Consider the following 72,089-nt stretch of genomic DNA (forward strand, 5'->3'; position numbering starts at 1 on the left):
TGTATACTAAAAATAACTCTTTGTATCTGAAATTCAAGTTTAACTGGGTGTCCCATATGAATTGGGCAACCCTACACAAGCTGTGTAGTGACTGGATGTGGTGGGCTGTTCTTGGGAGACACAGGAACCCTCTGATTGGTGACTTTGGCTCAAGGATTCTCCATCAGACTTGCTGAATTCCTTAGAGCTATACTGCAGTCCAAGACTATCCCCCTGTTTTTCTCTTCACAAAGTTTAGACTTGCATCTTGGTCTGATGAGGGGGTCTCCCAGTATCCTCTGTCTCCCTCCACATTTTCCCTCACAGGCATCTTCCCTAATCAATGCCTTGCACTTCTAATCTCATTTCAGAACTTACTTCTCATAGGACCCGAAATAACACAGGAAACTTGCATGAATGAAAGAAGTTTGAGCAACCAAATCACGGGCAGAGCTGTGATGCAGCTGAGTGCCAGGAACCTAAAAGCCTCCATTTCCCTTTCTAGTGCTCTCTTCTGCTTCTCTCTGTCCATCCATTCATTCTTTCACTCCACAGACTGGCTTCCTTCATGGAAACTCCCAAGTTCCACATCCTATAACTTTCACCATCAGAGGGATGTTTACTCTCTTCCTTGCTTTTAGTTTGAAAAACTGAGGGAAGGGCTCTGATTGGCCTGGCTTGGGTTAGGTGCCCACCTCTGGATCTATCAACGATGGCCAGGGGTGGGGTCTGTAAGAACAGAGATTCCTGTGCAAATCACATGGTTGCAATTGGGGGAAGAACTATCCCGCCAAAGAGAGGATTGGATAGACAATATCATAGGTGAGTATCCACTTTACCCCCTGATCTACTGCGTAATGTCATCCAAACTTACCAGGATACATAAAACTCCAGAGTTAAACTAATGGTTGATTGGATCGATTAAATGTTGGGAACTGAATTTCCACAATGTACCACGGAGAATGTGTGGTAGAGGCCTGAGGTATATTATTTCTTTATAATCTTTGTAACAGACCCAGGAGGTAGAGTTATTATTCCTTTCTTACAGATAATATTCTGAAGCTCAGAATATTAAGTAACTTACTCAAGGTCATTCACTTAGTAAACAGCCAGGAGCTAGGATTTAAAACCAGATCTTGATTTCCCCAGGTCTTTCCACTACTCTTAGCTGGTTGTTCAGTATTAATTGGAGCCAGTAAAGGGGTAATTATATTTTCACCTTTACAAAACATTGCTTTGGTGTGGTATGAGCATAACTTCAACTTTTATTTTCTTGTGTGAAAAATTACCTTTTTTATTCCATTTTAAAAATTTAAGAATATTTGAATGAACTTACTATGTGCTCTGCCACTGTCTGTAAGAAAGACAAATAGGAATAAAACTGGTCTCTGGGCTCAAAGGTGCTTAACAGTCTAAGATGAGGGTAGACAGTGGGCATGGTGTATAGACATGTTTATAAATAAAACAATGAGAGGGACTTCCCTGGTGGGGCAGTGGTTGAGTCCACCTGCCAATGCAGGCAACACAGGTTTGAGCCCTGGTCTGGGAAGATCCCACATGCTGTGGAGCAACTAAGCCCGTGCACCACAACTACTGAGCCCACGAGCCACAACTACTGAAGCCTGCGTGCCTAAAGCCCATGCTCCGCAACAAGAGAAGCCACCACAATGAGAAGTCCGCACACCACAATGAAGAGTAGTCCCCGCTCGTGCCTCAACTAGAGGAAGCCCACACACAGCAATGAAGACCCAATGCAGCCAAAAATAAATAAACAAATTTATTAAAAAAAAATGAGAGGATGTTAGGGTCAGGAGCGTGCTAAGTGTGGGATGGACATCAAACTCTCCATTGTCCTGTTGAACCACTTGGTTTTCCAGAACTTTAAACAACTCAGAAAAATGATATTTATATTTGGAGAATATTTTCTGATTTTTACACATGGCCCAGGATACTATCCATTATGTTCCATTCTCTGCACACTACTTAAACATTTGCAAAGGAATGGATAATAATAACACACCATATAGGATTTACTCTATTACTTTGCTTGATGCTTTACATATTTATCACATTATCACATTTAATCCCTATAGGGGTCCGGCTGGGTAGAGGAAGCCAAAACAGGAAACAGAAGTCTTGCCAAGTAAAGGAAACAGATATTGGTGTTTGGGCTTCTGAGGTGGCTGGAATGTATGGGGCAGTGTCCTGGAGAGGAGGACACTGCAGAAAAGGAGCTTTAGAAATATGCATAGAGAATCTCTTGTGTCTTTGCCTGAATACCAGTTTGCTTTTGTGCAGGATAAGACCCCAGAAGGCCTGGCAGAGAAAAATACCTGAGGGGCAGAGAGCTGAACAGAGACTCCAGAGGTCACACAGTGCTTGTGTGACCTCTGGACATGTTGGACTTTCAACCATTCTGAGAGAAGTGATGTCATGAAAACTCAGGGAATTTAGTTGAGACATCAAGAGGCCGTGTTTTAAGAATAAGGCTTGCGTCCTGTAGTTAGGGCAACTCCAGACGCATTCTAACAACATGTAAAACCAAGTCTCAGCAGGATCAAGACGATCTGCTAGTAACTTAACTGCCTGCTGACACAAAACTCCACACTCTTTAAAGGAAAATACAGTAAGTCCCTTACATATGAATGAGTTCCGAGAGCGCGTTTGTAAGTCCAATTTGTTCGTAAGTTCAACAAAGTTAGCCTAGGTACCCAACTAACACAGTCGGCTATATAGTACTGTACTGTAATAGGTTATAATACTTTTCACACATATAATACATGACAAACAAACAAACAAAAAGTAAAGAAAACATTTTTAATCTTACAGTATATGGGAATGTAAATTGATACAGCCACTATGGAAAACAATATGGAGGTTCCTTAAAAAACTAAAAATAGAATTACCATATGACCCAGCAATCACACTACTAGGCATATACCCAGAGAAAACCATAATTCAAAAAAACAAGTGCACCCCAATGTTCATAGCCGCACTGTTTACGATAGCCAGGTCATGGAAGCAACCTAAATGCCCATCGACAGAGGAATGAATAAAGAAGATGTGGTACATATATACAATGGAATATTACTCAGACATGGGTAATATTCTTGGTAATAATGTCTAACTCATGGGTTAGACAGGTCTAACCCATGGCACACAAAGTCATACTTACTTTCTGAAGTAAGTCAGAAAGAGAAAAGCAAATACCCTATAAAAACACACACATATGTAATCTAGAAAAATGGTATAGATGAACTTATTTGCAAAGCAGAAATAGAGACATAGACTTAGAGAACAAATGTATGGATACCAAGGGGGAAAGAGGTGGGGAGGGAGGAATTGGGAGACTGGGATTGACACATATACATTATTGATACTATGTACTAAAATAGATAACTGATGGGAACATACTGTATAGCACAGGGAACTCTACCTAATGCACTGTGGTAACCTAAATGGGAGGGAAGTCCAAAAGGGAGGGTATATCTGTATGTGTATGGCTGATTCATTTTTTTGTGCAGTAGAGGCTAACACAACATTGTAAAGCAACCATACTCCAATAAAAATTAATTTAAAAATCTCACAGTACAGCACCTTGAAAAGTACAGTAGTACAGTACAACAGCTGGCCTACAGGGTCTGGCATCCAGTGAACAGGCAAGAAGAGTTACTGACTGGAGGAGGGAGAGGAGGTGGGAGATAGTAGAGCTGAAGGACTGTCAGCAATAGGAGACGGAGGGCAAGCTGCAATTTCACTCACACCTGAGGTTGATGGCACAGGTTCTGGTTCCTTGCTGGATTCAATTCTATCTACTCCCCTGGAAAATCGATCCAGTGATGTCTGGGTAGTAGCTCTTTTTTTCTCTTTATAGATGACACGGTAGCACTGGATTGCATTCTGAACAGCTGCTGCAACCTTCATGTACCGTCCTACACTTGAGACCTGTGCTTCAAAAACTAACAGTGCCTCCTCAAATAAAGCAAATCCCTTTGCCATTTCCTGCATTGTGATACTCTTTGGTTCTTCAGTTACTTCTTCTTCCTCTTGTCTCTCTTCGTCCTTTCTCTGGGCCTCCAATTCCATCAGGTCTTCATTAGTAAGCTCCATGTTCTCATCTTTGAAAGTTTGCAACCTGAAGGTTCGTATGTAGGGGACTTACTGTAATATAATCTGGACTGTCTACAATTTAGCAGCTAGGTGAGTGTCCACCGTAGCCCGTGATCTACTGTGCAATGTCAGCCGAACTTTTCTAGTCCTCAGTCAAATGACAATTTTTAAGGTCTCTCCAGTTCCAACTTCTAAAATTAAAAATATGATCACAGCTTTCTTTCCTTAGGACCAGCTAGTTAACCATGCCACTGCTTAGGCTTCAGGCTTCAGAATCTGTACACAGAAAAAGGAACTTGATTCCTGTAAACACTTCCTTCCGTTATTCACCTATTAAAGTGCAACTTTATTATTGACGACTGTCCAAGAAACGGGACAGGTGAAATTGACACAGGTGGGATAATTTGGGAAAGACGTTTAGCTCTGGTGTTTTTTTTCCCTTCTTTGTAAAAAATCCATCATCTCTGCAGAGCCAAAGCACGGGTGAAGACTTGTCAGCAGGACTGGGATGCTCTGACCATCCGAGCCCGCCCTCTGCTGGTTAGATGAAGCCATATCATGCTGGGTGGAAACAACTAGGGTGGGGAGCAGGGAATCATTTGAATTTTGCCCTTTTCATATTTTTAAATCCCTTGATACTCCTCCTCTGGGGCTCCTATAGTCTTTCTTAGGACCTCACCATATGTATATGTATATGTATATGTATATGTATATGTATAGTATATGTATATGCATATGTATATGCATACATATGTATAGAGAAAGAGAAACGGGGGAGGGAGGGGAAAGGAGGGAGAGGACGGGAGAGATAGGAAGAGGGGGAAATAGAGAGAGAGGGAGAAAATAAGGAGGGAGGGAAAGAAAAATTAAGGAGAGGCAGAGACGTGGAGGGGAGGGAGAGAGAGAAGGAGGGGGAAGAGAGTAAGAGGAAGAGAATTAAAGAGAGAGCAAAGGAAGTGAGTTTTATAGAGAATGGGTATATGCTTCTCTTTTTTGACAAGCTCTAGTGGATGGAAACGAGGGACTCCAGGACTAGGCGGGTCATTCACTTTTTGGTTGCTGAGTGTTTTTGTTTGTTTGTTTGTTTGTTTGTTTTTGGTACGCGGGCCTCTCACTGTTGTGGCCTCTCCCGTTGCGGAGCACAGGCTCCGGACGCTCAGGCTTAGCGGCCATGGCTCACGGGCCCAGCCGCTCCGCGGAATGTGGGAACTTCCCGGACCGGGGCACGAACCCGTGTCCCCTGCATCGGCAGGCGGACTCTCAACCACTGCACCACCAGGGAAGCCCTGGTTGCTGATTTTTCCCTTCAGTGTTGGAGGCGAAAGCCCAGGGCCAGAGCCAGAGAACTTGGATTCTGTCCCTGCCCTGCTGCTTACTGGCCAAGTGACCTTAAACAAGTCAATTGACCTCTCTGAGCACCGTTCACTCATTAATTCAGCATTCAATATTGAAGACTTACTATGTTCCAAACCCTGAGTTAGGCTCTGGGGGAATATAAAGATGAAAGAGATGTGGCCCTTGTCTTCAAAGGGCCCACAGTCCGGTGGGGGAACCAGGGCTTATTTCACAGTGGCCAGTCAGGCAGGTGCTGAGCAAACATTCAGGAGACTCTTGGGCCCCAGTCCTGGAGACAAATGCAGTTCATGGTAGTGAGCACTGTGATAGTAGGAGCCTGTTGAGGCAGCTAAACCTCCACTTCCCAGAGGGCTTGCAGAAATTAGTCCAGTTGTGTGACCTTGGGCAAGTCACTTAACTTCTCTGAGCCTCTCTCTTTCTCCCACTTCACAGAATAGTCAAGCCCTGTCTTTTGATGCCCTCAGGGACAACTCCGGCTCTTCCATTAGCACTCATCATGGTAGATTTCTGTGGCTGTCTGCCTCTCTCACTGGGCTCTGAGCAACGTGAAGGCAGGGCCATGTTGGTCTTATTCACAGCTGTATCCCCTGCTCCTAATGCAGTGTGTAGCACTTAGTAGGCGCTCAGTTAATGTTTGATGAAGGATTGAATATATGGCTGAGATGGGAAGCAGGAAATGGCTTCACTGGACGCCATGTGTTACGGCTGCTGCTCTCAGATCAGCAGGAGTCTAAGATCCCATCACGGCACTCGAATTTCCTTCACGGTAATAATACCTGCCATTTATTGAATGTCTCTCACGTTCCAGGCAATGTTCTGTCAAATCTGATACATTTGTTCATCTACTTTTCTCCTCGTAATAATCATCTGCAGTAGCTGACATTATGTCTGTTTTACATTCCAGATGAATTTCAGAGCAATTTAAAAAACTTGTCCAAAGTCATACAGTTGAGAAATGACAGCAAGATTCCAACCCAGGTGTCCTGACTCCAAAGCGTTTTGCTTCCCTCTGTACAAGCTGTGTCCAGGGTTCTCAGAGCTGGCTGGATCCAAGGAGTACAAATGTGGCAGCTGCAAGGAACTCCGCGGCATGGCACACAAAGACCTGTAGCCAGAGGGCGCTCAAGGGCGCTCCCTTGGCTGCCCTGGAGTCAGTGGGGACTGAGAAGCAGTCTTGGCAGTGTCTGGGCCCATGATGATACTAATGAGCTGGTGAGTGCCAGCGCCTGGTGTGGCTGGATGCTCACTTTTCCCGTTGGCATCAGTCAAGCCTCCTTATGTGGATGACTGTCATCCCTCACTTTTCCAACCACATCTACAACCCCCCTCTACGTCCTTAACCACTGAGGGCGGATCAGTGCACTGCACCATCCAGATGCTATCAGTGCATCCCATGTGGAATGGAAGCCAGAAGGATGAGAAGCACAGCTTTCTTTCTTCTCATTCAAGGAACCCACCCAGATCCCACGCCAGCTAGGGAATTGGCAGGGCCTCTTCTACTCTGCTCAGCCCACAGGGTGGCCGAGATTTGTGCCCCCCATTCATGATTCCATGAGAGTCTCTCTATATCATTTTATAATGATATATAGTGATGTATATATATGTAATTATACCATTATACAGTGATCTATAACTATCATTAGTAAAACTCTTGGCAACAGTGTGCTCTTAATAAAATGCAGCTCTCATTACCTCAGAGTCACAGATTAAATCTGATTCTTACTTAGTGGTTCTGTAATGACTACCCGCCACCCCTAAACATACACCAAGGTCCCAGTTTAGGTATTGCTACACTTCATGCCAACACCTATCTCATTGTCTGGCACCAACTGGGCACTGTAAACACTTAGTGAACGTATTAATGAAGAGACAGAGGAGTGAGTTAGTGCTGGCCATGCAGTCAGATTACGAGCGCTTTCTCATGGTTGACATCCTTGGCCATCCGGCTGGGTGTCAGCAGATGGGTGATCCTGGTCCTCTCAGACGACGAGCAGGCAGGAGAGTGAGACCTCGTGCTATTGACAATGCACTCACTGTCTTTCACGGTAAAAGGACTTACCCAAGCTCTTGTTTACTCTGTTGGGTTGGATGTCCTCCAAGCAGTGATCACACAGGCATCTCAGCCAGTGTTTGGGGTTTGTTTTCTCCCCATGAGACACAATCGCTGTGGATTCAGTTTGCCAGCTTCGGTGTTAGACAGTCTTCAAAGTCGCAAGGGAAATCCCAGCTCCATTTTTCTTCCAAGGACTTTCTGGGTCCCCGCCATGGTTCTTGAAGGCCGTTTCTCAAATATTCATTTGGCCGCTTCTTGCTTTTCACTGCACATAAAATCACTAGAAGTATGAGTTCACATAGCTGGGTTAGAACACTATTCTGCTACCCACTGGCTGTGTGAACCTGGGTGAGTTCCTGAAGTTCTCTGCGCCTCTGTTCCCTCATCTGTGAAATAGAGGTTGTAAAGATTAAGTGATATACACGTGCAGTGTTTAGCACAGTACCTGGCTGTATTAGTCAGGGTTCTCCAGAGAAGTAGAGCCAATAGGATATGTACATTATATAGAAAGAGACTTGTTATGAGGGATTGGCTCATGTGATACGGAGGCTGAAAAGTCCCTCGGTCTGCTCTCTGCAAGCTGGAGGTCCAGGGAAGCCGCTGGTGTCATTCCAGTCCTAGCCCAAGTCCTAAAAACGGATGTCCAGCTCAAGCAGAGATCACATTCATCCTTCCTCTGACTTTTTGGTCTATTGGGTTGGGTTGGTAACATCTTATGGAAAAACCCAAATGAACTTTTTGGCCAACCCAACATTTAGGATTTGATTTAGGATCAAAGGATTGGATGACGCCCACCTGCACTGGTGAGGGAGATCTTCTTTACTCAGGCTACCCATTCAAATGCTAATCTCTTCTAGAAACAGACACATCTAGAAATAATGTTATGCCAGCTATCTGGGCATCCCTTAGCCCAATCAAGTTCGCATATAAAATTAACCACCACGTTGGCCATAAGTGATACTGAAGGTTAGAGTCCTTATGTCCCACTTTCTTAAGTGGGGTGAGTTAGCAAGGATTTTTCCATTTAAATACTGAGGGCTCTGAGATTTTTATCTCCTTACAGCGGGTACTGCTTAAGATGGCCTGTCCTGCCCTCCACTCCCAGAAAAGTCCCTGGCATTGACAATCCTGCCTTGTTAGGGCCAAATGACCTCCTTTTACTGTCCTGAATGTCTGAATTTTTAGCCACAACTCCTCAAATTCTGAAACATCCCCACTCACTCTCCTCATCATCAAGTTATATCATGAGAAGCATTAGGACTTGCTGAGTCTTTGCTCTCTTGCAATTGTGGATATGGAAGCCTCTGGGGGAGAATTCTTGGACACAAAGAGAAGTATTCACCATGTCCCCAGCCTCCAGCAAGAGGCTGTCCCCTTTCTTACAAGAACCATTATTATCGTTATTATTGTTATTATCACTTATAGTAACAAACAGGTCCAATTCCCCCCTAAATACTTCAGAACACTTTTTCTAGGAACAAGGATATTCTCTATCAACATAAGTAAACTAACTTTGCTACAATGCTATAAATTATAGTCATTCAAATTTCATCAATTGCCCTGATAATGTCCATTATGACTATTCCCCTCCCCCCACCATTGTGAGACACCAATCCAAGATTATGCATGGCCTTTAGCTGTCACTTCTTTAGCCTCCTTTAATCTGGAGGTTACACAGAGCTGATGATCAATCCCTTTGCTCTTTCCACTACAGCCCTACTTCCTTGCTCTCAGTCATGGAGAAAGAACTCAGAGAAATAAATCATCCTGTGCAGCACCCTTTTGGGTATTGCAGTGGGGCTGCTATTTAGGTGCTGGATTAATGCCAGTGCCTATGAGGTGTCTGAATGACCAGGGCATTGGGTGCTAGAGCTAAGAAAAGTAAATTATGGATTTGCCATACCTATTTGAGAACAAACCCATATCTTAGCAGCTCATTTCTTTTGACTTGGCAAAAGGTATAGACTGCCACCGCCAGCAGCAGCCATGCCAAAGCCAAGTTTTAAAAATCTCTCTCTCTCTCAGCTTCTTCCCCTCCCTCGTCCCTCCCTTCCTTTTTAAAAAAGCGATCTGAGCTCAAAAATCATCTTATAAATATTTTAACTGAATAACAAAACCAAGTGATTCTCTGAAATGAGCTCATAGTTGGGCTGGTTCCACCCATCAGGGCCTGTTTTCAACAATTGCAGAACCCAGGCTTCCTCATTTTTGGTAGCTGGTATCAAACATATTAAAATGTACACACAAACATGTAAGTTTTAAAAAATTTATTTGATTATTTACTTCCATCCTCCAGTTCCTCACCTTGTTTAAAGAATTGAGGTAACGTTAGTTTATAACATTATATAAGTTTCATATGTATATTTTAACTTCTGTATACACTACTGCATGTTCACCACCAAAAGTTTATTTTCCATCTGTCACCATACAGTTGACCCAATTGACCCCCTTTAACCATTTCACTATCCTCCCACCTCTCATCCTTTCTGATAATCACTATCCTGTTCTCTGTATCTTTGTGTTTGTTTTTGTTTGGTTATTTATTTATTTATTGTACATATGAATGAAAGCATGCAATGTTTGTCTTCTCCATCCAAATTATTTCACTTAGCATAACACCCTCAAGGTCCATGTTGTTATAGAAGGCAAGATTTCATGTGTTTTATGGCTGAGTAGTACTCCATCGTATATATATTCCACATCTTCTTTATCCACTCGTCTGTCAATAGGCACTGAGATTGTTTCCATATCTTGGCTATTGTAAATGATGTAGTGATGAAAGTAGGGGTGCATATATCTGTTTTAATTAGTGTTTTTGTCTTCTTCAGATAAATACCCAGAAGTGGAGTAGCTGGATCATATGGTATTTCTACTTAATTTTTTGAGGATCTCCATACTGTTTTCTATAGTGGATGCCAATTTACAATCTCACCAACAATGCACAAGGATTCTCTTTTCTCCACATCCTCTCCAACATTTGTTATCTCTTGCCCTTTTGTTAATAGCTATTTTAGTGGGGATGAAGTGATAGCTCACTGTGGTTTTCACTTTCATTTCCTTAATAATTAGTGCTATTGAACATCTTTTCATGTGCCTGTTGGTCATCTACATGTCTTCTTTGGAAAAATATCTATCCAGATCCTCTGCCCATTTTTAAATCATGTTGTTCATTTTTTGCTGTTGTTTAGTTGTATGAGTTCTTTATATATTTTAGATATTAATCTGTCATTGAATATATGATTTGCAAATATCTTCTCTCATTCAGTAGGTTGTCTTTCCATTTTGTTGATGTTTTCCTTTGCTGTGTAGAGGCTTTTCAGCTTGATGTAGTCCCACTTGTTTATTTTTGCTTTTGTTTCTCTTGCCGGAGGACACGTATCTAGAAAGATATTGCTAAGATCAATACCAAAGAACATACCACATATGTTTTCTTCTAGTAGTTTTATGGTTTCAGGTCTTACATTCAAGCCTTTAATCCATTTTGAGTTGATTTTGGTGTATGGTGTAAGATAGTGGGCTAGTTTCATTCTTTTGCATGTAGCAGTCCAGTTTTCCCAACACCATTTATTGAAGAGACTATCCTTGTACATTCTTTATTCCTTTGTGGTAAATTAGTTGTCCATATATGTGTGGGTTTATTTCTGGGCTCTTTGATTATGTTCTATTGATCTACGTGTCTGTTTTCTTGCCAATACCATGCTGTTTTGATTACTATAGCTTTGTAGTATAATTTAAAATCAGGGAGTGTGATGCCTCCAGCTTTGTCCTTTTTCTCAGGATTGCTTTGGGCTATTCAAGGTCTTTTGTGGTTTCATATAAATTTAGGATTTTTGGTTCTATTTCTGTGGAAATTGTCATTGGGGTTTTGATAGGGATTGTGTTGAATCAGTAGATTGCTTTAAATAATATGGACATTTTTACAATGTTAAGTCTTCCAATCCATGAACACAGAATATCTTTCCATTCCTCTGTGTCTTCTTCAATTTCTTTAAACAATGTTTTATAGTTCTTAGCATATAGGTCTTTTGCCTCCTTGGTTAAATTTATGCCTAGACATTTTATTCTTTGCTGCAATTGTAAACGGGATTACCTTCTTAATTTCTCTTGCCACTAGTTCATTGTTAGTGTACAGAAATGCAATCGATTTTTGCATATTGATTTTGTATTTTGACAATTTACTGTATTTATTATTTCTAACAGTATTTTGGTGGTCTTTAGGGTTTTCTGTATATAAAATCATGTCATCTGCAAATAGTGACAGTTTTACTTCTTTCTTTCCAGTTTTGATGCCTTTTATTTCTATTTCTTGCCTAATTGCTCTGACTAGAACTTCCAATACTATGTTGAATAAGCGTGGCAAGAGTGGGCATCCTTGTCCTGTTCCTGATCTTATAGGAAAATCTTGCAGTTTTTCACCATTGAGTATGATGTTATCTGTGGGTTTGTCATATATGACCTTCATTATGTTGAGGTATGTTCCTTCTATACCGATTTGAGAATTTTTATCAAAAATGGGTATTGAATCTTGTCAAATTCTTCTTCTGAATCTATTGAGATGATCATATGGTTTTACCTTTCATTTTGTTAATGTGATGGATTATGTTGAGTGATTTGTGGATGTTGAACCATCCTTACATCCCTGGAATAAATCCCACTTGATTCTGTATGATTCTTTTAATGTGTTGTTGTATTCAGTTTGCTAATATTCTGTTGAGGATTTTTGCATCTATGTTCATCAGAGATATTGGCCTATAATTTTTTTGTGCATGTTGTACTTAAGTCCACCTGGTTTAATGCTTCATATAAGGCTGCTGTTTTCTTGTTGACTTTCTTTCTGGATGATCAATCCATTGATGTAAGTTGGGTGTTAAAGTCCCCTACTATTATTGTGTTGCTGTCAATTTCTCCCTTTAAGTCTGTTAATAATTGCTTTATATATTTTGGTGCTCCTATGTTGGTGCATATATATTAATAACTATATTAATAACTGATATCTTCTTATGAATTGTCCCCTTTATCATTATATAATGTCCATCTCATCTCTTGTCACCTTTTTTGGCTTGAAGTCTATTTGTCTGATATGAGTATGGTTACACCTACTTTCTTTTGGCTGCCATTTGCTTGGAGTATCATCTTCTATCCCTTCACTTTGAGTCTGTGTTTATCTTTACAGCTGAGGTGAATCTCCTGGAGGGTGCATACAGTTGGCTCTTGTTTTATTAATCTATTCAGCCACTCTGTCTTTTGATTGGTGAACTCAAAACATTTATATTTAGGGTGATTATTGCTAAATGAGAGCTTAGTATGGCCATTTTATCTTTTGTTTTCTGGTTGCTCTATATCTCCATTGTTTCTTTTTTTTAAAATAAATTTATTTATTTATTTATTTATTTATTTATTTATGTCTGCGTTGGGTCTTTGTTGTTGTGCACAGGCTTTCTCTAGTTGCGGTGAGTGGGGGTTACTCTTCATTGCAGTGTGTGGGTTTCTCATTGCAGTGGCTTCTTTGTTGCAGAGCACAGATTCTAGGTGCATGGGCTTCAGTGGTTGTGACACGCAGGCTCAGTAGTTATGGCTCGCGGGCTTTAGAGTGCAGGCTCAGTAGTTGTGGTGCATGGGCTTAGTTGCTCTGCGGCATGTGGGATCTCCTGGACCAGGGCTCAAACCTGTGGCCCCTGCATTGGCAGGCAGATTCTTAACCACTGCGCTACCAGGGAAGTCCCCTCCATTATTTCTTTTTCCTGTGTTTCTGTTTGCCATTTTTGTTTGGTATTTTTCTATGATGTTTTTCTCAGTTTTCCCTTTTTTATGTTTCATGTCTGTGCTCTAGTTTTATGTTTTGTGGTTACCATGAGGTTTGTATAAAATGTCTCATAGATAAAATAGTCCTTCTTCTGCTGATAACATCTTATCTTCATTTGTCTATATGGGTTCCATCATTTTCCTCTTCTTTTTTTATGTTTTTGTTGTCTCAAATTATCTCTTTTTATGTTGTGATTAGTAGCTATAGCTATTTTTACTGCTTTTCCACTTTTAATCTTTATGCTATAACTTAGTGCTTAATAACCTATTCTTATATGGAGTTGCAATTTTCTGATTCTATGTATCACATTACTCAAAGTTTTGTGTACCTTTGTCTTTTTGTTTCAAGTAGAAGAGCTCCTTTCAACATTTCTTATAAGGCAGGTCTAGTGGTGAACTCTCTCAACTTTCACTTGTTAGGGAGATCTTTTATTTCTCCTTCATATGTGAAGGATAACTGTGCTGGATAGAGTATTCTTGGCTGACACTGTTTATCTTTCAATATTCTGAGCATGTCATTCCACCCCTTCCTGGCCTGTAGAGTTTCTGCTGAGAAATCTGCTAATAGCCTAATGGGGGTTCCTGGGTTACCATGTTTATTTTTTTCCCCCTGGTTACCTTTAAAATTCTTTCTTTGTCATTGACTTTTGACAGTTTTAATATAATGTGTCTTACATTGAGGTAATTAGGTGTTCTCTTAACTTCATGGGCTTGTATATCCAGTTCCTACCTTGAGTTTGGGAAATTCTCAGCTATTATTCCTTTCTTTCTTGGCCAAGCCACGCAGCTTGCAGGATCTCAGTTCCCCGACCAGGCATTGAACCTGGGTCACGGCAGTGAAAGTACTAAATCCTAACCACTATTACTTCTTTAAATAAACTTTCTGCTCTATTCTTCCTCTCTTCTTCTGCTGGGATACCCATTTTCCTTATCTTGTCCTCCCTAATGGAGTCAGATACTTCTCTTAGAATTTCTTCTTCTTCTTCTTTTTTTTTTGTAGGTCTTAGTTCTTTCTTCTCTTCTACCTGTATCATATCTTTGAGCTTGCTAATTCTTTCTTCCATACTGTCTGCTCTATTTGCAATGCTTTCTAATGCATTCTTCATCTAATTTATTGAATTCTTCAGCTCCAGAATTTATGTTTGATTCTTTTTTAGAATTTCAATCTCTTTGGTAAACTATTCCTTCTGTTCATTAATTTTATTCCTGAGTTCATTGAACTGCCTTTCTGAGTTTTCTTGTAGCTTGCTGAGTTTCTTCATGACAGCTATTTTGAATTCTTTATCAGTTAAATCAAAACATTCCACGACTTTAAATTTGGTTTCTAGAGAACTGTCATTTTCTTTCTGTGACATTACATCACTGTTGTTTTTCATGGTGCTTGAGGGGTTGCTCCTTTGCTGGCACATTTGAAGTAATGAACACCTGTCTTCTTTAGGTAAAGATTTTTAACTCGATTCTAACAATTCAACAGTTAGTAATTAGAGGTCTTTCCTTTGTTTTTCAGTGGTGCTATAGCACAAGTTTTTGGTTTCTTTTACGTGAGTTGCCTCTGGCTAGATTTGAAAATGGGCACTTTCCACCCTCCACCGCCTCTGTCAGAGTGGTCAGCCTCATTGTCGCTGTTTGTTGTTTCTGGAATTGCTGCTGCCTTGCTGCTGCCGTGGTTGCTGCCATCCCAGTCTGGGTACCTCCATCATGTCCAGGGTTGCCTGGCTCCTGCCCTCCACCGCCGTTGGGGGCGCGGTGGAGAGCAGCAGGGGGTTGCAGGTTGTTGTGTTCACCAGCACCGCTTCTGTGGGTGATGGCGGCTGGAGTTGTGTGTGCCACCTCCCCTGGTACTGCATGTAAGTTTTTTGAAAGTCTTTTTATAACTATGCTTTTGAAATTACTTGGTTATGTTCCTTATTTACTTTAGGACTGCTTGTAATATCTTGGAAATCTTTGTGCCGTCTCTGGAAATCTTGTGATGTGAGAAATTCTAACCTTAAATTGTTTTCAAAGTGTAATGAAAATTTCAACAAATAATAAAGACAAAAATGAATCAAGTTGGTTTAACAAAGTCAATACATTACATCTTACAGATATTTAAAAATTTTTTCTTTTTGGTTTTGCATATTCCCTGCAGTATTTTAGAATCACTGTATTCTTCTTGTTTCACAGGGTTCAAATGTCTTTATAGTTTCCTAAAAGGCTTGGGGGCCTCAGGCACTGTACCTATGGGACTAAGGGTTCAACCTGAACCCTGGTCTAGAATAAAGTTAACATTTAACATTATAACACTCATCAGACATAACTAAAACTGCGTGTGGGAAGTCTGTCTCTCCACTTGCCTGTGAATGATGTACAGCAGGGCACCTGCCTGTTTTGCTCAGTGTTGACCCAGAATGGGGCCAGCACCACATCCATCCATCCATCCATCCACCCACCAATTCATCCATTCATCCATCCATCCATCCAACAAAATGTTTATTGAGTACCTACTGCTGAATAATGACTAATGATGCCAATCCATTTTGGAAATCTGGTGGACGTGGTGGTAATTTGCACCATAAAATGTTTATTTAGCATCCAAATATGTGACTGTCTTTTAATATAGACATTTTGCCTTATAAATCACACAATTCACTTGTTTACATTTTTAAGGGATTCACATATACACACTACTATGTATAAAATAGATAACTAATAAGAACCTACTGTATAGCACAGGGAACTCTACTCGATACTCTGTAATAACCTATATGGGAAAAGAATCTAAAAAAAGAGTGGAGAAATGTATATGTATAACTGCTTCCTTTTGCTGTACAGCAGAAACTAACACAACATTGTTAATCAACTATACTCCAATAAAAATTAGTTTTTAAAAAAGTTGTATGAAAGAAAAATCTAAGTCTTGAATAAAGTCTGTCACAGCCCAAGTGTGGGACCTTGTTGATGTAGGGTGGAGTCTAAATTAAGTTAAGCAGTGAGACGGTTGGGTTCAATTCCTAACTCAACCATTGAGCTTAGCAGCCTGGAGCAGTTTTTTCAGCTAGCAGTTTTTTCACCTGTAAAATGTGTATAACAGAAACTGCTTTACCGGCCTCCTGGGGCTTCTGGGGGGGTTCATGAGATCCTGAATATGTGTTTTATGAACCGTGAAGAGTAATATATAGTTGTAAGAAAATATGATTATGAAAGTGATGACCAGGGCTGTTATGAGAAGGGAGCAAAAGAGGAGTTAAATTGTAAAGGATTCTATAAAATCCAGATACCAAATTATGAAAATTAATGAATAGACTCAAAGAAAGGAAAGGCTTTATTTTAAGGAATAAAGAGTGATAGAGACATAACCCTTTCCCCCATTTCAATAAATGTAAAGAATGACCTGTATGTGGGAGTACAAAATCAGGACATCGTTTATGATTTAACAACCTCCCTATAATCTCCTGAAGCAAATATTTAGATTCCAGATTTGATGATGCCATGGAGCTGTTACTCCTAGAAGAATTTGCACCACAATTCACAGAGACTGGAGATGCTCACACTTTCTCCTGTTTTGGAAACTCAGTGATGCCGATCTGTTTGCAGAGTTGTTCTGTTGGTGTAGACATTTAGGCGGAATCTCAGCCCCATTTGCTCATGCCCTCAGAGGGAAGTGATGGTTTCCCACTACCTTGCTCGGAAGAGAGGCTCCTTTCTGGGTTTATTGGGTGAGTGGTACTTTGATCACAAACAGGGTCGAGGAGCCACATATAGTCAGATCAGCATCCTGACAGGACTGGCACCCAAGTCTCTGCCTCATTTCATTGCTCATACTGAGCACCCACTAGTTCAATGTAGGAGTTGGGAGGGGAGATGTGGTAGAAAAAGGTGAGATTAAATCACAATGAAGTAGATAATCCAAGCACCTCTAAAATAGGGTCAGATAGCCACACATGGTCCTTTGCCATTGCTCAGGGCATCTTGTGGGCTCAAGCACTCCAGAGAAGAGGGTGGGTTCCTTCATAGTTTCAGAGCTAATATTCCCCCCACCCCGGCCCACTGTTCTCAATCCCCTCTTTTCTCTTGGACAAGGGTCCTCTTTAGCTTCACCCTCCCTTCCCCAAAGCCCCCTGCTCTGAATTCTCAATGTAGCTTTGTGAGTGAGCTTTGCTCCATTAAAATGAATCGGGGTGTGGTTTTTTCTTCAAAATCTTTAAAAACCATTTTACTTTAAAACATTCATTGGTACTCTGACTTATTGAATCAAACCAATTATTGGCTTTTTGCTTATTAACGAAGGTTGTTTGAAGTAATGATGTGTGTGCACTGAGTTTCCTGGTTCTGGACTAATTGGTCAGGACCCAGCGTTCTGCAGAGGGTCAGGTCCATGACACGGGCCGGGCCTCACCCTTCTCATGCTATTTGGATGGTGCTCAAGTGGCTGAGCCAGCAAGTCACAGCTCCGGTTGCTCAGCAGGAGTCAAGAAGTCTGGGACTGACTGAGGCCCCTAGGGCCGGCTTGTTTATGTAGGTGAGAGGAGGGGGCTCCCGCCCAGCAGCATTCAACGGGCTTCATTGGCATTTTCAAGGCACAGCATTGCCTGTAAGTCATTGTCATATCCTTAGGCTACCTGGCACCACTCCACTGGGATGTTGGCAAAGGGAAGAGAGTGAGGGGTGGACAAGTAAAAACATGGTACCATGGCACAAAGAGGAAAAGCAAGAGTACAAACTTGAAGGCAGGATTTCACCACCATCAGCGTCAATGGTGTCTTGATCACCACTGAGTGATTGGGCCACTTTGCACATTGTACACTTTTAATTTCAAGATTCTGTCTTTGGAGGTTTCTCTGGGCAAAAGCAAAAAATTGTGGAAGGGACAAAATGAAAAACAAATACGCAAAGCAGCCTATTAGTATCTGAGAAATAGTCATAAGTCGAATATACCACTAGGGGGCGACCCAAGAATGAGCAAACAGCCCAGTTGGCCAGGGAAAGTTCACTTGGGGAGAGAGGATTTTTTTTTAGTATGTTTTTCAAAGCTTGAAGAAATCTGAGATCGTTTAGTATGAATCTGCAGACCAAGGTTGTATTTCAAACTGTCATTTATTTTGGGAGGTTCTTTTTTGAGCTAGAGAGAAAGGTCTTCCTAAATGGTCAGAAACATTTATTAAATAAGAGTTGTTCAGAATCATGTTATCGGGGATATACGTATATGTATAGCTGATTCACTTTGTTATACAGCAGAAACTGACACACCACTGTAAAGCAATTATATTCCAATAAAGATGCTAAGAAAAAAAGGAAAGAATCATGTTATCATCACAAACAACAGAATTAGAATCACAGTGTATCTTAAAAACTTGAATCTCTTCTGAGGCATTTCAGAAACTTCTGAATGTTGGCCATTTTAAATAGATTTATGAAAGATATACATATAATTTGACAAGCATGTAAAAAAAAAACTTAGAATACTTCATTCCCATATAAAATGAATGGAATCATGCATGATTTGTATTACACTTTTACTGATGCTACACGTTCTTAGGTATGTAATGCAGCTTTGCAGATACGTGCACTTACCCTTTTTCTAGTGCATCTTCTTTCCAGATAACTCAGTATATGCTAACCAGTTTCTCACAGGGACTAAATTGATGCTTCATCAAAGATCAAACATCTTTTGCTCTGTGTTGCATTCCCTAAAGCCCCCTCCCCCAACCAGGGAGGTATGCTAAATTGCTACATTCCCAGTAGTTCCATGACACCTTGCTATAAGTAGAACAAGAGCATGAGCTCTGGAGGCAGACTGCTAGGATATGAATCCCAGTTTTAAATGTGTTTTTTTGTCAAGTTAACTTCTCTGTGCCTGGATTTTCCCATCTCTGAAATGGAGATAAAATCAATGCCTCTTTCATAGGTTTGTAGTGGGAAGTAAATGAATTAATCTATGTAAAACACTTAGAAAAGTGTCCACACATAGGAGGTATTCAATAAATGCTTGTTGATTTCATGAATAAATGGCCTGATACTTGCCTCAATCCAATATAAATTCTTTATAAGAGCAAATTCATGAGGAAATTGTAAGATTCTTGGATGGGTTTTCACTGGCTATAGAAAGTCAACAAGCAAACAGGAGAGTTGAATGGTGAATACCCTCTACAAAAGAAACTAATTGATGTTCAGGTCTACCAGAGAAGCCTCTTTGTCTCACCTCTACAACATGGTGACAATCAGTGAGCCAGAAATATAGGGCACTTTAATAAAAGTATAGAGTTTGTTTTAAAAATGCTGGCCAGCCACTTAGAAAAGTTTGATCTGCAATCACAGGATTTCTTACTTTGTTTTTTATCTTTTCAAATGTAACCATCTAAAGAGCTTAAAATTTGCCAAATCACCAGCTTGACTCTCTAGGCAGATTGATAACATTTCAAAAGATAAGGTTTTTAAAATGGCATCTAAAACAAACACTATGTAAAAGGGTTATGGAGCTCCAGAGTCAAGAAAAACATAATTCAATACACTATAAATTAAAAAGAAAATGTTTAGGGAAACAGAGCTCACAGTAAGAAAGTCATTTTAAAAAATCAAATCAAAGGCTCTTTTTTACTCCGAAGAGCTATATTTTCAACAAAAATGAGCCATTTGAAAAAATATGGACTGAAAAGAAATCTGATTACAATGTTAATGTCTGGATGTATAGACTCAAGTGTAATCATAATTATGTTTTATCCTTTCACACAGTGAGTATTATAAGTAACTGGATTTCAAGTCAAATTATTTTTTATGAGTGATTCTCTATAACATTTTGCCATTTTAAGTCCTCAGATGAATGCAAATGAAGAGAATGTGGGACATTAAACAACTTGAAGAACTTAATGAGGCATAAAGAAGCTGATCCAAAAAAAGGGGGGAACTGAATGAATTCTTCCTGATATTATGTTAGAGTCAATCAACAAACACCTTTTCCCCATGAGGATAGAAAAAAAACGGTGGCCTTTTTGGGGGATCTTCTAAATCTGGTCTAGCAAACATCCTGGAGTGATTAAATGTGTTCATGCTAAAGGACAATGTCCTTACGTCCAAGCGAGGCTTATCCATGGAGGATATTAGTCATGCCTGAGTTATACTGGTTTACCAAACATGGCATTTTCCATCAGGAAACTGGATGCAGAGCAGTATTAAAAAATCCCAGAAAAGAAAGGCACTAACCAGGCAGGACAATCTAACTCAAAGATTTATTAAAATGTGAGAGGAACATTCAATTAGTTCAATTTACAAAGTGGCAATTCCATTTCATGGACACCAAGATATTCTTGTAGACAGGGTAGTGACTGAGCCTTACCTCTCTGGGGAGTAGAGCAAGAGTCAGGACTACAGTGACCTCAAAAGGAGAAGACACAGGAACACCTTGAGCACAGGGATGTGTCTCATCTGTCTCTGCAACTCCAGTGTCAGCACAGTGACTGGCACCAAGAAGGGCTTCTTGCTGAATGAATAATTGAATGGCTGAATAATTGAAGAGATGGGGGAAGGGCAACCTAGGCAGAGGAGGAGAGCTTGGGCAATGGGAGAGGCTTGAAAACACAGCTGCATTCAGTACAACTTGCTGGAGGCCAGGTTGTAATGACTGGGGAGCCACGGAGGATAAACGTGACCACCATATTGGATGGATGGTAAATCCACGGCTAAGAAAAGTAAAGTTTATCCTCTAGTGGCCACAGTCTAGTCAACAAGGCACATAGGGGAGGGGCCTAACCAGGTCTTTTCTTTAGAACATGCCTTGGGCAGCTGTGAGTGAGCTGGGAGGATATGGTCTGGAGGCTGCTATGACTGTTTAAAGAAGAGAGGGTAAGGGCCAGAATCAGGGCAGGGGCAGAGGAGCTGGACAGAAGGAGATGGACAGCACATCTATAGGACAGGTTGCCTGATTACATGGGAGATGTGGGAGAGGAAGAAGGCTCTGGGCCACAGGCCAAGTCATAACAGACATCCATTCATTTTCTCGCCATATATTTCTTATGTTAGACCACGGGCCAAACAATGGAAGACACAGGGAAGAATAGGAGTCAGCCACTGCTCTTACAAGGCTCAGAGTCTAGAGACAGACACATAAATAACAACAGCAATGTAATACATCCTAGAACAGGATAGAATACATAGAAGACTTTTTTTTTTTTTTTTTTTTTTTTTTTTTTGCCGTATGCGGACCCCTCACTGCTGTCACCTCTCCCGTTGCAGAGCACAGGCTCAGGACACGCAGGCTCAGCGGCCATGGCTCACGGGCCCAGCCGCTCCGTGGCATGTGGGATCTTCCCGGACCAGGGCACAAACCCGTGTCCCCTGCATCGGCAGGCGGACTCTCAACCACTGCGCCACCAGGGAAGCCCAAAATAGAAGACTTTTATTCTGGAATACATTTGGACACAAGGAATAGCCAAGCCCAAGTAATCCTGAGTCATGGCGTTACAGGTTATATAAAGCCACCAGGATTGTTTCAATCATTCGTTTGAAAAACATTATGTATTGAGAACCCATGTGTCAGCCACTGGTCTAAGTGTGGGGATACAACAGACAAAAATCCCTGTCTTCACAAAATTATATTCTAGTAGTGGGGGACAAACAAGAGAAATTTAATATAGAGTATGTGAGATATTGATTAGAGCTAAGCAGAGACATTAAAGCAGGGAAGGGAAGTCAGACCTGTTTGAGGCGGGGGCTGCGGAGAGTTGACTTTTCAGAGAAGATGGTCAGGGGAGGCCTTCCTGAGAAGACAGCTCTGTTGATGGCAAGGCTGAGCTGGGGTTCCCAAGGCTGCTGCTCTGGTTCCACTCATGCGCTCTGTTTATTTCATTTTCCAAGATTCTCCTCATTCTCTCCAATGCAAACACCTCAGTCTTGCTTCACTGGATTGGAACTTGACCTTCTCAGAACTGTCCTCACTCTTTATGAAACAGCGTGCCTTAGTCCTTTTAAAGTCTGAAGATGAGAGACAGTGATAAATCAAGACTAAGAGAGCACTTGGTATTTTTACACATTTGATACACACACACACACACACACACACACACACACACACACACACCACTGAAGAGTCACGCTGCGCTTTCTATCCTCAGAGAACATCAGGCTGGGCAGAAGGGGGTGGCCGTGGGCCTCCCTGAGCCCCTGTTTTTGTTGCCCTTGGACTCCCCCAGGGAGCGTGTGGCCCTGGATCCTTGCACTTCCTGAGGGCTCCACTGAGGATTCGGTTAATCAGTCATCACAGGCAGTGAGGAAGCAGAGCCTGTGCTCACGCAGTGGGGAGCAGAGAACTGCACGAGGCGAGGCTCTGCTTGGAGGACCAGGTGGCTCCTTAATGGACTCCTGCTTGCCTTGCCCACCAGCCAGAAGGGCATTTCTGGGTACAACCTCTTCTTGTCCTGCCCCTTTGCCCTCCTCCCTCCCCCACTTGGCTTTGAACTTTTTTTCTCTTGGCTTCTCAGAGGCCATACTTTCCTGATTTTCCTCTGACCTCATTGGCTGCTTCTTCTCAGCCTCTTGGCTGCCTCTTCCTCCTCCTTTTCCTCTATGAGCCCAGTCTCTAAATGATGGTGGACCAGGATCCCATCCTCAGCCCTCTCCTCAAGCCTCATTCTGCTCCTTCTCTCCCCAGGTGATATTCTTTCACTCTGTGGCTTTACGTGCCATCTACATGCCAATTCAAGATCTTTCTACTGAGCTTCACTATCAGAGATCCTTACTTAACAATTCAAGCGCTCACTTGACATCGCCACTTGGGTGTCTATTAGATATTTCAAACACAACATGACCGGGCTTACCTGGTGGCGCAGTGGTTGAGAGTCCACCTGCCGATGCAGGGGACATGGGTTCGTGCCCCGGTCCGGGAAGATCCCACATGCCGTGGAGTGGCTGGGCCCGTGAGGAATGGCTGCTGAGCCTGCGCATCCGGAGCCTGTGCTCCGCAACGGGAGAGGCCACAACAGTGAGAGGCCCGTGTACCGCAAAACAAACAAACAAACAAACAAATCTAACAACGTGACCAACACAAAATTCTTGATCCAAAACCTAATCCTCTTTCCCATCTCAGGAAATGGCACCTGGAATCTACCTGGATGCTCAGCCCCCAAACCTAAGTGTCATTCTTTTTTTAAAAAAAAATTGACATATAATTGACATATAACATTATATTAGTTTCAGATGTAAAATATAATGATTGACTATTTCTATATATTGTGAAATGATCATCACAATAAGTCTAGTTAATATCCATCACATACATAGTTACAAAAATTTCTAAGATCTACTCTTGGTAACTTTCAAATATATAATATAGTATTATTAACTATAGTCACCATATTCCTCATAACATCCCTATGACTTATTTATTTTAGAGTGGAAGTTTATACTTTTTAACCCCTTCACCCATTTCACCTCCTGAATGGACCAAATTTGATCCTGCCAGGGGCCCTTGCACTCCAGCTCCCTCAACCTAGAATATTTTCTCCCCAGATCTTCAATGGGCAGCTAGCTCACAGTTGGGTATAGCAAGCCTGTGAGTTTCTCATGGGTAATGCCAGCCTGGAAGAGTATGGCTGGACTTGGGATATTTTGCTGGTTAACCACTTGAGAGGCCTGTCTTCCAGGTAAGAGTGTGCCGGCAGCAGGAGGCAGAGGGTGACATCACCAGAGGGAAGAGCTAAGGAGGATGGAAGAGCTGGTATTATCTAAGAAGCAGCAACCACTGAGGAGCGGACCCAGATGTTTGCCCTGTTCCTCTTCTTCTGTCCTACCCCAGCCCACTGGAGGAGTAGGAGCCCAGAGAGAGAGGATCTTTAAATCAGAGAGGAGGGTCTTAACTTTTAAATTGAAGTGCATTGAGATTTATTCACCAAAAGGAAGCAGGTGGGCTTCCCTGGTGGCGCAGTGGTTGAGAATCTGCCTGCTAATGCAGGGGACACGGGTTCGAGCCCTGGTCTGGGAGGATCCCACATGCCGCAGAGCGGCTGGGCCTGTGAGCCACAACTACTGAGCCTGCGCGTCTGGAGCCTGTGCTCCGCAACAAGAGAGGCTGCAATAGTGAGAGGCCCGCGTACCGCAATGAAGAGTGGCCCCCACTTGTCACAACTAGAGAAAGCCCTCGCACGGAAACTAAGACCCAACACAGCAAAAATAAATTAATTAATTAATAAACTCCTACCCCCAACATCTTTAAAAAAAAAAAGGGAGCAGGCAACTATGGAATCAGTCGGCCCAACTCCAGGGCCGTCATCCCCCTCAACACCAGTCTGTTGCCTTAGCTCTCAGTCTTATTTACTCTTGTTCTGGAAGCTGGTTTATTCCCTTCTCTGGGGAAACAGAAGACTAAAAACAGATGGGTTGTTCATCTGCTAGAAATGGTTTGTGTTTACCACCTAGGGACTCTAGACCCCACCCCACTGAAAGGATTTTTAAATGCTCTTCCCCTATCAGAGGCCCTCAGAATGCTGATCCAGGCAAAGAAGGCATGCAGCCCCACTATTGTTCCTCGGTTCACGAAGATGGCTGTTGGTCTGCATTCCATACAGTGCTTTGCAGGGTTTACCAGTTTAGGTGACCAGACATGCTGGATTTCCCAGTACCTACCGGTGGTGTGCCTGCTGCCCTAGCCTCATTATTAATAGAATTCCCTTTCAGTCAGTCTCAAAAAAGTATGATAAATTAAATGGCCACTCTATGAAATATTCATAAAAATCAGTTGAGGGAGGCAACTTCAAGGCACCCTTGAGCTGATTCATGACAAGGACTAAGAAAAAGGACAGACATGAGCAGTAAAACTCAGAGAAAGCAGGAAGGAAAGCCAGGCTAGCGCAGTGACTGTCCACTAGCCTCCTTGGCTGCGAGCTCTGACCAGCCGTGAGAGAGGAAATGCTGAGGACCGCTGTCCAGATTGTTTCGGACACTCTGGATGACTGCCACTTACCCTTCAGCTAGCACAGGGCGGAAAGACCAGAGTCTTTATTCCAGTGTAGGCTTGTCATCCTTCACAAGTTCGAAACTAAAGACTCCCGGAGGTGTTAGAGAGACATCATTAAGCATTGACCCAGGGGTCATCGCGGGCTTGCCCTCCCACCGAGCAGGTAGTATGAGTCACACAGAGTGAAGAGCATGATCTTGGGGCTCCGCTTTACTTAACAGGGTTTTTAACAAATCCATTTTCTGGTCCAAAAAAGGTAAAGAGAGAACACAGGTACAACACTGCCACTGGCCAGTTCATATTTCTGTATCTCTTTTAGCCCTGTTTCCCCTCCCCCGCTTTTTTTGGACTAGCTGCTTTCTGAAATTCAAACCTTTGTCTAGTCTACGGAAAATGTGTGTCCCCAGTTCTGCCACAACCTTCTGATTCTCAACAACAAATGATGTTTCAAGTTTATTGTCTCCTGTTTCACCTTCTGAACATTTCCAAATCTGGATACGGGGTTCTGGTGAACCCGGAAGGCACCGGTACCTGACACCACTCGGGTCTCATACTTTCTGCAGCGCCACCTAGACCAAAAGGCTGTTACAGCAATCCCCAAAATGTATTCATTAGAACACCAAATCACTCGTAGGTATTATATGAGAAAACAAGGTTTCTGTGATCAAAGGTGCTTATTGAAATGCAGATTTTAAAACATTTCTCTTTATTACAGGACTTCTTAGAGCTTTTAATGTGAAAACATGCAAGTAAATCCCCAATAAAGAGAGGGAATATTGTGAGGCAACCCCCTCCACCTTGATGATGGTGCCATTTTAATTTTTGGTAGAAAATCTGGAAGGATAAGCGTTTAAGGCACACACTTCAGGAAACGTTCTTCTACTAGCCTTACTAGGAGTATATCCTTACAATGTACAACTAATATATGTAAAGCACTAATTATATTAGTAATATTGCAAGAGACTTTTCTTTATTTCAACTTCCATGATATTTCAATACGATGCTTCTTTCTATTACCACTGAAAAGGTGGGCACGTTGAACTATAATATAGTCTTCTTTTACAATTCTATGAATTATGCTGTATATAGACTGTGGGTAATATTCTTAGTAAATTACATCTACTTGTGAACTAAATATTGTATTGTTTTGACTTTGTGCCATTGCTCACCCTTGTTGAGTTTCAACATTGCAAAAAATCAAAATCAAGAAATCAATGTGCTTCATAAAAGGAGCATCTATCAATATTTTTTAAAAAAATCAGTTCCGGTCTAGGTGTCCAGCAAACTTCCTTTAGCACCAAGCAAGAGCAAAAACAAACAAAACCCCCAAATACCAGACATAGAGATGGAGACCTCTCTTCTTCCTCAGGCTAGATTCCTGTTAGATTCCAAAGCACATTGTGGAAATCCGAAGATTTCTGGTGGCCTTGCATCTCTGCTATGCACAGTATTTCTTACGTGATTTGAGGAACGCACTATGGTTGTAGTTTCTTGAGTGCTTTATCATGATTATTCTTCTGAAAAGCTCGAGGAACATAAGCCAAAAGTCACCCAGAGAAGGTTTAAGCATCAGTGCTGTATTTCAATGTCCTCACAAATAAATAGTCACAATGCAGGCTGGAAATGTCAGGGGTGCATGCACACCACATATCTGCCGTGTAATTCATTTGCTTTTTTTTCTCTACTGATACATTTAGAAAGAAGTGCTCGGGCTGAGAGGCATAGAACGAAAACATAAAATGAGTCCAAATCTTTTCCTTATATACTGTGATGAATCATATCGATATAACTTTCATAAAGACATTTATTGAAGTGGTGATTCTGATCCATTTTGCATTCCCAATTTTCATTTTTTACTCTTGTACTTGATTATGGGTGTCTGTAGCCTGGAGAATTCTAGTAAAAGAGGCCCTTTTAAAGCTAGTAAAAAAAAAAAAAGCCATATTGGTTTTTCTTAAAGCATTTTCTAAATATTTTTACTATAAATTAAGTAAGAGAGAAAAGTTTCCAAATTGCACAAGTCCACAGCTCCCTGAAAGCGTGCTGAAAACTATGCAGAATAATTTTGATTAGGCTGGATGACTGTGCCAGGCTCCAAACAAGTGGTTATTCTGTTGTGACATCTGCCAAGCAATGTGTCCATTGTGCTCTGGAATTTAATTCATTTTAAATTACTCCATCCAAATGATAAAACATGAGATGTGCTACACTCCAGGGGTAAAATACAATGATTGTTTTTAGTGTGACCACAACTGTTAGCTGGGAAGCAATACAGCCTGTTCTAATTAGGCCCTGATTATTGTCTTCTGGAAAACAGCTAGTTCAAGAAATGTGAGTGAAATCCTGTTAAATGGAAGGATTGGCATAAACAATCTTGCTTACTCTGGTGCGACTACAAAAGCTGGCAGAGCCACATGCAAAGGCTTCCCAGAAAGTACAGCAACAGTCTCCAGAAAAGAAACTATTTCAAACTTGAAAGATGCTTGGGATACTTACTGTAGGATACAGTTTAATATGTGTACCAGTATAATCAATAAATTATTTTACTGATCCAGGACTTCTGTGCAAATGCCCCCAAATCCAAAATATTATAACTGCCTGTCTAAAAAGTACTGTGAAAGTTCCTAAGAGTTGTATGTGGTGGGGAACATTGCCATCTGGAAACATTAATGATTAGGTGCTAAAAGAAACAAAACAAAGCAAGTTGAACCTCAGGAGAAAATACACACATACACACACATAAGAATTTATATCTCCCATATGCCACGTATTTAATATAAGCTTTGGAAACAAGTTCAGATGAAATAAAAATCAAAGTTCTCAAAAGGTGAAAGATTAACTTAATCACTAAATCTTCCCTATTGACCCAAACATCAGTATGTTTTTTATTTCTATGCAAAAGTATGTCTTCAAACTGCTTCAATGATATATGATACACAAACCAGTTTTCAAATAATACAGCCAGTCATCTTGCAATTTAAAAAAATTAGGTAAAAGATATTATAACACATTTTACACACACACACACACACACACACACACACACACACCCACCCCAATGACAAAATTTGGCCTCTCCTAAAATAGAAAACCATTAAGAGCGGCTAGAAAGGAACACCGTGTCACCCCTCCCTACAATCCAGGTAGTTTCCTTTAATCCAATAGCAAATCTGGGCATATTTGAGAGGGGTGATTCTAACAGCCACGTTGAAATCTTGTGGAGAACCGTTCATGTCTACCCACTGGTGCCCGGAAAAGATGCCAATAATTTTTCGCTCCCACTTCTGCTGCTGTCTCTTCCACATCCTCACGTAGACCCCGGACCCGCTGGCCCCGGGCTGGGCGTCACACTGCTGGTACAGCAGGTCATAGGTCTCATCTTTGACATCACAGAAGCGGTATACCAAGTTGCCCGGTCGGTCATTGTCATAACCGGAGAAGTGGATTCTGCCCCCTGGCAGCTGCTTGGCGGGAGGGCTTACCCCAATCTTCATGAACTTTCTTTTGTGGGGTTTTTTGAGTTCCAGGAGGGCATAGTCATAATCCATGCCAATGTCATTGGCATTGCCCTTGATCCAACCCTTGGGCACATGGGTGCGCTTCACCCGGATCCACTGAAATTTCATCTTCTCGGGCACGGCTGAGCTCGAGTCGTTGGCCCCTCGACCACCATCTTTAAACTTGGGCTTTAGGAAGCCCACTCGAAGTTTCTGGGTTCCTTTCACATAGGTTTTCCCATCGTGTATGCAGTGGGCAGCCGTGAGGACGTGCTTCTCCGCCACCAGGGTGCCGGTGCAGCCTGTTGATAACTTCACCGATGTTGAGAATGGGTAGTTGAGCAGGAAGTCCTTCCCAAAAATGCTGAATCTGCTGTCATAGCCATAAATCTGCCGCTTCCTTCGAGACTTTCCCGAAGACTCACCCTCACCACTTCTGAGGACATAGATGCCCACCTGTGTCTCGGTGCGGCTGCCGTTGGCATAGAGGGTTTCATAGGACAGGTACTGCTTGGCTTCTTCATAAGTGGGTAGTGGACTTCCCTTATGACACTGGGGGCCACACGAGGAGGACACTTCCAATTTGGCTTCGGCCCCAAAGTGTGGCTTGGCCAAGTTTAAGGTGGACTGGGGTAAGACCACGGGGAGGCGGTAGGCAGGCCAGGTGGGTTTCCAGTGGGCGCTGTAGGGGCTCACCTGCCCAACAGCACAGAGGAGAATGTTGAGGAGAAGGAGAAGCCCTGGGGTCCCCGCCATGCTGAGCACCACCCTGCAGGAACAAAGACAAGCAGGTCAGGAGGGCAAGGGGCTGAGCGCTCCTTTGCTGGGGAGGCAGCCTGGGGGCATGCCGTTGTTTTAAGACTGTGAACCCTGCTCATTAATCGGGGTGTGGAGAGGAATCCCTAGGTAATGGTCTCACTCACAACGCAAGGGCTTGACCTTGTTTGTTCCTGTGGCTGGGTGCCCAAAATGAAATTGGGTATTCATTCCCCTTGATGTTTAAGGTGTCCCTAAGGACGGCCTGCTGCAGGGCAGGTGCATGGAGTCATTAATTCACAGATGAATTGCTTGACCAGCCCTGATATCCATACAATTTTGAGCCTTCTTTGTGCTTGATTCTATACTTTCATCCTCTCCTACCTTCCTGGTCCCCCTGCTTTTCTTTCCTTCCTTCCTCTCAATCTCATTATAGGATGTACTTCGAAAATGTTTAAAGTAACTTGCTCATCTCGAGGGTAAATTTAAATTACGCAGTTTATTGAATGACTAAGGCATCAAGGAGGGATGGGTCCACAGTGTCACACTTACTGGGACTCTGATTGCTTTTAAATGGTGAGTGATTGAGAGAGGGAATGAGACTTTTTTTGTTTTATTTGTTTCGCTTTGTTTTGAATTTAGAACAACCTTAACTATTGTAAGTTTAGTTTCAGAGTAACCAGGTCTCCGACAAACCAAATATTCCTTCATCCTTTGGATTTTGTTGTATACTACCAGGGTCTTTGTTAAAGATCTAAAGCTCTAATACTGCATCAAGTATCACATTGTGACTATTTCTATTCCTATTTCAAGTAACTATTGGTTACTTTTTCAGGTCTGTGCATCTGTGTTCCCAGCTAGTCTAAATGCCTTGAACTTGGGCCTATGCTAGCAACTCAACAAAGATTTATTGAATGGATAGTTTGTATTTATGAAGAGTGAATGAATGAATGATTAGTGTGGCTCAAAAACTATATATATATTTTTAATTGGGGTATAGTTGCTTTACAATGTTGTGTTAGTTTCTACCATACAGCAAAGTGAATCAGTTATACATATACATATATCCCCTCTTTTTTGGATTTCTTTCCCATTTAGGTCACCACAGAGCATTAAGTAGAGTTCCCTGTGCTCTACAGTAGGTTCTCATTAGTTATCTATTTTATACATAGTATCAATAGTGTATATATGTCAATCCCAATCTCCCAGTTAATCCCAGCCCCCCTCCCCCTTGGTATCCATACGTTTGTTCTCTACATCTGTGAAAAAATATTTTGAATGATGCACGCTGAGTGCTAATGACAGAGATGCACATAGATGATATGGTAGCTCAAAGAAAGGGCGTGGAATCCAGTTGTGGGGAGAAGAAGAACAGGGGAGGTATTGCGGGGGAGGTGATGCTTGAGATGGGTGTTAAGTCTGAATAGAAAGTAGCTAAGACAGAGTGAAGGGGACACTTAGAAAGAGGGAAAAACAGTCTATGCAAGGGCAAGGAGACAGGCAACAGTACAAGTCACTTCAGTAACACACTAAGCTCAGTAAGGGTGGAAGAGAGGACAGGGTGGAAGCAGCAGGCAAGAGCCAGATTATGCAGGGCTGTGTATACTAGATGAAGGAGTTTGGATTTTATCCTGAAAGGTATGTTTAAAGACCTGGAACAATCATCCCATAAGAGAAACAACAACAACAAAGATGATTGGAAGTACTCTTATAAATATTGAAGCATCAGTTGGCTCAGACTGGCTCCGAATCTTCTGTTCAAGAGAAGCTGAATAGCAGGTAGGTTAATTCATTCACAATGAAGGACCCCAAAACAAGGACAAGGAGGGGTTAGGTCTTAAGAAGCTAGTGGGACATAGTGGGAGTGGGAGTCAGGAAGAAACTGTTTCACTATTCTCACGCTTCCTCTTTGAGAATACAGAGCTGCCAGCAACTTCTGGGTGCCTTTTGCTTTCTTTTACCTAAAACTGGAAAATCCCATTGATCTGATCTAGTCCAGCTGAGCATGCCAAGCCATACTCCCAATATGCACACACTATGTTTTCCAGTATGTGCTTGCCCCACCTGCCTCTGGGAACTGTTTTGTTTGACTCTTTCTGATTCCACTTCTGTCAAGTGCGTGGCTGGAAAAGAAAGAAATGAAGTGCTGGAAAAGCCAATTCCTTGGGACTTCCTGATTCCTTGAAACTGTTTCTCTCCATTTTTCCAAACAGGAAGGGTCCTTGGGCCCTTTGGCATGGAGGAAATATATCTAATTATTTCTCTAAATCCTTGAAATCATGGGGGGCATGTGTACATTCACACAAGTGTTTGTGCTGGTTGAGGGTATTGCCAGGACTAAATGGATGAGGGAGGGGATGCTAATGCAGGTAGAGCCCTCTTCCCTAAGGGGGACTTCGCAGGTGGATTAGGTGTGGTGAGGACAACACTTCAGGAGACTCCAGGGGATGGTTCTCTCTGATTATTCCCATCTCCTAGCCGAGGACCCAGACCTTGGACATACCTAGGGCTTGGACAGCCTTTTCTCTGTATAAGTTGCTGTGTAGGTGACGAAATGCCCCCCACACCAGAATCCCTGCCAAGTGTGATATGTACTAGGAGGAATCATGTATTTCCCACAGGGCTTCAGCTTGGACCCCTACATACCATCCCCTCCTCACTTTGACTATAACATGGAGAACATTAATGCCTGCTAACACTGAGCAACAGATGTGTTAAGCCAAGTTTACTTCAGCTTACCTTTTTTTTCCTTATAAATTTATTTATTTATTTATTTATTTCTGGCTGCGTTGGGTCTTCGTTGCTGCCCGCGGGCTTTCTCTAGTCACGGCGATTGGGGGGGCTACTCTTTGTTATGGTGCACGGGCTTCTCATTGTGGTGGCTTCTCTTGTTGCAGAGCACGGGCTCTAGAATGTAGGCTCAGTAGTTGTGGCGCATGGGCTTAGTTGCCACAGCATGTGGGATCTTCCCGGACCAAGGCTCGAACCCATGTCCCCTGCATTGGCAGGCAGATTCTTCCCCACTGCGCCACCAGGGAAGCCCCCTAGATGGATTTTTAAAAGTGTATTTGAACTAGTTTCAGACTTGTTCCTACCATTCTCTTCCCTGACACCCCAGCCAATAGACAATGTCAACGGTTGGATGAATGGATAAAGCTAAAGACACATGCCATTGGCACAGTCCTACAGAGTGCAAATTATTTACTGCAGTAAATAATTTGCACTCTGTACTCCTAAGATCCAATTAACATACAAATTTCAGATTTAGGATTTCAAAAGGTATGTTCTAGTTGATAATATGAGCATATTTTAACTGTCATGTTCTTCCTGCCCCTTGAAAATATCTACAACTCATGATAATATATAAGATCATACTATCTCATCTCCTCCTCTCTCTCTCCCAAGAATAATATTTTAAAAACAGGAATACTTGGCAACTTGGACCTCTGGATTCTGTGTGTTCTTTCTTAAGATAAGCTGAAGTAGGGACTTCCCTGATGGTGCAGTGGTTAAGAATCTGCCTGCCAATGCAGGGGACGCAGGTTCGAGCCCTGGTCTGGGAAGATCCAACATGCCGCAGAGCAGCTAAGCCCGTGCGCCACAACTACTGAGCCTGAGCTCTAGAGCCCGTGTGCCACAAGTACTGAGCCCATGTGCCTAGAGCCTGCACTCCGCAACAAGAGAAGCCACTGCAATGAGAAGCCTGTGCACCGTAACGAAGGGTAGCTCCCACTCACTGCAACTAGAGAAAGCCTGCGCACAGCAAAGAAGACCCAACACAGCCATAAATAAATAAATAACATTGTTAATGTACTAAAATTGCAAAAAAAAAAAAAAAAAAACCATACATCTAAGAACCTTGTGTTAATGAATTAACCCCCTCTCAGGCAAAATCGATTCTAATTTCACCTTTCCAAGTGCTTTTCCTGTATAGTAAACCCCTGTTTAAAAAATACTTTCCAAGGTCTTAAAGCATGCCTCATTTCACATGGGTCACCATGGCATACCTTTTTGAAAAATGTCTGCCTTTCAAAAAGTAAACAGTGTTTTTAGAAACCAGTTAGTGGGTGTGGAGACACAGGAACAAGTCTTTTCTGGGGTATGCGTGTTGGCTCTCACTGGCCACAGCTTCACTCCAGCCTCTCAGCACACAGAATCGAATTTGTTCTTCAGCAAAATGAGGGCCTCCCGGACCACTTACAGATCACAGGATGCTGTTAGAGGGCACTAAAGAGCCTACTGCAGACTAGGGCTAGAATATTAAGACTCTAGACGAATAGCATCTAATCTAATCCAGAGCCTTCACAAGTGAAATTCTGGGCAGTCAGCCAGTTTAGGAGAAGTCAGCCATCTATAAGTAAAACTGCTAAACCAACAGGGCAGGGTAAAGCTCTAATCCCTTAAAAATAAACTTTTCAGATACCTCAAAAACACTAATTCTCTTAGTTTGAAGCATCGCTTACAAGTTCCCTATATTATTATTTCAACTCTATTCATTACTTTGTGTGGTAAGACCTTGTTCTGAGAACATTTTATATCTTCATTAAAGTTTCTAGGGCTTCCCAGTGGCGCAGTGGTTAAGAATCCGCCTGTCAATGCAGGGGGCACGGGTTCGAGCCGTGGTCCGGGAAGATCCCACATGCCGTGGAGTAGCTAAGCCCGTGCACCACAACTACTGAAGTCCGCACGCCTACAGTCCATGATCCACAACAAGAAAAGCCACCACAATGAGAAGCCCGCGCACCTCAAAGAAGAGTAGCCCACGCTCGCCGCAACTAGAGAAAGCCCACGCGTAGCAGCAAAGACCTAACACCGCCAAAAATAAATAAATAAGATAAATAAATAAGTTTCTATCTAACTCTGAAAGCTATAAAACTGTATTTAAAAAAAAACTTTAGGGCTTCCCTGGTGGCGCAGTGGTTGAGAGTCCGCCTGCCGTTGCAGGGGACACGGGTTCGTGCCCCAGTCCAGGAAGATCCCACATGCTGCGGAGCGGCTGGGCCCGTGAGCCATGGCCGCTGAGCCTGCGCATCTGGAGCCTGTGCTCCGCAACGGGAGAGGCCACAACAGTGAGAGGCCACGTACCGCAAAAAAAAAAAAAAAAAAAAAAAAACAACTTTAATTCAGATTTAGAAATTAATGCAGGTCAAATTATTCCAAATTGATTTGGTTTTTAAATACCTGATCAGAAATTGGAAGAGAAAGTTGTATGTTCTCAGGTCCCCACCTGGGTTTAAACTGACAACTGTATTAAAGTTACAAGCTTCATAAGTTACTCCTTTACCAAATGTGTATTTAGGGTGATTTAGAAATTGTTATGAACAATGATCTCTTAGTCTTCTAGCTCTGGTTTTTCCAGGTCCAAGATTCTCTCATTTTATAATTTTCCAGGGACACAAAAGTCCAGGTCAGGCATTATGTTGTTTATAGACAGCGTCTGCACTGTCATTTACTGCTCAGGAGCGTTTACTCAAAGAATTGTGGAAGGCGGAGGCACAAGGGGAAAGGAAAAGGAAAATTTATCATGCTGATCTCTTGCCTGTCTGGACAGCAAGGTTTCCCTTATCTGTTTGCAAAGGAAACAAAGGCCTCCAGCAGAGGGCAGCTTTCAAGAATGGAGTGGAGGATGGCTAGGTGAGAAAGCTCTTAGGAAAGTCTTGGGGTAGAGAGGAGGAGGGGGACACGCCCTACTCCAACTCAGGGCCTTTCCTAAGGCATTCACACCTTGCCCTGACCCCTTCCCCATTAATAAAACACTTTAAAATTAGGTTGGTGGCTTTGCATTAATTTCCCAGTTCACCTGATACTAGAATAATTCCCCAGGAGACAATTATTGTTTCCATTTTTATAAACTCTTGGTAAGCCTTAGCTATGCCCATTTAAGTTTATTTAAACATAAACACTCTAGGATGAAAACAGTCATAATCTCACTACTGGAAAAGTAACTAATGGGTCACATAATTTTTAATTCTCTCCTGCCTTTAAATGAATCATTTTATCCTTATAGAACTGTCTGGAAAACTCACACCTTAAAAAAGGAATGAACATTTCCAAATCTTATCCTTATTATTAACCCACAAGGACTTACTGTATAGCACAGGGAACTCTGCTCAATATTATGTAACAACCTAAATGGGAAAAGAATTTTGAAAAAGAATGGATACATGCATATGTATAACTGAATCACTTTGCTGTACACCTGAAACTATCACAACATTGTTAATCGACTATACTCCAATATCAAATAAAAAGTTAAAAAATAAATAAATTAATTTAAAAAATCTGGACAAAATAATTCAGGTCTACAACATTTCATTTCTAGGAATAAGCCTTTACTGGATAAGGAGTCCTTAGATACATAATTATCTTTTAAACTTCCCGACTAAGTATTTTCATGCATCATTTCACCTAAATGACAAAGAATGGAAAATGAAGGTCAGCAAATATTTTCTCGCCATGCTTAGTAATATGGAAACAGGATTCCTTTTCCAGCTCTGTATATCTGACTCACAAGAGGGTTACACTTTCCATGTTCCATCACTCAACATGAGCTGCTGTCCCTCTGTCCACTGTCTGAAAATATTTATACCTTATGAAGATGCTGCCACTTCATAAGCCCACTAATAACCTTACAGTGAAGGGACATTGCACATTATCAGATGTGCAGACAACAATCACTGCTTGGAGACCGTGGCACTGAGATGGCTCTCTGCCAGTTCTACACCTTGAAAACTGCAACAACACAGGTCTCCTCAAGAGGGCAAGTGTTTGGGATAATGGTTTAACTCCTATAGCAAAGAAGTGCTGGCAGGGAAAATCTAATCCTCAGGATATAAGTTCTCTGTTGTACAACGTCTGAATCCCTGTGACCACTATAAATGGTAATGACAGGAAGAAACAGCAGGGAAGTTTGTGAGGATAAAAGTTTTGGACACCATTTGGAAGGATGGCAAAGGGTTTTTCCATGGACTCTCTGCCCAGGGATACTGAACAGTGAAACCATGCTAATTCCTAAAGCAAATAGCTAAAAATGAACAAAGCTCTGGGAATACTCTGCAGCCAGGCATGCTCTCATTTTCCTGAGGCACAGAACCTGTTAAAGGGAAACAAACCTAATCACATAATGGTTTAAGAATTACAGTCTTGTACAGGAAAGAAATGCAGGGTACTTACAAGCCCAGCTACCCTAAACATAATCTTGTGGTCAAACGAAGTTTAACTTCTTCTCTATCAGATTTTAGGCAAAATGAACTACCCTAGTGAGCCTGGGACAAACCTGGCAGCAGAACAAGAGCAGAGTATAAAACTGTCAATGGTGAGACCATGAGAAACGAATTCCCTGGAGTTGGGGGCGGGGGAGGGGAGTTAGGCATGAATAATGGCTGGTGGATTAAATCCTAAGGGATCTATGAGAAAAGATGTGCAGGAGAACCTGAGACTCTTAAACACTGCAGACAGGGGCCAGAAGTGTTCTCAGACCCACTAATGGGCACTTTGGCACTTATACTACAGACAGAAAAATGCACCCACATTCACCATCTACCTGAATAAGTTGTCACTGTTACAAAAATGAGATCCATATTAGTTACCTTGGAAAAAAAAATGCTTCCTTTCCAGGTCAGGCAATGGAAAGGATGATGAGTTATCTCTTGACTTAAGTGGCAAAAATACAAGTGAAACAATCTATTCAAATGCAGACGGTGTGCATATGATCACAAACACTTTCACAAGTACATATAGTGGCTTTCGTGGCAGTTCCTAAGTTCCTTTTCCCCACTCCACCTCCAATCCACTCCTGTCTGACAGACTTCTTAAGAGATGCAGTTATAAGGTCTATTTTAAATGCTCTTATGCACAGGTATGATTCTGAAACAAGTGCAATAAATAGCCTGATATTAATTTGGAATTCAGCTTTTGGCCACAGCTGACTTCAAACCATAAATTCAACTCCTTACCACAGGGCCTCGTCAAAACGATTCTGGCATTGGCCTGCCTGCTCCTAAGGAGGGCACAGAGACCCCTCAAGTTCAGTTTCAGACGCTAAGAGACGGCAACCCTAAGCCAACACCGATCCTGAACAACCAGGAGCTTTCCATCAGCCAGGGGCTGTTTCTGAAGTCTCATGGATGTCACCCAAAAGGGAATTAAACAAACAGGCTTTTTATCAGCCGCTTTCTCATGAGATGTTCGAAAGCAAACTTAATTTGTATTCCGGAGGGGAGTGGTAGTTTTCCTTCATCTAAATAATTTTTCTCCCTCCTCTTTTAAAACATTTTTGAAACTTTTTTCAAACTGTTTTTTTAAACGTTAACTAGTGATGAATGTCCACAGGCTCAGGAAGAAATATTTGCTTCCAGCAACTGTTGATAGTTCACGGACAGTAGTTTCTAGGGATGCGCAGGGTTATCAATCAAGGCACCAGAGAAAAGAGCCTCTTTGCTGCAGTCTCCTTGCTTGCTAAGGTTTGTTCACAATCACATGCCCAGGGTTTAAAAATTAATGTTCAAATCTTGTTGGAATACGTATGTGCAAAACTCAAGGGGAAAAGTGAGGGTGTGCGTGTGTGTGTGTGTCTGTGTGTGCACGTAGGAGGCGCCGGTGTTATCATCTTCCAGCCGGAGGACAGCGTACCCAGAGCGGGCTCTTTCTTTACTCCCACCCAGCATCCGGGATGGTAGTTGCACAACTTTCCTTCCCCACCCGATCCACGGGTGACACTGCGTGAATCCAAATGCCCTGCAGCTCCTGAGTCTCCGCGGAGCTCCCCCAGGCCGCCGGTCGCACCCCTCGAGCCCCGAGGGTAGCCGAGGCGAGGTCTCCAGTGCCGTCCCCCCCAGCCACGCAGCCCGCGGTCCCCCCGCCTCGCGCCCACCGGCCCTTTGTTCCACGGCCCCCGCTGGGCCAGCGCCCTCACTCACCCGCGCCGGGTCGCCCGCCCGGGCCCCGGCTCGCCGCGCCGCTCAGACAGGTGTGGGGGCCGGGAGGGCGCGCGCAGCTCCCATGCCGGCTCGGCGGCGCAACTGAGTGCGAGCGGGCGGGCGGGGAAGCAGTGCAGGCGGCTGCCGGGTCCGCCCCCCGCGCCTCCGGAGCCCGCCCGCCCCGCCTCCGGCCTCGGGGAAGCCGCTCGGCCGCCCCCCGCCCCCCGCCCGCGCCCCGCGCCCCCGCCCCTCGCCGCCCGCAGCCGGTCCGAGCCGGGCGCGCAGCCGGGAGGACCCGCGGCCTTGCGGCCCCGCGCAGGTGGCCCCGGCGCCGCTCGCCTGTCCCGGCCTCTCCGTGCCAGCTCGCGCCGGCTCTCGGGGAAGGGCCCGCCCTGCCCGGGGACCCGCGCAACCCTTCCTGAGCGAGCCTGGGGCCTTCGCTGCCTGCGGTCCGCCGCCTGCTCGCAAAGACCAGGGGCCCCTAAAGTCGACAGCGGAGATCTGGGGCCGCGGGCCACACCTGGTGCGCGAAAAGCCCCTCCGCAAGTTTGAAGAGTTGGAGACAAACCTGTGCGCTTCCCACCCCACATGCGCTTTGAGGGTTTTCAAAGTTTTGAGGTGATGCCCGAGTTCCTTTCCGCTTCACCCAGTCTCTTGGGGGCCTCAAAGGGGCGGAAACCCGCGATCTGGTGGCAGGACCGCCAACGCTTTGCATCCCCTGCAGCAGCGCCCAGTGCGGTGCTTGGGGCCCGGAGCAGGGCAGGGGCTTTGCAGCTTCCAGTAACCGGCTGGGTGGGGAGCCCACCGGCCTCAGCTCTCTCTATCCGGGCACCAGCGGGTGGAGCCACCTCCTCACCCAGTGGGCAAGGGGCCCACAGAACGGGCAAAGAAGGTACAAATTACCTCCCCCCTTTTTTAAACATCTTTATTGGAGTATAATTGCTTTACAATGGTGTGTTAGTTCCTGCTTTATAACAAAGTGAATCAGTTATGCATATACCTATGTTCCCATATCCCTTCCCTCTTGCGTCTCCCTCCCACCCCTCTAGGTGGTCACAAAGCACCGAGCTGATCTCCCTATGCTATGCGGCTGCTTCCCACTAGCTATCTATTTTACGTTTGGTAGTGTATGTATGTCCATGCCTCTCTCGCGCTTTGTCACAGCTTACCCTCCCCCTCCCCATATCCTCAAGTCCATTCTCTAGTAGGTCTACAAACAAAACTACCATATGACCCAGCAATCCCACTACTGGGCATATACCCTGAGAAAACCATAATTCAAAAAGATTACCCCTCTTTGACAGGTAAGGCAGGGGAGGAGGTTTTTCGGGGCTTAATGACTTGCCCCAATGCACTGAGGCCGCATTTTTTTTTCTGTGAAGCCCTTTAGCCTGCCTGTCTCCCACCAAAGTCTGCTCTCGAAAAGAGAGGACCTAACAGGCTGTTTCACACCAACGTGTTAATGACAGACCAAGGTGCTTGTGTTTGCCACCGATTTTAAATAGGAAAGCCCCAACACGTGTCACTGTGTGGTGATTCTCAAATATGAGGGCACTATTTTAAGGGCAAAATTTTCTTAAACCAACCCACTCCTGGCTTAAATTATTTTCTTTTAAAACGTTGCATTACTATAAACATAAAACGAGATATAAACTTGTGTTACAGCTTTTGAACAACTTTGGAATAAAACCAAAACAAATTTATAAGTTAAATATAAAATTCTCCTCCCAGAACTGTAAAATTTAAATTACTAATGTTTACTCAACTACTACTAGCAACACGTGGTACTGACTGCCCAGGTGTGAGTACATTTGAGCTCTGCGTGGCTCTACCACTCTTACGGTGTGGGAAGTGCCCTGTATTGACTCGATTTTCTCACCTCTTTCCTCCCTTCCAGGTACCACACCTCCTCTGCTCACACCCTATATTATTGTAATAGTTGGCTTTCATTTGACTCTGATACATAATTAGAGATTAACTTTGTGCTATTCCTTTCTTATTAGCATAACGAGTAAAGTGATAAGTGTTGGTGGCAAGGCATAGCTCACACAGGCACTGAGATCACAAGGCAGTACTTGGTATCAGATGGTTATCCCAATGATCCAGAATGTGTTCATATTCATTTTTTTAATCATAACTGTGAAAAAAATAAATTTTGGCTTTCCAGCTTCCATTTGGAGATACACCATTAAAAGTCAAATACCTAACTTAATAGAGAAGCCGGGGGCGGAATTAGAAGGAGGGGAAGAAGGGAGAGACTTCGTAAAGCACCTATTACATGCAAAGCATTGTGTTAGGCACCAAAATAAAGAGATGGCCACAGGAAGACAGTCCAGCAACATAATTAAGAGTATGCCAGTGGCATTCAACTATGTGAGTACTATTCCAGGCTCTGCCTCTTATTAGTTGTGTAGCTTTTGGCTTGACCTTTCTGTGCCTCAGTTTTCTCCTCAGTAAAATGACGACTACTTCATAGCAGTGTTTGAAGAATTGAATGAATTAATACACATAAAACGCTTAGCACATGGCCTGACACACAGTAAGCCCTTAATAAATATTAGCTATGGTTACATCTGTTATGTAAAAAGAATGTGCCTTCTCTCTGCTTTGCAGCACCATCCTTCAGGAGTACCTCAACCTACTTTGACATTCATTGCTCATTTGTCCTGGTGGTTTCTGACATTAGTGTCACCAATTTAGGGAAGTAGAATCTTGGAGAACAAGATGATTTTATTCCCATCATTCAGAGAGAGCAACTGAAGCACAGAAGGACCCATTGTGCCCTCTCCTAGCTCCACTCCCAGAGCCAGCCTCAGGCCTATTGCCCCTACCCAGACAGGAGCTCCAACTACAGATGACCTGCGGAACTGTGGGTTTGAACAAGCTCCACCCACTTCTCTTGTTTCCTGGAGCTGTCAGTAGTAAAACGAGAGGATGCTACCTGGCTCTAAGGTTGTCACTGTGATTGCCATAAGGACAGCAACAACAACGAATCTGTAGAGAACTTTGACGCCAAAGAGAAATGCCCTGTGTATCAGGAGTCCTCATGCTGAGCCTAGATATTTGCTATTTTTTTTTGTATTTGCCCCACTCTGCTACCTGAAAAAAAAAAAAATACCACCAGAAAAACCAGAACCCTCACTGCTTAAGAACTCAGTTCAACTCCATAATCGTAATTCTCAAATACTTTTCATGAGTATGGCACTTGAGTTGTTAAAAACGCATTCAGGGCAAGGCCCACACATTTAGTGAGTGCTCACTCTGTATAAGGTACAGGGGCTGTGAGAAAGAAAGCAAATATCCCTCATCTCAAGGAATTTATGCTTTGGATAGAAACGAAACAAAATCAAATACAGGAGAAAGTGAGATGTAGGCTGGATCAGGCTACAGCTAGAGAGCATGGAAGGAGGAATTATTAATTCTCGCTCCGGCAGGTGCTAAAGTCTCCCATGAGGTGGTAGAATTTGAGCTGCAACTCAGAAGATGAAGACTTGAGCAAAGCTTCAACAAACATCCCGTTGGGTTCCTCCACTGTGTAGATGAGGGCAATCTGGGGGTGAATGAAGAGGGCCGAACTAGGATGGGATTGTAATAATTACAGCTATATTTGTTGAATGCGTATTATGTGCCAGGTAGTGTGGAATATACTTTATTACATGTGAGACTGAGGTTCAAAGTGGTTAAATGGGATACCCAGTGCTGTACCACTAGGCTGTGAGTTCTGCCCAGTCTGTCCTACTCTTTCAGCAGGCTCTGCTGTGTTATATTGCTTCCCAGACCTGCCTTTTCTTGTGCTAACAATCAGGAGGTTGAATCAGTGGCTGCTGTCGCTTGAGCTCAAAATATCCTTTTGATTCTATCTTGCTTTTGTTCCAGTTATGCAATCACTTAGTAACGACCTGTTACATGGCCTCAGTGCAGGAGACAAGATGGGACTGAAAGATAATTGGAAACCTAGGGTGTGGCAGGGAGGGGGAAGACCCAACGCCACCTCTATAAACTGCTAAACTCAGTTTTAATGCTGATTTTCTTTTAATTGAAGTATAGTTGATTTACAACGTTGTGTTAGTTTCAGGTGTTCAACGCAGTGTTCAGTAATACATATATATCTGTCCTTTTTCAGATTCTTTTCCATTATAGGTTATTACAGGATACTGAGTATAGTTTCCTGTGCTATACAGTAGGACCTTGTTGTTTATCTATTTTATATATTAAATATAGTAGCGTGTATATGTTAATCCCAAACTCCTAATTTATCCCTCCCCTTAGTGCTTATGTTTCACGAGGTCGAGATCCACGTGCAGCTTCAACAATTTGCCAGTTTGAAAGGTATCAATGAGGATTATTTCTAAGGAGATAAACGTACATAATTAAAAATCATTTCCATCTGGTTTCTTATTTCTGTGGTGATAATACGGCTCTAGGAGTTCACTCAGTAAGTGGAAGTTTCTAGCTCCGTGTAGGGAGTGAAAAGAGAAATGGAGTGAGAGACAACAAAGGGTTGGGAGAGAGGCATTCTCAACCTGTCTGGGTGACTTTGGATAAATCACCTCACTTAACCTGGATTTCTCATCTGTAAAAAGAGAGCCTAGATGACCTGCTCTTACAGTCTTTGAGTCTACAACATTGTAATTCTTATGGAAGGATGATCCACATATATTTTTATCTTTGGGCACCCAGCATGTGGTCCTAGGGTAGCAAAGCTTGTGGAACTCTGGAGTCTGACTGGCTTGGACTCAGTTTAGAATTCATTTAGTTGCTGGGTGATCCTGGGCAAGTTATATGACTTTCTGTGCCTCACTTTTCTCTTCTGTACAATGGAGCTTATTTCAGGCTGTTGTAAGGACTCAGTGAGATAATCAGTACAAAGCACATAGTACAGGGCCAGCACAAAAGAAATTCTGAATTGGTATTACCTATTGTTATTATTATTATCACTACTGTTCCTCTAAGTGCTTAATAAATGTTTTTAAATTTGTTGAATGAGTGAATGAATCAATCAAATTGTTATAGTATCAATGCTAAAAAGTTTAATCCAGGCTTTCCAAGAAAAAACTATCTCAAGACTTTTTTTGTTCAACCCCAAGTCTTTTGTCATAGGTTTGGTTTGTAGGCAACAAAGAGTTTCCTAGTCCAGTCATCCCTTGGTATCCATGGGGGATTGGTTCCAGGACCGACGCAGATACCAAAGTCCAAGGATGCTCAGGTTCCTTATGGCATAATATTTGCATATAATCTACAAACATCCTCCATATACTTTAAATCACCTCTAGGTTACTTATAATACCTAATATAGTATAAATGCTATGTAAATAGTTGCTGGTGTGGCAAATTCAAGTTTTGCTTTTTGGATATTTACGGATTTTTTTTTTCAAATATTTTTTGATCCATGGTTAGGTGAGCACATGGATACAGAGGGCTGCCTGTACTGAATTTAGGAAGAGTTACAGATTCAAATGGGAGCCAGGGTTAGATTTTTGTCTCCTCTTCCAATCTCCCTATGGCACCATCAGTTCATTTATTCAACAAACATCTACTGAATGCTAACACTGTCAGGTCTATATATTTGTCAGTGTTTTAAGGGCAAAACCAGGTTTTTCTCTCATGATGGTGGGATTTAAAATCTTGCATGGTAAAAAATAAAACCACAACAAACTCCTATAATTAAAAAAAAAGAAAAAGCTAACAAAAAGAGCCACTAAAAATCATCTTTATAGCACTTAATAAAACAAAATAAATGTATTTGTATTGCACTTAAAACTTTTTTTAAAATTCCTGTTTTGTTACGTACAGATTACTCATTTTTAAGTATTTGGAAATATAAGTAATCAGTACACTATGAATATAAATATGTAAAGTTATAGAAAACCTTAAAATATAAAGTAGTTGTAGAGTAAAATTGTCACATAGGTACATATGGTAACCTAAAAAGAAAAAAAACAAGAAAAAGCTGCACAGCAAAGGAAAGCTTTACTCTAATCCTACCTAAAAGAATATAGCAATCTAAAATTATTAGGAAGAAAAACAGGCTTTGGCAATTTCCTGTATACCGTGGGCAGTGTTCTAAGCTGAAAAATTAGAAACATTTTGAAATAACTGTGTGTTGCTCATTTTCTCTGTTCAAATTCAGAAAGTCTCCAGAGGCCAGTGCTGGACTTCTCTGATGTACTCTAACTTGCATGTTGGATCTCATGATCAAGAACAAAAGAGAAAAAAGATTTTTTTTTCTTCCTTTAACTCAAGGAGAAGCAGCTGAGCTGCTGGCCTTGAAATAGACTTTCATAACCTTTTGATATTCTCTTTACATTTACGTTATTAAAAGTTCTCCCAAATCTCTATAACTTTAAAAGCCATTTTTGGAAAATCCTTTTATTTTAAATTTATGTTCATATTTATCCATATATATTGGATTCTTTCTTTTCTGCCTTATAAGGAGTAATCTTTTATGCAGTTAAGTATGGGGTCTGGATATTCAAATTCAGTGTCTTTTCATGAGGTTTCTCCTTTTTCCTGGCAAATTCTACTCATCCTTTAAGCTTAAACATCAGCTCTTTTCTGAAGGCCTCCAAACCCCTCATTGCTAGATAAGGAGTTCATTCTCTGTGTTTTCAGAGAATTGTATTGAAATTATAGCTTACATTGTAACTATATATTTTCATTTCATGTTCAACGTCAAGCAGTCCAGAGCTTTTTTTTTCTTAAAGATCGTTATACAGTCTTTCTTTCCTCCCTTCCTCCCTATTTCCCCCCTCCCTCCCTCCCTCTCTCCCTCCCTTCCTTCCTTCCTTCCTGCTGTGTGGGCTCTTCATTGCTGTGTGCAGGCTTCTCTACTTGTGGCCTGCGGTCTTAGTTGTGGTATCTGGGAACTTAGTTCCCCGACCAGGGATTGAACCCGGGCCCCCTGCATTGGGAGCACGGAGTCTTAACCATTGGACCACCAGGGAAGTCCCGGTCCAGATTTTCTGATGAGTGGGAACTCTGTCTTTTTCTTCTAGTCCCTATGGTTTCCCTCTGTAGTCTAACAGAGCCTGGCTCAGGATAAAGGCTCCATTAATTTTTATTTAATAAACGATTGAATGATGAATGAGTAAAATTCTTTCTTTCTTTCTTTATTTTTGGCTGTGTTGGATCTTCGTTGCTGAACACGGGCTTTCTCTAGTTGTGGTGAGCGAGGGCTACTCTTCGCTGCAGTGTGCGGGCTTCTCATTGCGGTGGCTTCTCTTGTTGCAGAGCGTGGGCTCTAGAGCGCAGGCTTCAGTAGTTGTGGCTCGCGGGCTCAGTAGTTGTGGCTCGAGGGCTCTAGAGCACAGGCTCAGTAGCCGTGGTGAACGGGCTTAGTTGCTCCGTGGCATGTGGGATCTTCCCAGACCAGGGCTCGAACCCATGTCCCCTGCATTGGCGGGTGGCTTCTTAACCACTGCGCCACCAGGGAAGCCCCTTTTTTTTCAATATGGTAGTAACATGTCATAGAACAGTGGAGTTCTGTAGGATACAGTTTGTGAAAAAACATCCATAAGCTTACCCCCACTTCCAGGAGTAAACCACCTCTGTTCCCAACATGCGGTTTGTGCTTTTTTGCCTCATTGCCTTTGCTTGTATTTGAAACTCTTTCCTTCGTATCCACTTGTCTCAATTCTACTTTTAAAAAAAATTGAAGTATAGTCGATTTACAGTATTGTGTCAGTTTTAGGTGTACAGCATAGTGATTTGGTCTTTTTACAGATTATACTCCATTATAGGTTATACAAGATAAGGGGTATAATTCCATGTGCTATGTAGTAAATCCTCGTTGCTTATCTATTTTATGTATAATAGATTGTACCTGTTAATCCCATACCCCTAATTTGTCCCTCCTCCCTTCCCTCTCCCCTTTGGTAACCACTAGTTTGTTTTCTAAATTTACTTCTATACATTTTTAAAAGGCCTAACACTGTGTCACATCCTCTACAAAGTTTTTGTTTTGTTTTGTTTTGTTTTGTTTTTTGCAGTACGTGGGCCTCTCACTGTTGTGGCCTCTCCCGCTGCGGAGCACAGGCTCTGGACATGCAGGCTCAGTGGCCACTGGCTCATGGGCCCAGCCGCTCCACGGCATGTGAGATCTTCCTGGACCGGGGCACGAACCCGTGTCCCCTGCATCGGCAGGTGGACCCTCAACCACTGCGCCACCAAGTATTTTTTTAATTGGCCTTTGATCTCCCATAACACTTTCTACAACTTTCTCATGGCTCTCATAATTTTATTTCTTTTATTATCAGTTTACCTCTCTTCTCCCCTACCACTGAATGCTATGGGTTTGAATCTCTGGTCTGCATCTCTTTTGCTGGATGTATCAGTCGGGATCTTGACAGAAACCCAATTTGCCCTTGATTGGCTCAGATGAGGAGATTTTATTGAAGTGGCTACTTATGGAGGTGAGGACAGGGTGGAGGGAACAAGCAAGGACAGAGCACCCAGTGTCTAGCAACAGGCGGAAGCCATCACTGCTCTTGGGATGGGAAGTAGAGGGAGGGAAGGCTGTAGCAGAGCTGGGGGAGTGAACGCCCAGGTCCAGGGTCTGCTGCCAGGAGCCATGTGTCTATAGAGCAATGCAGCCGCTGCAGGAAAAAGGGGATGAGTGGGAAAGAAACACCCTGACCTCTTCTTCTCCCACCCTCTGATCTCTGGAGCCTGCCAAAGTCAGCTCACAAGGGAGCTGGGCTGTGCTGTCCTAAGGCTCAGCCTCCTGGACACAGGGCAGGGCAGCGAAGGGTGGAGAATTGCTGGGAGGCAGACAGAGAATGACCAGCACACTGGGAGAGGCTCCGTTTCCTCATCTGCAAGATAGGGTAGTGACAGTACCCTCCTCCCAGGGTTCTAGTGAGGATTAAATTAGGAAATGCATCAAAATACTTCTCAACATATGTGGTGCCTGATTCTACTCATTAGCTACTTCTTATTATTATTTACAATAACAACTCTTTGGATACTCCTAGTGTAAAAGCTAATTGAGGAAGGTATCGTGCGTTGGTTATTTTGTAGCCCTTACACATCCAGCCCAAAACACTGTTGTAGCATGGCCCAAAATAGATGGCATTTTGTAGGTGATGGGGGAGGCCTTTTTTTTTTTTAATTTTTAAATTTAATTTTATTAATTTTTTTATACAGCACATTCTTATTAGTTATCCATTTTATACATATTAGTATATATATGTCAATCCCAATCTCCTAATTGGGGAGGCCTTTTGGACAGGGGTAACAGGGAAGATTGTTTGGCTGTTTGGACTGACATCATCAGCCAATCTGACCTTGAAAACAGACAACAATGAGATAAATTTGAGACTTATTTTTAGTTTTCAGCAGACTTTTTGGGCACTTCTTAGGCCTAGTCCGAGGCCTCTAGCCTTTCTTTACCTCAGTAGACGGGAGAGTTACTGAAAAACAAGCCTGCTCACCAGGACTGGCATTCCATAGCCATCCCTGGGAATGGTAGTGATTCCTCGTATTTTGAAAGCAAAGTAAGGATGGCCAGCCCAGGGTTTAATGCAGGAAGGTTTGTATCTATGGAAGCCATTTGCTTCCTGCTCTTTCAGACCAGTAACCTGGTTTATTTCAAACACAGGATCAACTGGCTTCTGCTCCCCTTGGTACACAGATTAGGGAAACCACAAGAATAGTCATCCGTGTTCTTTTCACTTCAAAGCCTGCAGAACACCTTGGAAAGCCAACTGACTCTCCACCTGAGATCAGAAAGGCCGATTCAAGAGAAAGTCCTTTCACAGGAGCTGGGGGTGGGGTGAGGTGTGAGGTGGGGACTCACCCACATGGAGGCAAGTGGGTGTCGGAGCTGGTGACTGCAGCTTGTGCGTTTGGGGGAAGGGCGAGTTCCCAGGGTGACAGAGCAATGAAGGTCACGCTGGGAGGAGATTCCAGTCCTGACACCAGCAGCTGCAGGTGGGGACTCCCTTCAAGGAGGAGTGACTTTATCCAGGTTTCCAGCAGACTAAAATTCGTGAGGACACTTAGCTCCCAGATCTTATGGGATCTGTAAGTAGTTGCTCACATTATTGTCCCTGTCCCTGAAAAATCAAGACCCAAGCCAGAACTGTTAAGAAATGGCTCTAAAGCTGCTCCACACGCCAGCTTCACGCTGCCCTCGTGGTCCCAAGCGTGGGTCCTCTGACTTCCTAGAGCACACGAGCGTTTTATCTCTTTACTCAAGGCTGGCTGAGGGCCTGTTTGGACAACTGTGTGCAGCCAGAGCGAGGCCTTACTCGCCACATAAGCAGTAGGTTCACTCCATTAAACAGAGGGGTAATAGGTAACAGAGTAGTTTGGGGATTATGCTGTCAATAAACATTAGCTCCTCCTTTAAAACTCTGACACCCTCCAATCTGCTTCTGACCTTCTTCTTTGGGTGATTATTGTCTTTTATAAAAATTTTAAGAGAGACTTCCCTGGCGGTCCAGTGGTTAAGACTGCGTCTTCCAATGTAGGGGGTGCAGGTTCGATCCCTGGTCGGGGAGCTAAGATCCCACAGGCCTTGTGGCCAAAAAATCCAAAACATAAAACAGAAGCAATATTGTAACAAATTCAATAAAGACTTAAAAAAAATTTTTAATAGAAATTTTAAGAAAGATACAGTGTTTCCAAGTTGCTACAATTAACAGTACAGTTTCCATTAAGAAGATCTTAGAAATAAAAGAGTCATATAATAAATCTCAAGAAACAGATTTGAAAGTTGACCTATATAATATATTCTTTGTAATTGTGGCAAAAACAAAACAAAGCAAAATAAAAACAATAAAAAAATTGGCTCTTAGCAATGTGACACCATCCCAAGATGATATTTTTTGTTTTAATGTTGAAATGAAAAAGGCACTTGGCTTCAATCCAGGAAGACCCAGAAGGCGCAGCCCTGTGCTAAACTATTATGACCTCATGGTTGTGTAAATTGCATATTGGTAAAGTGAGGGTATCCAAACTGTCTTCTCTTTCAGAACAAGAGATGGCAATGTCTCTCTTTTATTCCTCTTTTTTTTAAAAATCAATGCAATAAAATCAAACTATTTAATGCTTAAAACCCTTTCTGCAGGAAAATTAAGAACAAATAAATGACAAGTCTTTGATTTGTTAGACCACTCTGAAAAGTTGATTGCTGACTTCAAGGCAAATTCCAGTCCTGGTAGCAGCCCTCCAATCTCAGCTCCAATCATAATTTTATTATCAACACTTTCATCCCCTGCCCCATGATCCCAAATCTTCAGGGAATTGAAGTTCACTCAGAGGTTGAGTATTCTTGATCTGAGCATGTTAGGAATCAACCTTTGTATTTACTCTAAGACCTGCCTGACTAGAGTAGAAAGCATGAGTGAACCAATAAAATTGTTTTGTGTAAATTTAGAGTTTAAAGTTTTTTTTGGTAAAAATATTTATAGCATTGGTATAAAGTTCATTTTCACAATAATGGCTATTTATTATCTACCAGGTACCAGACACTTCCCACTGCTTATTGTATTGGATCAAATAGCACTGAGCAGTAGGAACACGTATCCTTCCTTTTGCTGGTAAGAACGCAAGGCTCTAAATAGTTAAGTAAAATTCCCAGTTTGAAATGTTGGAGAGGGGATTCAAACCCAGGACTCTCTACCCCAAATCCATGTATCATAAACTTTCCCATATTGTTTCTGTTAGAATGGTTTCAGATACAAGTAATGGAAACCCCTGACTTACGCTGGCTTAAATGACAATAAGGAAGTTGATTATCACACATGTCAAGAAGTTCAAGGGTAGAGTGATTTCAGGTAAGGGGAACTCAAGGCTCCAGCTCTGCTCTTGGCTCTGCAATTACCATATCCAATTACATCCAGAGGAAAAAAAAGAGGAGCTTCTCTTCCTATGTCTCTCTCTTAGGAGCAAGACAGTAATACCACCTCCCAGACCTCTCTTCATATCACTGAGGTGGAGATTCAGTGGTCATTAAGTCCTTTGCTAAATCAATCACGGGCAAGGGAAGAAGTTATCTGTTAGCCTAAGGTAAGTAGCACAGAATAATTGGAAGAGCTCTGGACTAGGGCTCGGAAACCTTGGGTTTTACTCCTAATTCTGTCATCTACTTGGTTGTGGAAACTTGCTAGTTGCTTAGCCTCTCTTAGCCCTTACTTTTTCCTTATTTCCTTATTACAGGGCTGATAATTCCTGTCCTACTGATCTCACAGGGTTGTAAAACAGGAATGAAATAATGTCTGTAGAAGTATTTTGTAAACTGTGCCACATGATATAAAACCATGTTATGGCTTCTATTAACATGGTTCAGAGAGAACTTCTGGTTGTGAGATACTTTTTCAATTACACTCGTGGTTCTTGATCATCATCAAGATAATTTAGAATTTTTAAGGTTTTGCCAAAGATTATCTGAATTTTACTTTTTTTTAATTTTATTAATTTTATTAATTTATTTTTGCTGTGTTGGGTCTTCGTTTCTGTGCGAGGGCTTTCTCTAGTTGTGGCAAGCGGGGGCCACTCTTCATCGCAGTGCACGGGCCTCTCACTATCGCGGCCTCTCTTGTTGCGGAGCACAGGCTCAGACGTGTAGGCTCAGTAGTTGTGGCTCACGGGCCTAGTTGCTCTGCGGCATGTGGGATCCTCCCAGACCAGGGCTCGAACCCGTGTCCCCTGAATTAGCAGGCAGAGTCTCAACCGCTGCACCACCAGGGAAGCCCCTGAATTTTACTTTTGTGTTAGAAAATTAACAGTGCAAAAATAGGGGGAAAGTGTGAAATTTAGTACTTAAGAAAGCCAATTCCAAGCATCCTCGTAACTCCAATAGTATCTGTTTATATATGGATAGGTTGTTTATAAGTTATTTTTTATACTCATCGAAAAGCAAGTTTCCTAAGGATCTATTAAACAACCTTTCTCATTCCTTCCTTTATATCAATTCAATAAACATATATGGGGGGAGGGGATGGGATGCACACATAAGAGAATCTGAAACAGACTCTGTCTGAAGGAGAGTAACTACCTACAAGGGAAGACGTCTAGAGAGCAGACTAGATAGAACATATCCACAAGTAGCTATAACAAAATGTAGAAAGATAAGAGGAAGTGATAGGTAAAGTCCCAAGGTGTGAAGAGATAAAGGGCAGTAAGAATTCAGAAGGTTCCCAGCTGTGGGGTTAGGGAAGACATCCGGACAAGGCTTCATTTGACTTGGGACTTGGAAGATTTGGCCATGGGAAGAGCTAGTTCACCTTGGCTCTACATCAAACTTGCTCTGAACTTGAATACTCAACCAGAATGCAATAATCCTTGAGTATAAATTATATGAGAGCTATAGCAGAAAATAGTAGTTGGAAAGGTAGAGATTGCAGCTAGATTATAGAGGGGTTGGAATACCAGTCTAAGGAATTTGAACTTTATTCAGTAGGTGTGAGATAATAGAAAAGATGTATATGTTGGTCTCTGCCCCTGGTTTCTAGCACGGAACATCTAAAACCCGTGTAATTTCCTAAGTGATAAGAGCGCTAGGGGCATCTAGTTCTAATATTTGGTCTTTGATCCCGGTTCCTGACACAGGGCTTCTGAACCCTTATAATTACCTGAGTGTTAGGAGTGTCTTTTGTTCTAATGAGGTGGCTTTGGTTGGGGTCCTGGATGACTTGTGAATGGGGGCTGGTCACCAGAAAGAACAAGCCAGGACTAGAAGCTTGGAGTTTTCAGCCCTGCCCCCATTCTCTGAAGGGAGAAAGGCTGGAAGTGGAGTTAATAATTGTTCATTGTCTACATGAGGAAGCCTCCATAAAATTGCAAAAGTGTGGGGCTCATAGAGCTTCCAGATTGGTGAACACATCCATGTACTGGGTGGTTAACACACCTCACCTCCAGGAGAACAGAAGCTCCTGTGCTCAGGACCCTCCCAGGCCTCACCCTATGTATTCTTCATCTGGCTGTTCATGTGTGTCCTTTACCGTATCCTTTAATAAACTGGTAAACATAAGTAAGTGCTCCCCCGAGTTCTGTGAGCCACTGTAGCAAATTAATTGAACCCAAGGAGAGGGTCATGGGACCACTCCAATTGGTAGCTAAATTGGACAGAAGTTGTGGGTAACCTGAGGAACTACTGCTTGCAATTGGCATCTGAAGTGGGAGGGGGGCAGTCTTGTGGGACTGACACCTGTGGGATCTGACACTATTTCCAGGTAGATGGTGTCAGAACTGAATTAAACTGTAGGACACCCAGCTGGTATTATGGAAAATTCCTTGGTGTGGGGAAAACCCCTCCACATATTCGGTGACCAGAAGTGAGGTATTCTTTGTGAGTAGTAAAGGAGACACACAAGAGGGAAAGACTGTAGGTTTTTTAATTCAGGGGGCAATGGGGGTCACTGAAAGTTTTGGAGCAGTAGAGTGAGTGCCTTCATGATATCTGTGCTTTATGAGGATTCAGTGGGCAGCTTCTGGGAAGCTAGATAGGAGGGGAGAAAGTGGAGGCTGAGAGGAAAAACTCAGCGTTTGCATGTTCAAGGTAGAGGTCATGAGAATTTGAACTAGATTATGGGCATTGGCCTGTAGATAAGCCAATAGATATGAGATATTTTGGATGGAGAAACCATAGGTCTTGGTAATTGATATAAAGACCAGTTGGGAAAGGGGGAGTCAGGAGTCTTTTATTTGAAGATGACAAAATGTCAATGCAAACTTGTCTAAATAAAGAAGTGAATTTGGGATTGACATGTACACACTGTTATATTTAAAAGAGATAACCAACAAGGACCTACTGTATAGCACAAGGAACTCTGCTCAATATTATGTAACAAAGTTTTATGGAAAAGAATTTGGAAAAGATTAGATACATGTATATGTATAACTGGATCACTTTGCTGTACACCAGAAACTAACACAACATTGTTAATCAACTATACTCCAATATAAAATAAAAAGTTTTAAAAAAAGTAAATTTACCTGTTCACTTAACTGAAAAGTCCTGAATACAGGTGTAGCCTCAGGAGCTGTTGGATCCCAGGTCTCAAATGATATCATCAAGACTTGGGCTTCTCTACCACTTAGTTTTTCTTCTGTGCTGGTTGATAAGGCAACCCCCAGAAGCTACTAATTTATATTTTTGGAGGATTAACTCCAGTAGAAGAGAGAGCTTGTCTCCCCATCAGTTCCAACAAACATCCCAGATCTGGTTTCCATTGCGCATTTCTGAAGCAGTCCCTCTGGCTGCAAGAGATGATTGCTGACTGGCTTAGACCTATATGTGGTCTTTTATTTTCTATTGTAATTTTGCTAATTTGTCCACGAAGACAACCTAACTCTAAGCCACTATGAGACATTTCCCTGTGACCAAAATGAGATCTCACTCTGAGGAATTCTTGCTAACTGAAAGACACCGCTTCAGAAGAGTGATGGCTGCTTCTCCTTCAATTACATCAACTGCAATAATTTTTTGAGGCAAGTTTCTTGAGGACCTGGCACCTATCTGAACTCATAAAATGAATAAAACCTAGACCATTTCTAGGGCAGTCTTCAAATTGGGCAGTGCAAATGCTATATAGGTGCCAGAAAGATTTCACCTCTGGGAAAAAGTTGAGCGTTGTCTGAGAGGGCTCGACAAAGGAGTAACTATTGATCTAAGTCTTCTAGCAAGTATAAGCTTTGCTTCAGCGCCATCTAGGCAGGGCACTGAATGCCAAGGAGATGTTGACAAGTCATTTGGATTCCATTTGAAATGGGGTAATGGCTCTAGAAATAGCATGAGGCCATCTGCCTGATCTGAGCAGTCTTATCTTTACACAGTATGTGTGATGTCTAAACCATGCTTTTAAATTAGAATTTTACAAAGTGTTTGAGTACACTAAGAAAGCTAACTCCTTTCAGAGAACCGTATGGAGATTACTTTGGTGAAGAAAAGAATCATTCTGTGAACTGAATCCCTCAATCTGAAAGTGCCTCTCTTTCCCCTTGATTTGATGGGTATACATCCATTTTCACATACTGGATTTGCTTTAAAACCAGGTGCATGCACGTCAACTGCATTAAGGAAAAATCTTAAATTCCATTAGAAGACTTTTAAATTGGGGGTCTGTTTTTATTAAGGAGAAAACATCAATTTGAAAAGTGTCAAAGGCTCAAATGCAGCCTGAATCAAGTTGTTACTGACAATCACACTGCCGGTGACACATTTTCAAACATATGGCTGAGCTGCTCTTTCAGCTTTCCAGAATGATCATCATCCCACGGATGCAGATTGCCATAACATGTAATTTGGAATGAGATCAAAAGTTTGAAAATTAGGAAAGACAATCTGGGTGGAACACTTGATTTTTGATTTTGCAAAGCAGACCAGAGCACTGGTCTAGCTTGAGCTGGTTGTCTGGCAGGCAATCAACAGATCCTGCCATCAACAGGCCCTCCGAGGCTGAGGGCTTGCTGCAATATGGCAGCTGAACTTGCAAAGCCCAGGGATCCTCTTGGCCCTTATTAGGCTCTTAAGAGCCACTCTGAAACAAGCACAGGTGTTAATGACAACACTGAGAGGAGACCCAGGTTGGGAGAGGATCACTTTTACCTCAATTATGCAGCTTTCTAACTGGGGATTGGGAAGCCTGGAGGCAGCTAGAGGAAAAAGAAGCTGATTTAGGAGACCTGTATTCCCTGCTTTTATTTGAGTGCTTCCCCACCCTCCCCCCGACCAAGAAATAAAAGGAGGGGCCAGAGAAGGGAGCTTGCATTTGGTGATCTGTACTTCGCAAATTCCTGGCATATAGTATACACTCAATAATGAAAATCTGTTGAAAAAATGAGTGGATGAATGAGTGATTGGATGAATTAATAGTAGACTATGAAAAGTTCCCTCTTTGTGACTTTTCTGGGAATGGGCTACGCTTGAGCTTTCCTTAGGACCAGCCAGGATGGAGACTGTCCTTTTGGTTATTGACTGGCTGGGAGACAAGGAGTTATGCAGAAAACGAACTCATCTTAAATCTTTACAGGATCCGGGCAACTCTTTTCCAAACTTATTTGGAAATGTTTCAAACTCTATTTCCCACAGAAAATAAATTCTGGGAAAAGAATTCAGAAGCCAAATCCAGTAAACAAACAAACAAAAAAAGCCCAACCCTCTGTTGAATGTACAACACTCGAAAAACATTTAAAGTTAGGGAAATTGTTAGTGACTTAACAACAGAAAACTAGAGAAACTGTTTGTCTGAGGCCAAAATGACTTCCCTTCTCTGCACAAGACTCCCCCCTCAACCGCCCCCATCTATGTCTATACCTGTTAAAAAGCGAGGCCTTGGAGGATGTTAAATGCTGCAGGAAAACTCGAGATACAGCTTGGAATACTCAGGCTGATTTCAGACCTCCACGAATCCACTGGTGGGTAATCAAGAGATAACCAGGATAAAGCCTTCTCTTCTTTTCCCATCAGCAAATGTCTTTATTTTTATGGAGGTTCAGGTTCATAACTTCTAGTCCGAACATCAGGAGTCAAAAAATTTTGAAGAAAGGAAAAATAGGAGGAAAAAGACAGAGAATGAGTCTGACCCATAGTGAAAGACCTCAATTGGAAGCATGGGCAAGAACATTACAAAGCAAGCCTTGGTTGGGTGTGTGTGTGTGTAAAAGAGATTGAAAATGAATTTCTGAAGGCCTCATCCATTCTGGTTCAGATAGAACTCGTAGGAGGGACTCTCATCCTTTTGGAAATGGGTGACTCAATGATTACTGTCCATGAGGCCCCACTGTCTTTGCTCTGAAAGCTTGTTTGCTTTAGTGGCTTAATAACCTGAAGGCCTGAACCTGGCATCCATGGACTTCTGTCCCCTTGAGTCTTCAGGGCTCCTCACTAGGTGCTGGGAGTTTATGAGCTGTGTTTCTCTTATATCCAGAAAGCCAGTTGGTGACTCAGTGGGCCTTCTCCACTTCCCAACTCCAGGAGCAATGCCACCTGCTATGTCCCTAGGGGTTCTGGTGACCAACGAACAACGCTTCCCAGTTCTCTTGTCCTTATTATCCTCAAAGATGCACACATGGGCTGTTTCCATTTTAAGAATTTTAGTGCTAATCACTCCTACAGTGTTTCTTGCTGTTCAGGGGAACTGCATGAGAATTATCAGGATTATATGTTTAAAGCTCCCCAAACTGTTCTAATAATATTCTTTTCCTTGACCTCGGTGCAGGGTGCATAGATACATTCAGTTTGTGAAAATTCAGCAAGCTGTACACTTATGTACACTTTTCTGGTTGTACATTACATTCCGGTAGAAATGTTTTTAAAAACCACCTGAACCAAATGAATCAGAATCTCAGGTTCGAGGCCTGAGAATATGCATTCTTACCAAACTCCTCAGGTGACTCAAGTTTCGGGGCCTTTGCACTAAGCAGAAATAAACAAAAGATTCCAAATATTCAAAACCATTGTACCAGTGCTCGTTGTGGTATTTTTGGGCCTACTTCATTACTCATTCATGAACATCTATTCCATAATGCATTGTGTCAGGCCCAGGATCACAACAGTTCAGTGATGGACAATGTTCCTGCCCTCATGCTGCTGAGGAACCACTGAGCTCACCTAGACACCATCCCTGGCGGAACTCCCAGCCTCCTAGAGGAGATAATGGGCCAATAGTTAGGATGCAGGCTGCTTAGTGCTAGAGAGAGGGAAAGCACAGGGTGATCTGGGAGACCTCAGAGCCACCAACCATATCCCACTAGTTGGCAACTGTACCCAGACAATCCTAGAAGGATGCTCCCTGATATTCTCCCCTCCCATAGGGGAGGCTTCCTTTCCCTGTCCTGGGGGATGGACCCACCTCCCAGCACGTGGGACTACAGGCCAGGCAGGGAGGAATAATAGGTGCCAGGAGAGGCCTTATAGAGTATTAGTATGGTTTAGATCATGGGGTGTAGAGCCAGAGTCCCTTGGTTCAAATCCCAGCCCAGGTGTTTACTAGTTGTGGGAGTGATTACTATAGTACCTAACTAGTTCTATCATCTACTTCTAGGTGTGGTTATTGTGGAGAGTAAACAAATTCATATCTGTGTAGTTCTTAGATCAGTGCCTGGTATACAGTTAGTGCTGTATAAATGTTCTTATATGATCCTTGTTGTTGTTATTATTTAATCCACCATCAAATCTCAAGTAGATAAATTACATTCCTGAGAACCTCCAGACAGGGTGACACCCATCTCAGTGGGATCAGGCTGCCTTCTGGAATGATCCCCTTGAGGCAGTCCCTCCCAGCCTGGAGAGCAAATAAGCCAAATAGAAAAATACTTAATTCAAACAAAACAAAAGCACAATGATGACTGAACATGAGGAGGAAGGGAAAAATACTGGTCACAGCCATGTAAGAGCCCTTCCCACAGGCTACATCACCACGCCGGAGTGGAGGCCGCTTTCTTGCACCCCTGTCTATGCACCTGTTAATGTTACTCAGGGAAATATTTACAGCAACGAGAATCATGCAGTGTATTTGCTCCAAGACCTTCACTGGACTCCCATAAGTACTGTTTCCTTCTCTTCCTCACCACCTGAAGGAAGTTCCTAGAAGTACTTTCTGTTACTGTCCATATTTCATTGATGGGAAAACTGAGGCACATCCAGAGTCATTAAGCTATTGGCTCCAGATCACAAAGGTAGTGAAGAGTAAAGAGCCAGGCTTTGCATCTTGGCTCTCAACTCCAAGTCAGGTGTGTACCACGAGAGAACCAGACAAGCAATCCCTGGCCATGTATGAAGCCAGGCATGAAGAGGTTCAGGAAAAGGACAGAGCTAAGGACCTGGAAGCAACATGGCAATATAATTCAGCAATTAAGAGTATGAACTTTGGAATTGGACAAGTCTGGGTTTGAATCCTGGCTCTGTCAGTTTTATGGACTGAATGTTTTTATCCCTCCCCCCTCCAAGTTCATATGCCCCAACCTCCAGTATGGCTTTATTTGGAGATGGGACCTCTAAGGAAGTAATTAAGATTAAACGAGGTCATAGAGATGGGGCCCTGATCTAATAGGATTAGTGTCTTTAGAATAGACACCAGAGAGCTCACTCCCTCTCTCCATGCACATATAGGAGAAGGGCCATGTGAGGACATAATAAGAAGGCAGCTGTCTGCAAGCCAGGAAGAGATGCCTCACCAGAAACTGAATCAGCTGGAATAAATTTCCGTTGAGTGTTCAGCCACCCAGTCTATGATATTTTGTTATGGCAGCCCAAGCTGACTCATACAGCTGCTACTAGCTATGTGACTGAGCAGATAACTCTCCTGAACCTCCTTTTCCTCATCTGTCAAATGAAAATAATAGTAATCCTACCTCACAAGATTGTTATGGTGATAAATGAGATAATGCATTCGAAGAACATAGCCAAAGGACCAGCACATGAATGTTAAAAACTCATTCATTCACCCTGTTTATTTAACAGATGTTGATTGAGTGCATGCTTTCTGCCAAGCATTGTCCTAGGTGCTGGAAATCCAGGAATGACCAAGAGAAATAAGGTCCCTGCACTCATGAAGCTCACACTCTAGTTGGGGAGACAGATGATAAATGAGGAAACAATTAAGATAATTGTGGGTTGTAATAAATGTCATGAAGGAAATAATCAGGTAATAAGATAGAAAGCAATCTGAGGAGGCCACCTAAGATATGGTTGTCAGGGAAGTTCTCTCTGAATAAGATGTTTGAGTTGAGACCAAAAGAATGAGAATGTGCCAATCATCTGAGGAACTAGTGGACAAGCATTCCAGGCAAAGAAAACAAGTGCAAAAGCCAGGGGGTGGAAAGGGCAGAGTGCTCCAAAGAAAGGAAGGCAAAGTGGCTGTGCTCTGTGAATAAAATGCCCTGGGATTGTGGAGACAGGCAAGGGCCAGAGTTTACAACACCTTGTGGTTTTTTCTATGAGTAATGAATTGCTATCAACTGATTCATTTGGGGGAATGACATGTTCTGATATGGGTTTTTTTGAGACATAACTCTGGCTGGTGTGTAGAGAATGGATTACAAGGGTTATGAGCAGAAGCAGTGAAGCTTGTTAGGTGACTGTTAAACCAGTTCAGGGTAGAGATGATAGTGACTTAGATTAGAGATGGAGAGGAGAGTTCAGATGCCAGATTATGATGGAAGAATTGGCAAGTATTCATGATAGGCTTGAAGTAGGGTGGGGAAAAGGGAGGAACAAAGGGCGACTAGTAGGTTTTTGCTTGGTGCTGTTAGCTGATGGGTGGGTGGGAGGAAGACTGGGGAGAGACCAGGTGTGGAGTCTCAGCGATCACCAGAGGTTGGCAGATTACACTCTGAGAACTGCTGATGTAGGGGACAACAGGAGTGCAGTCCTTCAGAGGACCAGAGGGAATGCGGGGGAGTGCACAGGTAAAGGGGTTGAACATTGACAGGAAAATGACAGTTCTTCCATTTCCATAAGTGAGGAGGCGAGAAGATTGGTATAGATTTAAAAAAATTTTTTTTAATTGAGGTATAGTTGATTTATAGTGCTGTGCCTATTTCTGCTATGTAGCAGACTGACTTAGTTATATGCATATATATATTCTTTTTTATATTTTTTTCCACTATGCTTTATCCCAGGATATTGAATATAGTTCCCTGTGCTATACAGTAGGACCTTGTTGTTTATCCGTTCTGGATATAATAGTTTACGTCTACTAACCCCAAACTCCCAGTCCATCCCTCCCCCACCCCCCTTTCCCTTGGCAACCACAAGTCTGTTCTCTATGTCTGCGAGTCTGTTTCTGTTCTGTAGATAGGTTCATTTGTGTCATATTTTAGATTCCACATATAAGTGATATCATATGGTATTTGTCTTTCTCTTTCTGACTTACTTCACTTAGTATGATAATCTCTAGTTGCATCCATATTGCTGCAAATGGCATTATTTCGTTCTTTTTTATTGTATATCCATAAATATACATTATGAATATAATGTATATATCCATTCATCTCTTTATCCATTCTTTATCCATTCATCTCTCAATGGACATTTAGGTTGCTTCCCTGTCTTAGCTATTGTGAATAGTGCTGCTATGAACATAGGGGTGCAGGTATCTTTTTGAATTATAGTTTTGTCCAGATATATGCCCAGGAGAGGGATTGCTGGATCATATGGTAATGCTATTTTTAGTTTTCTAAGGAACCTCCATACTGTTTTCCATAGTGGCTGCACCAACTTACATTCCCATCAACAGTGTAGGATGGTTCCCTTTTCTCCATACTTTCTCCAGCATTTGTTATTTGTAGACTTTTTAATGATGGCCATTCTGACCAGTGTGAGGTGGTACCTCATTGTAGTTTTTTGTGGTTTTTTTTTGTGGTGCGCGGGCTTCTCATCACCGTGGCTTCTCTTTGTTGCGGAGCATGGGCCCTACAGCGCGCAGGCTTCAGTAGTTGTGGCTCACGGGCTTAGTTGCTTTGCGGCATGTGGGATCTTCCTGGACCAGGGCTCGAACCCATGTCCCCTGCATTGGCAGGCGGATTCTTAACCACTGCGCCACCAGGGAAGTCCCCTCATTGTAGTTTTGATTTGGATTTCTCGAATAATTTGCCATGTTGAGCATCTTTTCATGTGCCTGTTGGCCACCTGTATGTCTTCTTTGGAGAAACATCTATTTAGGTCTTCTGCCTGTTTTTCAATTGGGTTGTTCATTTTTTGTTGTTGAGTTGTATGAGCTGTTTGTATATTTTGGAAATTAAGCCCTTCTCGGTCGCATCATTTGCAAACATTTTCTCCCATTGTGTAAGTTGTCTTTTCTTTCTTTCTTTTTTTTTTAATGGTTTTCGTATGCATTTTATTGGAAGTGATTTGAGGCATTTCCTCTCTGATAACATGTATTTTCTCAGTGAAGTATAAATCAAAGTCTCCAGCTGAGAGGGAAAAGTGGTAAGAATGGATATGGGAAGTTTAAGGAGAATGAAAAGGGTGTGAGCTAGTTGACTTGGAGAGTGGGGAGTGGATTTGCTGGAGAAGCACAGTAAGTTTTCCAGACAGTGCTCATTTGAGGTTTGTGAGCATGAATTTAAAAAGAAACAGATTGGCTTTGTTTTGTGCTTTTTTCTCCGGGAATATTCACCTGTTTGGGTGCAGGCACAGAAAATCTGAGAACTTGGTTCACTGACTGCTGAGGTTTATAGGTGAGTATGATGGAGAGAGAGAGAGAGGCGGAGAGAGAAGGAGTAGACTTGAGCAAAGGAGTTGAGGGTGACTGTTGCCAGGGAGTGGCTGTTTAAACTGGGTAAGAAGAATGTAATGGAGAGAAGGATAGAAAGAAAGTGATGGGGTCAGTAGACTGCAAGTTTTGATAAAGTGTTGTCAGGGAGTGGGCCATTTGAAATCAGGGTGGAGCTACCACCGATGGCAAGGTCTAGGGTGTGACCATGGGAGTGGATGTTTGTGGTTGAGAAGGTGAGAAAAGCAAGGAACAGAGAGGCCAAGGATTTGGATGGTCCATTTATAGGCATGTTGAAAGCATCCAGAAGATGACAGAGGTAGAATAAGACCTAGAACCCATAACCAAAGCCTTCAATTAAAGAAGGGGGGTGAGTGACTGGTGACTGGAGGGGCAGACAGTTGACAACTACAAGGCATTTGTGTGAGCTGAAGGCAGGAGCTTTAAAGGAGCTGCAGTTTCTGAGAGAGGAAGCGGAAGAAATGGTCTAAACTGGAGCATGTGCAAAGAGGATGCTCACCCCACCTCCGAGCACTGAGATGCACTTGGTGTGAGGGAGAACAGGGCCTTGAGAGGCTGTAGGGGAAGCAGTGTCTGGGGGGAAAGCCAGGTTTCAACAAGGCCAGGAGATGAGAGAGTGGTCAGAGTGAAACCGTGCAACCCAGATGGGGACTTTTAATTGAGATCACACACCTGGTCTCAGGACTTACTGAAGCTCAGGTTCTTGATGTCTCCTCACAGAATGAACTCAGTAAGAGACAAAGTGATAGGTAAGAAGTGGATTTATTTAGAGAGAAACACACTCTACAGTAAGAGTGTGTGCCATCTCAGAAGGCGAGAGGCCCTGAAATATGGGGTGGTTAATTTTTATGGACTGGGTAATTTTATAGGCTAATGAGTGGGAAGATTATTCCAACTATTTGGGGGAAGGGGCGGAGATTTCCAGGAATTGGGCCACCGCCTACTTTTTGATCTTTGATGGTCGGCCTTGGAACTGTCATGGTGCTGGTGGGTGTGTCACTTAGCATGCTAATGTATTACACTGAGCATATAATGAGACTCAAGGTCCACCAGAAGTCAAATTTTCTGTCATCTTGGACCTAGTTGATTCTAACTAGTTTTTATCATGTCCTATGGCTATGTCATTCCTTTAAAGGTTGTGCCCTGCCCCCTTTCCTTCTGTTTCAAGAGCAATGAGGACACAGGGAAGTTTGTTGATCACAGATCTCTTTCCAGAGGGCTCTAGAAAAGGGTTTGGGAGGAAACTGAGGGGTGAAGGATTGGGTTGGATGATGAAAAGTATGCAGCAGGAGTCTTGAACTTCTGTGAGCTCCTGAGATGACCTGAAGACACTTCTCCCTGTGTACCTCAATGGGGCAGCAAGAGAGAGACATGAAGGCGACCCTCTTTTAGGTCAACCTGGTATTATTAGGTACAGTTATCATCACCCAGTTCATCTCCCTGCCTCTGGGCATAGCTAAATATAGACTGTCCTACTTTTTAAAGTGCCCCAGGAGAAAGTAATTTTATAATTTCTCTCAGTAATTCATGCCTTGGTTTAATGTTTAGTAACTATATACTACCTGACACATAGTAGGTGCCCAATAAATAGTTTGAATTAATTGAATGAATTCACAGTATCAAGATTTTCCTTTTACGTCTTTTAATTTACTCACGCTGTAGTGCTAGCCCATTGCACTACTTTGACACAATGGATCCACAGTTAATGTCCCCATTTTATAATTTCCATTGTCACAGATAAACTGTTCTATATCATCTGTTACTCAGATGTTGATTCTATTCAATACTATTTAGTTGTGTCATATCTGTATCCCGGATCTCCTCAGCTAGGTTTAAATTCCCTCAGTATATATGGACCAGTTTGCTAATTCTCTTCTCCACAGTATCTACTCTAGTGGAGGCAGAGAGTCAATATTTAGTAGGTGCTTTTTGAAAAAATGAATACATTCTCTAATTCTTGAAATAATAAATACTTATTTGAAAATTCATGCATCTTCCTAGACAGCCACCGACATGTCCTATGAACTAACACCTAACATAACATCCAGATTGCCTGGGTACCAATTGTAGCTGTGTCCCTTACTAGCTGTGTAACCTTGGACAAGATACTTAATATTTCTGTACCTCAGTGTCCTTGTCTGTAAAATGAAGACTGTTAACTTATCACATATTTGTTTTGATGAATAAGTTAATATGTGTAAAATGCTTAGAGTAATGCCTGGTACGTAGTAAGCACTCAGAAAATGTTGTTGTTGGACTTCCCTGGTGGCACAGAGGTTAAGAATCCACCTGCCAATGCAGGGGACATGGGTTCAAGCCCTGGTCCGGGAAGATCACACATGCTGAGGAGCAACTAAGCCCGCGCACCACAACTACTGAGCCTGCGCTCTGGAGCCCACGAGCCACAACTACTGAGCCCCTTGCCTAGAGCCCGTGCTCTGCAACAAGAGAAGACACCGCAGTGAGAGGCCTGCGCACCACTACGAAGAGTAGCCCCCGCTCGCCACAACCAGAGGAAGCCCGTGAACAGCAACGAAGACCCAACACAGCCAAAAATAAATTAAAAAAAAAAAGTCATGCTGATTAAAAATTGACCAAAAGACCTTAAACAAAAGGGAGCGTGAGACAGTTTGCCTGTGTTGGGGGAGAAGGTGGGACCCAGAGACTTCAGGAGCTGGCGTCAGAATCTGTTTCATTCCTCATCTGTGTGTGTGTTCTGGAGAAGTCAGAGTGACACAGATGTAATTTGCAGCTGACCCAGCACTGGGAGGTGTGGCACGTATAATCAAGACAGAGAAGCAACCGAAATCTGACTCAGAGGTGCTAGGAATACTGCCTTGCAGTAATTTTAGAAAAGAGAGAGCAAGCCTGAGACTACACAACATTGAATTCGTCAGCATTGACTGGAACTAGCTGTGGTGTGGTGGAAAGAACACTTGAAGTGTTTTTGCAGTCAGGGATCCTGAGCTTAAATCTAACTGTGTCTCTCAGGGACTGTGTGCACTCAGGCATTTCAGCTCCCTGGGCTTTAATTTTCTCATCTTTAAAATGAGGATAATAAAACCTGCCTCAAAGTGTGGCTGTGAGCATGAACTGCTTTTACAGGGCTGTAGGGATAGCTGCTGTGATGACGCAAAAGTGGTATTTATGCAAAACATCATAAGACAGTGGAAAGCAACATAAATTTACAATCAGGCAGACCTGAATTCACCGAAAGTCAAATCATAGCTTTTCTTCTTTGCAGCTGTTGGACTTTGGGCAAGTTTGTTTCACTGAGACACCTATAAAAAGGTATATGCCTATCTACCCCATAGTGTTCTTAGAAGAATTAAAGTCAATAATTAATGTGCATAGGGCCTGACACAAAAGGGCTCCATGCATCTCTGATTTCTCCTTCTGCTGCCTCTCTTCTACTTCTAGCCAGAGAAAGTTCTCTGCTTTTGAAGCCTCATGAAATTAAATTTGGTCCACCCCGATAATTCGGGATAATCTCCCCATTTCCTTCTCAGGTTCCAGGCATTAGGATGTGGACAGTTTTGGTGGGGGCATTCCCCCTAAAGCTACACTTTCATGGGCCAGGTACTTTGCTAAATGCTTTTCATGTATTATCTCATTGAATTACCTCAATAACTCTATGCAGTTTATTTCTGTCAGTCACTCTATAAGGAAACTGAGACTCACAGATGCTAATCAGCTTGCCCAAAGTCACACAGTTAGGAAATATAAGAGGCGGAATTTGAATGTAGGTCCTGTGAGTTCAGAGCTCATACTCCTGTAGAGGACAAATGTCTAGAAGGAGAAGGCATCAAGTTGTAGGGCCTTGAGATGCATGGGCCTTTTTTGTGTGCAGCAATGCTCCACATAATCATGTGAGGAGAAAATATGTAAAATATAAATTCTCTGTGGAAGATCAAGTGGTATTTGGAAAGTCTGGCTTACAAATACTTACGGGTAACAGGAGGCAGATTAAAATTTTAATGGGACATTGACTTGGTCTCAAGAGATTGTGTTCTTGGAAGGAATCCAACGTGGTCTGTCAAGGCACAGTATGGAACTATGACCATGGACTACATAAAAACACAAACAGTTATTAGGCTGGATTCTGGGAGGTCTCCAGAGGATGTGATGAAGCCTGAGGGTCAATCTTAGTTCACTTAATATCTACACTAGTGATCCTGGAACATGGGATCTTCATCCTTTTTTAATGAAATTCGCTGAAGATAATAAAATGGCTGGAGTTACAGTCACCAGAAAGGACAGAAGAAAAGTTGACAGGAAACATTTCCCATTAAACATGGGTGGGGGGCGTGGGCAGAGGAAGAAAGGAATGCAGAACATAGATAGTCACTAAGATGAGGAGGTCTGGATGGAGCCACCATGATTTAAGAGGCCTACAATAGACAGAAAGGGGAGACAGGAAATTATACTGAAAGTGAAATATGGTAGCTGGCTTGAAAACTGTTTCCCAAACGTGCAAAATTCCAAATGTCACAAACTTCTGTGCTTTGGGGGCACAGCTGGAGGGAGGCCCCTGGTCATGCACTGAGCTGGCTTCCTGGGTACCAGAGAGCTAGGAGTAGTTTGGGAGAAGCAGAGGCACAGCAGGCTGGGAGAGGGTTGGGAGAACAGGTTAGAAGAGGGATGAATATGTGTCACAAAGAGCAGCTGCACTTCCTCTTAACTTGCCTGCCCACCCTCCCCTTCAGTTAAGTTATTCTGGGCTGGCCCAAAGGGCAGTGTTAAGTGGCCTCTGTGTTTCTCCCTGAAGAATCTCTCAGGGCCTCCCATATCTTCATGAAGTCACTGCATGTGTTAGGTTGGATGGTAATTACTGGGTTACTTGATTCTCCTTCTCCAAACCTTGAGTGCCATAAGGTCACTTGAGGAAAACACAGGATAGGAAACCATCCCAGAGATGGCTGTTAATCTTTTTTGGGAGTCTTAAAATTTGATAAAAGCTATGGTTTTTTCTTCCTAGAAAAATGCACAATCAGACAAACATTTGCATACAACTCCAGGGGCTTTATGAAGCCCCAGGGTCACTTTGGAACCCCCAGGGAATCTCCTGATCTGTATCCTCCAGGTTAAGAACCTCTAGTTATAGCAATGGCAAATGCTTGACTCCTGCTACAGTCTTTACTACCTCCCACTTCAGCCCCCGGCCCTCCCCTCCAGTGCCTTGGTGCATTGGTAAACATCGCTAATTGATCACACATTCTCTGGCAGAGAATGGTTGTGGTTAGCTAAACATATTGTGGTAATCATTTCCTGTGGTAATAAATGTGAATTAAACCATTATGCTGTATGCCTTAATCTTATAGTGATGTATGTCAATTATTTCTCAATAAAACTGGAAAAAAGAAAGCACTCTCTTAGAAATAAATGTATATTTATTCAATAGTCACAAGAAGTCAAGTGATTTTCCTAAAAGACGCTTCCACTCATTTTTATATTATTTTCCATTATATGTGAAATACATCACCTCTTCCTGACCAAACAAACTAACAAACCACACCTCAACCTAGTACTCCCAATTTTTCACCAATTTTTCTGAATTGGCATCCGAGTTCAATCCTGGAAATGAGAAAAGAAGATAAGGAGAAAGGCTCATTGAAGTCTAAGAGGATTTTCAAGGTGGAAGGAGTAAGAAAAGGCTGAATAGGATGAGGATGGAGAAAAGGATTATTGGAATAGGCACTTAAATGTTTGGTGATCTAGGAGAGGGCAGTTTAAGGAGAGCTGTGGGGTTGTAGCCAGATCACAGCGGGTTAAGTTGATGGGTTTCTTTGACTGTATTCTAAAGAATACATTCAAATTTATTCTAACTGTATTTCCTTGAATGTTTTCTAAATAATCAGTCATATGCATAGGGATAGATGTACAAGGATGTTAACTATGGTCCTATTAAAATAGTACTAGTACAAATTGGAAACCATCTAAAGGCCAAATATTAATGAATTTGGTTAATTTGATTTTAATGCATCTATATGGTGGAATAATATTATATTAGTAAGGATTCTTTATTTTAAGTAACAGAAACCTGAATCAAACTAGTTCAAAGTTCAAGCAAAGAAAGGTAAGAGGGATTTATTGGCTCATGCAATTAAAGAGTCCAGAAATTGCCTGGCCTTAGGCAGGTCTGGAACGAAACGCTCAGACGATGTCCTCTGATTTTAAGATCTCTCTCTCTCTCCACTCCACGCCCCACACCACCATGTTTCTCTCCCTTCCTCTGGAATGGCTTCATTTTTACACAGGATCTCTCTTCATGATGAGAAGGATGGCCTCCCGTGGTTCCAGCACTTGCAGAGCTCACCGTCTCCACAAGAGAGAAAATTTCCTGGCCTCCGCATCCAGGCCAGGCCCCTCCCTCAACAATCTTACCAACCGCATTTGCATTGCTTGCCCATCCTTCAACTGCTGTGCGCAGAGGCGTGGAGTACTGTGATTAGTCAGCCCGGAGCGCATGTACCTTCCTTGACAAACCCACCAGAATCACGTGCTGTGGGGGAAAAGTGTCTTCCAAAAGGAAGGAATTGACCAGAAAAGAGGTACCATTGGGCTTCCTTGGTGGCGCAGTGGTTGAGAGTCCGCTTGCCGATGCAGCGGACGCGGGTTTGTGCCCCGGTCTGGGAAGATCCCACATGCCGCGGAGCGGCTGGGCCCGTGAGCCATGGCCGCTGAGCCTGCGCGTCCGGAGCTGGTGCTCCACAACGGGAGAGGCCACAGCAGTGAGAGGCCCGCGTACCGCAAAAGAAAAAAAAAGAGGTACCATTATAATTGTGAACTTGTTTTTTTAAAAAGACTGTATAGATCTACCTTTATGGGCATGGAGGCTTTGGGTGATGGGGAGAGACTGAGGTTTCATCAGAGCTCTGCGGTTCCCTGTGCCGGGAATCCCCCCACCTATCACTCCAACCCTTCCCATGTCTCTGGGCTACTGACTAATTGGGGTGGGTAGAATAATGCCCCCTCCCCGAAAGAAGCCCAAGCACTAATCCCTGGAGCCTGCGAATATGTTACCTTATATGGCAAAAAGGATTTAGCAGGTGTAATTAAGTTAAGAATCTTGAGATGGGAGATGATCCTGGATTATCTGGGCGAGTTCAGTGAAAAGACGCTCCAAGTACACTGTGAAATAAGAGAAGCAAGTTACAGAACACAACACAGAATATTATTTTATCTTTAAAATCTGTTTGGAAGATGTACTCCAGATAATAATAGAGTTATTTCCGCGGTGTTGTGATAGTAGATTTTTTTTTCCTTTTTGCTTACATACAGTTTCTAACTATTCTGCCATGAACATGGATTACTTATGTAATTCAAAGCCATAAGAGGTGAAGGAGAGGAAGCAGCCATTAAAGAGAAAGGTGGGATGGTGTTTTGAATGAAGCACATAGAAAAAAAAAAGTTGCTCGTTTATCCCTTTATGTATGTATTTGTGTGGGGAACACTGGAGCCTCTTTTTAAGCTGAGGTGATGGGCCTGGGGGAGCTGAAGAAGAAGATGCAGGAACCAGGAGAAGATCTTGGGGAGTCGGATCTCTAGGACTGGTAGGGGGAGGAGTGCCTCCTCAAGCCCAGGGCGCGGGTGTCCCTGAGAGGCCGGGAGGAGGGAGGAGAGGCTGGGAAGAAACATGGAGGTTTTTAATGGGAGAAGAAGGAAGTCAAGGACCTCAGTCTTCCAAGCAAAGAAGGAGCCGTGGGCAAGGGGGTTGGAGTGGGTTGCGGGGGCTTAAGAAAAATGGAAGCAGCTGGAAGAAAATGTGGTCTGAGGAACGTGATAGGAGTCAGCCAGCATCAGTGAGGCTTTCTGAGTGGCCTCAGTGCCACGGAGATGAGATAATTAGCATGATTAGATTAGTCATGCTAATCATAGCAGTGGCCTGACTTTTTCCTGTGACATGGAGCAACCTGGGAACAGAGAGCAAAGCCAGCAGAGAGAAAAGAGAGGGCTTGGCTGCATGGGAGGCTTCAGATTATGGGGTCCAGGGTTCCCCATCGGACCTCAGGGACTCCAACTGAGCTTCCTAATTCAGTTAATTGATTAGGAATCCGCTGCACTGCTCTGCCCTGTGCCCCTTGTGCCACCATGTGGTTGTCATGGATCTCTCAGGCCTCATAGAGATGAATCCAGGAGTTCCACTGAGAGTATCTGAGGCCAAAACAAAAACAAAAACCATAAGAGTGTGACAAAGGACGTAGACAAATGGTGCCATTGAGGTGTTGGGAGCAAAGGAGGGGGTGAGCTGAGGAGAGAAAGCGAGAGGGGACAGGCTAGTTTCCAAACCAGAGGTACAGTCTGGGTCACCTTTACAGGATGAGTAAGAGTGAGCCAGGCAAAGCAGGGGGGAAGGGCATCCCAGGAAGGGGGAACTGCAGGAGCAAAGGCATGGAGGCCTGAGGCTGTGTGGTACGTATAGACAGACACATGCGAGTGAGTGTCTTTACAGGGTCAAGTAGAACGGAGGGCCTGGTGGGAGATGGGGCTGGAGAGGTGGGCCAGGACCTCACCCAGAGGAAAAGAGGCCTCTGAAGGAGCTTGAGAGAACAGGATCAGAGAAATAAAGAGCAAAAGGAGAGAGTACAGTCTCCTAAGTCAGGTTAGCCCGGAGGTTATTAGAAAAAAGAATGATTGACAGTGTCAGGTATCCTGAAGATGCCCAATGAGACAATTTCAAAAATCTCACCAAAAGACTTGGCAATTAGGAGGTCCCATGTGACTTTTGCCAAATAAGTTTTGATGGGGCAGTGGGAACTGAAGACAGACCGCAGAGGACTGGAAGGTAAGGGAGAAAGTAAAAAGAGAATCTGAAAACTTTGGCTCAGTAGAAAAGAAAATAAGATAAAAGCCAGAATGGATCAGAATTTCAAGAGAGACTATGTGTGTTTAAGGAAGGGAAAGATTCTAACATAGAGGCTGTCAGGTGAGGGACAGGTTTACATTTTAAGAAAGAAAAGATAAATTGCATAGAGCCCTCGAGATGGGAGGAGGTGGGTTTGGGTAGAGGGGCAAGGAGAGCTGATCTTGTCTAATCGCCTCTATTGTCTTTATGAAGTATGCAGCATGGCGATCTGCTGAAAATGGGGAGTGAGGAAAATGGTGGAGTTAGAAAGAGGAGGTCACATTGAAGGGCCGTTGGAGAGGAGCTCAGGACTTGTGTGGGCTGCAGAAAGTACACGAGGTCGTGCATGGACGATGCACTGCTCAGGGCCTGGGTAGTAAAGGCCCTAAACAAATGGTGAAAATTATCCGTGTTCGAGGTGAATCTTGAGGAACATATTCAGGGCCTAACTAATCTCAAAGGGACAAAATTCTGGGTCGGGGCAGCGATGGGTTTCAAGGTCAAACACCTACAGTGTGGGGAGGGAGGGGAGAGGGGATGGGGGGACTGGAAGGCAGATGTCTAAAGCAAAGAGTTTCTTAGTAGTTTGTATATTGCTCTCCAGCATCTGGGTGTTGAGATTTGGAAAGAAGAGCTAGTTCTACAAAGAAAGGAAAAATCGAGAATTCGGAGGCCATGTTATAATTCCAGAGGCAGAGCTAACTCTGCTATCAAAGTCTGAGCCTTTTGCTGCAGTGACTGCAAGTTAAGAAATATTAAACTGATAAAGTGCAATCTGAGATGATGTGGTTCAAAATAGAAAAAATGATTCCATGACTGGGATTGGTTGGTTCAATCTATTTGTTATCTTTCCCGCATTTTCCTAAATAAATGTTTACTCAGTGTCCTAGTAGGTTCTCAAAGTCAACAAAAACAAAGTTTGGCATAGATTTTTGTTGGCATGTCCCTGATTTTGTTGGTGTTGCCAGGTGTGGGCAGCATGTGCAAGTATTGTTTTGCTTTGTTTGCTTGTGCTAACATGGTGGAGGTTAAGAGTACCTGCTCTTCTGTTGCACTAATGGGGTTTGATCCCAGCTACCCCTGACTAAACACCATCACATCACTCTCCAAGCCTCAGTTTTCTCATCTGTAAAATGTGGATAATATCATTATCCATTTCCAAGGGTGATCAATAAATGTTTATCCTTACTATTATTGTTAGCTTGACTTGCCTTAACTCCTTTTTAATGCCCTCTCACCTGCTAAGCTGCTCCATTGGCCCATGAGCCACAATCAGGTGTGGTCCCAGAAGATAAGGCAGCCATGTTGTTTTTACAATATGACAAGTTGCTTAGTTCTGTGGGATGACAAATAGAGCCATTCAGACACAATGCCTTTCAAAGAAAAGCAGCTATGTGGGTCTCAGTTAGTAGCATCAGTGTCATAGGAGGAAAAAGCACAGCCCCTTCTGGGTTAGAGGTAAGGGAGGCCATGTGAAGCCAGATGAACCCAGCAAAAATCTCCCAAGTCCCAAGTCCAAACCAGGCTGCAGGATTACTCTCTCTACAGTGCTGGGAATCAGACTATTCTAGGCAAGGGCTGAGTAAGAATATGGCTCGTGATATGGACTGGTCTCTAGGAGCAGATAGAAATAACTAACAATTATTTATTCATTCATTTATTTACTCATT

At 42.9% G+C, this 72,089-nt stretch overlaps 1 protein-coding gene across 1 annotated transcript; it reads right to left on the reverse strand.

Moving 5' to 3' along the window:
• Positions 1 to 27,966: 27,966 nt before the first annotated feature.
• Positions 27,967 to 38,451, reverse strand: PRSS23 (serine protease 23). Its single transcript, XM_079707982.1, has 2 exons — positions 38,392 to 38,451; positions 27,967 to 29,486 (listed from the first exon to the last, which is right to left on the reverse strand). Exon 2 carries the CDS (start codon positions 29,471 to 29,473, stop codon positions 28,343 to 28,345), a length of 1,131 nt encoding a protein of 376 aa, XP_079564108.1. The 5' UTR covers positions 29,474 to 29,486; positions 38,392 to 38,451; the 3' UTR covers positions 27,967 to 28,342.
• Between the last annotated feature and the right edge of the window lie 33,638 nt (positions 38,452 to 72,089).

The sequence above is a fragment of the Hyperoodon ampullatus genome (genome assembly GCF_949752795.1).
Source record: "Hyperoodon ampullatus genome assembly, chromosome: 7".
NCBI lineage: Eukaryota > Metazoa > Chordata > Mammalia > Artiodactyla > Ziphiidae > Hyperoodon > Hyperoodon ampullatus.

Excerpts from the sequence above, each read along its gene's own strand:
- PRSS23 (XM_079707982.1), bottom strand. The coding sequence starts at position 29,473 with ATGGCGGGGACCCCAGGGCTTCTCCTTCTCCTCAACATTCTCCTCTGT.